Consider the following 72,089-nt stretch of genomic DNA (forward strand, 5'->3'; position numbering starts at 1 on the left):
TTAGGCTGATTGAGAACCAGTTCAACTTTGTCAGCATAAAAAATATGTTATGCTCCAGTGATATAACTGTGATATACCAGAGTGACAGAGTGGAGCAGCGAGCGATCAGCAGGAATATAAAACCTCCTCTACTTCCACTCAGCCTGTCTCTGTTTAAGTATCAACATTTTTAAGTTTTGATCAAACCAGTGCTCTGCTGAAGGGGCATGATGTTTACACAGTTGGAGGGGAGCAAGACGATCTGCTGTGGTAGAAAACACAGAGACAATGGGCAATAAATCAGCAATGTGTAGTACTTAACCACAATTGATAATCTCCACAGAGCTGTGCAAACTGGACGCCAGTTCTGTTTAAAAGTCTTAAGTTTGGACTGGGCAACAATGTCCATGTCCACCTCCATAGAGAAAGGAATAAGAAAATGATCAGAGCAGTCAAGTACCTGAGCTGTATAAACCATCACCAGCTCAGGAGATGACAAGATCAGATCCAAAGTGTTCCCCCTACAGTGCGTGGGGCCCACAACAAGTTGCTGAAGATCAAGATCCAGCAGCCCAGATCGGAAGTGGGCAGTAGCAGGGGCATCAATTGTGTTAATCCTTAGATTAAAATCACCAAGTCTCACTAATTTAGAATATTTAGTCTGAGGTAAAGCAGCAAATTCCTAAAAGAACAATCATGACAAGGCGGTCTATAGACAGTCAAAACATACAGGGAAACAGAGGGCTTGACTGAACTATGCACCAACAAAGCTTCCATTTTTATAGAATGTTCTACTGGGATTGAAAAATCAGAGAATTTATACACAGGGCCACGCCACCACCCGGATGTTCCGAGGCCCAGTCTCTGCAAATGATATTGTAGCTAGCAGGCAGGGTTTGGTACACCACAGGGCACAAATGATGAGCTAGCCAGGTTTCTGTAATACAGGCCACATCAGGAGTGTGGTCAGAAAGAAGATTTTTGCAAGCAAGATAGTGTGCTTAAAAAGATCTAGCGTTAAGCAGCAGGCAAGACAGATTGATTAAGTGGTCATGACTTATAATAGCCATAGTTCTGGAATGCAAACCGGCAGGTCAAACAGTATCCTCAGTGCCAAGCTGGAGTAACAAATCACATGATATGATAGGTTATTTATAACACACTTAATGCCCAGATGTATCTAAGCGCAGACCCGGAGATCGAGCCTGTGTTGCTCTGTGTCGTTTCGCTTCCAAGGCAAGCATGTTGCTCTTGAGCGATCCTCCAGAGACAGTTGAGAGGATGGTGGGAAAAGTGTGGCCTGGAAGAGACCACAGCTCGTCTGTAGCACGGATGAGCACAGAAGGGCTTGCCTTTTGTGCACCTTTGGAACGCATTAGGCATGTCTGCTGCTCTGTCTGCTGCTCTGTCTGCTTTTACAGCACATAGGTACAGCTGGGAGAGTCATGCTCTGCACAAAACTGGCAGAAATGAAGAAAATACTACAATCTCTTAAGATGCAAGGAGGAAAGGCCAGCACAACCACAATGCAGCAATGGAATAAATGTGGAATCTTTAGGAAGGGGGAGCACACAGAACCAATTCAATAAAAATATTCACAATACACAGAGTTTAATAATAAGCACAATTGAAAAGTATGCAAGTGCCCGCATCTATCTGGCAGGGTAAAGGGGCACAAAATGCCCACAAGTGGCCCTATTTCAGATTGTTGTTCACAGTCAAAATATCACCATGGAAGACTTATTGTTACCAGCGTCTTTCCTTCCTGTCCCCAACCTGTGGGGATGGGGAAGACTTCCCTTAACCTCCCCTCCTGCTTGGGCTGCACCCTCCCCCACTTATGGTGCTCTCTGTCTATCCTATCTTCTCACCTTCTATTCTATTGACTATTTTATCCCTCTCACTAAGTCTGGTAGGACGAAGCTCAAAAGGGACATTCTGGTCTCCAACCCAGGGCGCCCTATTGCTGATACCTACACCAGTGCTTCTTCCAGACAGACCCTCAAAAAAATCCTCTTTGTTGTTCCTTCTCCAGGCCTATGGACCCCACATATGGTCTGTGTTCTCTCTTCTTTTTCCTCCTATCCCATTAATGGTGATACCCAGTGGGAGTTCGTCCTGACCCCCTTTCACTCTTCCAAGACCATCATTAATGTCTACTTAAACGGTACTGTCTTGGTCCAGGGACCTCAGACTAATGTCCTCCTTTTTGATAGACATTTCCCACATCGTATTAACTTCCTTTCTTCTCCTGCTACTCCTATCTACCCCTCTCTGGCTCCTCTGCTGCCTCCTTCCTCAGCCGCCTCTCTGGCACCCTCTTCTGCTTCTTTCGCCGCTCTGCCACCTCCTTCCTCCACCACCTCTCTGACACCCTCTGCTGCTTCTCTGACTGCTTTGCCTTCTCCTCCCTCCACCACCCCTCTGGCACCCTCTCCAGCTTCTCTGGCTTCTCTGCATTCTTCTCCACTTTTCAGGCACTCACTTCTTCCTCTCTGACTACCCTTCCACCTCCTCCTTCCTTGTCTGACCATTCTCATGCTACTCTAGCACTTACGCAGGGTGTATCTCATGCCTGTAGCCCTCAATGGAAGTCTTTCAAAGGTGGCAATCTGTTGCACGTTGCTACTCTTAACTCTCGCTCCACTGTCAAACACTCCTCTTACATCTGCCATCTCCTGGAAGAACTTGATTGGGATGTACTCGGGCTGACCGAGACTTGGTTCTCAGCCAGCTCTATCATGAGTTTTAACACTCGCCTCCCTGATGGCTACAAGTTCCTCTCCGCTCCCAGAACCAAGCGTCCTGGAGTAGGAGTAGCCCTGATCTTCCGAGAGTGGATCCCTTCTTCTGTCATTACTATGCAGGCCTTCTCCTCCTTTGAATGCCTAGTCTGCAGGCTTTCTATCTCTCCTAGCCTCTCTCTCACTGTGGCAACCATCTACAGGCTGCCTGGCCAGGTCGCCCTCTTCCTCTCTCCGAGTGGGCTGACCTCTCCTCCTACCTCCTTGCCTCTACCTCTAAACCTTCCCTCCTCTGAGACCTTAACATCCTCTTAGATGCTACTAGCCCCTCCTCAGAGCTCTTTCGTGACCTCTGTTACTCTCTCTCTCTCTCTCTCTCTCTCTCTCTCTCTATATATATATATGAATTCTACTCTCTGCCCCGACTCACTCTGCAGGGCACACCCTGTATGTTCTGATCCCCTCAGACCTCATCCTCTCAAGCTCCCTCACCACTCCTCTCTCTTGGACTGACGACTTTCCTCTCTCCTCTCACCTGTCACTCTCTGCCACCCAGGCTAAGTCATCACCAGCACTGCCACCAACCTTCATGGTGATCCAGCTCATGAAGCATGTGCCAGTGGAGGCCTTCGCCTCTACTTTCTGTCCTCCTCCTACACCTTTGGCTGAATTACACTCTGACACATACCTTTCCAACCTTCATCTCACTATCTCTAACACTCTTGATGTCCTTTCCCCTTTCACGAGGATCCATTTGAAACCCACAGCCAAGTGCAACTGTTGGTAGGATTCTGGCATTAAGAGTATGGAGGGGCAGTTAACAGATGTTAACAGGGAATGCCCTTAGGATTCTGGCAATGCCACCCTTAAGCGCAAATGTAGGGTGGTAGACAGGAAGTGGAGGGTATCAAGCACACCCCCAAACAAACTGTCCTGCTATCTGCTCCAAAGGCAATACAGACTCTCTGTCCTCTCTAAGAAGAGTGCCTACATCCAAGCCTGAATATCGGCAGCCTCCGACAACTCAGTCAAACTTTTCAAAATCTGCAAGGATCTGGCCAATCCTGCTGCAGCGTCTACCTCTGCTGTTCCCTCCCAGGTCGTCTGCAAGGAATTGACATCTCATTTCACCACTACAACTCAAGACATCCTGTCCACGCTTTCTTCCTCTACCTCCTCTTCCTCTATATCTACATTTCCAGGCCCCTCTCTGGCTGTTTCTGCTCTTCCTTTCTCCTCCTTCCCCCTGTTCACTCCCAAGGATGTTTCTAGACAAGTCCGATCTATGAAAGTCTTGTCAAAGCAAGTACTCCCCTGCACCTCCAAAACCATCACGCACCACATCGACACCCTTGCTCCAGACTTGGCCGAATTCTGAAATCACTCTTTTGCCACTAGAACCTTCCCCTCTACCTTAAGCACTCCCTTGTCTACACACTTCTTAAGAAGCCTTCTGACGATCCTTCCTCTCTAGCAAACTATCACCCTATCTCTATCACTCCTTTCCTGGGCAGACTCCTACATACTGGATCTTTTGGTTGCCTCCATGACCACCAGTCTGGTGTTGGGAAGGATCTAGCACCTTCCTTTATTCCCAAGAGCTTTACAATTAGGCAAGAATTATTTTAACTGTTTCTAGGCACTACAAGAGACCAGGGGGGAGGAGGGGCACTAACAAGAAGGCAGTAATTATTTAAATATAAGGTGTAAATAACTATTAGCTGAATACATTTGCAAATGCTAAATTCTATTTAGTTTTAAAATCTCAACGCACGACAGAAGCAGGCTCTCTGCCAAAAGTAATGTGGCCTGCACTAAAAATAGATTACAGAGATCATGCCATGTTGCATCACTGAGTAGCTCTGGCAGAGCACACGAAGTGGCTCACCAGCTGTTGGCTGTCTGTCAAAAAGCCCATGCAGGATAAAGCTCGATGCACACAATGCAGAATTATGGAAAACACAGTTTAAGGGGAATTACTGGACCAGATAAAAACATGAGTACAATGAATTAAATAGGGAGTGCATGACGGGAAAATATTTTTACATATACATTTTCATAATTTACATTTACATTTACATTTATTTATTTATATCATGCACCATTGACCCTAGGGCATAATGGCGCATACAAGACAAACAAAATAGAGAATACATACATAAACATAAAACATAAAGCATAGTATAAATATGCGACCTAAAAACCCGATTAACCCAATAAAGAAGTTATTCTATACCAACTGAAAAAGTGGGATAGATCTAACTAATAATGAGGAATACATTTTACAGATAAACAGTGCAAATTGGAGCATTGTTTTACAGTTGGTGATCCCTCTTGGGAAATAATTACACTTGTGGAGAAAGATTGGTAACGTGCTCGAACCACAGCCCACTATGACACAGTCACTGTTCAATGAGGTGCACCACTCACTTAAATTAGTTTGGCGTGTGAATTTCAAATCAAATGATCTAACAACCCCAGGGCCTGCACGTAATCACAACCATACTAATACTTTATTGCATTAAGGATTCTCTGGTCTCAATGCCAGCTGCCTTACTGATGTTATAAATAACAAAGTTTTGGTCATCCATGATAAAGTCACAGATGCTAATATCCTTAATTCTGGGCATTTGGTTTTTTTTTAGTCTCACATTCCGCATGGATGCCTGCTTCAGAGTAGCATAGCCTTTTGACTCTCGAACTTTGAGCTTATGCTCGCGATTGTGATCCGGTGCAGGGATTACATAGGGAGATTCCATGTCTACAGCCTCAACAGTGATGCTGATGCAGATGCCCTGTTCATTGTTATGTGAAGGGGGCACAGAGAAAGGATTAGATTGTAAATCTTGACCCGAAATCTTCAGTATTGTATTGGTTTGGCTGGCCTGATCCAAGCTCTCAGCTAAACGTTTAGCTTGACAAAAAGAGTCCTTTTTTTCGCCTGGTTCTGTATAGCTGTAGGTTGCTGTATGATGGTCTGTGTTGCTGTACTTTCTCTAGGGGGACAGATGATTGAGACAAGCTCATTCAGGAAGAGCATAAGTGCACAGAAGTCTTGAAAACTCTGACACAGATTAAGCTCTTTCAAGAACTGAGAGGCAGTGTAATCAGTTTGAATGAGAGTCAGCGTGGGGTCCTTTTCTGGAATAAATGGTGGTGAAGTCACATAGCCAGGATCCCTCTTGGCATATTTCTTTATCCCTCCCAGTAAAGATGAAACTGCTGGTGAGAAGTCTGATAAAATGAATTCAATCATGTCTCTGACCAGTGAACGTTCTGGGGTGACAGAGACTGCAATATTAGGTTTTGAGGGCGTATTGCCCAAGTTGCTATTAAGATTCTTGCATATGGAATTTTGTGCCTTAGGGTTCGGGACCATGCTGAGATTACCCCCATGCAACCTCTGTCTCCTACAAGATGTAACCTGGTGACCGTCTGCTACATGATCCAGCTCTGCATGGAGATTAGTAAGGAGGCTGCGATTGCCGCGTGGAAGACCGTCACTCCTAGCAGCCTGAAGGAGGTGTAGCACCAATAGCCCTCGGAAGGGAGGAGGCTTCAGTTGGGACAGCTAACCAAGCATGACAGCAATGTAGCAAAATGATGAAAAACATGACCAACAGTGTATTCTTGCATAGGCTAGCAATATGTAAAGTAGTATGTCCTATATGGAAATACGACCATGAAGAAAGGAATACATCAGCATCCCTTGTAGGGAAGAAGGATGGTTTTCGATGCAGCCATGCCCATATCCAGTGACCAAGTTAAGTGTGTATAAGCTCCTATCTGGCTTCGGTCTGCATGAGCATGGAACAAAAGAGGGACAGAAGATGCCGTTCAGGGAGCAGAGTTCTTTTCCCCATCCTCCTTTCTGAACATTTTAAATGTGTTATCATTGCAAGATAGACTCATGGCCTTAATTCCCTAGAAGGGTGAACTTTAATCTGGTTATCCCTGTAAATTTGGCTACCTTTACACTGGCTTCAGGGCAGCCAGAAGCACAGAAACTGCTCTCCTGAGCACCCATGAAGATTTGTTGTCCAATCTTGACTCTAACCTTCCTTCTATCCTCATTCTCCTTGACCTATCCACTGATTTTGACATGGTTAACCACGCAATCCTTCTCAATTGTCTCTGAGACAACCTGGGTATCTCTGGACTAGCCCTCGCCTGGTTGACCTCCTTTCTCACTTATTGATCCTCCAGGTCCAACTTAGGTCTTTCCTCTATTCTATCTCTCGCTACTTGTTGTATTCCCCCGGGGTCTAATCTCTCTCCCATGCTATTTAACCGTCATGAATACCGGGGATGTAGTCGGGGCAAGGTGGTTAAGGGCTTGGCAGGCCTGGCAGAGACACACAAACACCTCTAGTGGGTAGGCTTCCTTTAGCTAGCCTTGCATGGTTGTTTCCTGTTTACATTTTAGTCACTTCCTGCTCATTGCTTAATCACTTCCTGTTGCCAAAAAGGAAGTGTATGAAGGCTCATGTGCACTCAAGTGTTCGGGTGTGCTGGCTATATAAGCCACGCCCCAGGTTTCTCCAGCGTTTCGTGTTGCTTTCTGTAGGCTGGATAAGCAACACACTCACCGCGCTCCTGACCTGTCCACGTGCTTTAGCTTCTGGGTTTACCTTCTCCGGATCCTTCATCGAGCATTCACAGAGCAGCACTCTTCATTCTGACTCAAGTTTTACAACTTCTCCGGCACCTGCAAAAGAAAGGAGAGTATTACTTGTGTTTGCCAATCAGCAACGCCGCGCATATTCACTGAGTCTTCGAATTCCATCCCGGCTTGTAGCGCGAGCGTCTGCCAACCAGCTCCTGCAAAAGACAAGAAGAACATTACTCGGTACTCGCGAATCAGCAACGCTGTGCATACTCACTGAATCTTCGAATTCCATCCCGGCTCGTAGCGCGAACGTCCACCAGCCGGCTCCTGCAAAAGACAAGAAGAACATTACTCGGTGCTCACAAAGCCACGCAGTGTATACTTACCTAAGATACCTTCTGGTGTTTTCAGAATTTGGCAGCATCTGAAAGACAGTTAGGAACAGAATTATAAAACTGTATGAACTTGAATCCAAGTGCTACGCTTAAAGAGAGGCGCACTTACCTGAGTCCGTTCTAGAACCTCTGCTAGTGAAGTAACTGGCATTTGGACTCTTCAGCACACGCTGTGAAGTCAGAACAGTGTGGCACCTTGAACTTTGGCTCTGCCATCATACCTACAAGAGGAAGGCTACGAATTCCTCCCAAGACAACTGCGCCCCTGCGGAGAGCAGGATGGAGAGTGCATCCAACTAAGAGCAACGGTGAGCCTTAGGGAAGAAATCTTATCACATCCCAAGGGAAAGAGAGGGAGCTCAAGGGGTCTAGTTATTCCAGAGTTTAGTGTTTATCTCCTTACTTGACAGACACATCTTCCAGGCTGAATCGGGGGGAGTGAGTACTTGGGACCAGGAGGGGGTTAACATCACTCCTGCAGAGACACAGGTGAGTGTGAAATTAACTACTACCTGTCACCTCTGGCCCACCGCATCTCTACCTTCTGCTCTAAGTTTCAGTGTTATGTGGATGACAGCCAACTCTCATTTAGGCTCCCCCCATCCTTTACTGCTCCTTCTCTCATACCAGACTGTATGTCCACCATTCAGGAATGGTGTGCCTCTAACAATATCTGCCTTAATGTCAGTAAGACTGAGATCCTCCTCATTGGGAGTCCTGCTCCCACCTTCCCTCTTTCACTCTGGCTACCAAAACTGGGCCCTCTACCTGCTCCTTCCATTGAGGCTAAGAACCTTGGGATCTTCTTCGACTCCACCCTATCCCTCTCATCACTGAAGTCGCTAAGAAGTCACACTATCAGCTGCAACTCCTCAGAGGTATTCTTCCTTTTCTCACTTTCCCCCATATGCTCACTGTCTCCAGAGCCCTGGTCTTGTCAAGGCTGGACTATTGCAACTGCTTCTTTCTAAATCTGCTTGTCTGTACTGTACTCTTCACCCTCTACAACATATCCAGAACATAAGTGTGAGACTTGTCCTTGTCCTCAAGCCCAGGCTTGTATCTCTCCAGACCTGAAATCCCTCCACTGGCTCTCTGTGGCTGCAGGGATCAAATTCAAGACCCTCTGCATTATACACAAGGCTTTCTGGGACAAAGGACCACACTACATCCAACATTCTCTAAGCATTTTCCTTCTCGAGCCTTCCGCTCATCCACCTCCAACTCTCTGGGGGTCAGACGCTTCTCCATGCAGAGAGTGGGGGTAGATCTCTGTCCTTGGCTACGGCCTCCCTCTGGAACAGCCTACCTGCCTCTCTCAAACTTGAGCAAGACCACATAAGGTTCCGGAAGCAATTTGAGACCTTCCTTTTCACTTCTGCTTTCTCTCTTCCTCTCCTTTGCTGATGTCCTCGTCTGCTGTGCATACTGGTTACCTGGCTACCCACTGATCTTCTGGGACCAGGCACCTGCTCCACTGGTTGCCCTTGCACTGGCTCTGGGCCTCCCAACCACTTAAGGGACTGTATCTGCAACCATATAGTCCCCTGACTCTGCACTTATGAGCCACCACATGGCTGCACTTACAAGTTACTTTGCACTCTCTCCTTGCCCCTCCCTTCCCTGGCACTTCTCCCCCTCACGCCCCCCACACGTGCATGATCTGAATGACACAAGGTCTAGTCCTCCCTTCCTTGTCTTGTTGCACCTAGAAACACTTATGTGCAGGTGCGTTATAAATGATTTATCATATCATAATGATAATCTTAAACAGCACCTACTGCCAGTTTGTGTCACTGAATGTCCTCATTTATACCACAACAATGCAGTTGCAGCCTGAACATTCATTGTTGTTCTCTTCATAATAGCAATGCTGCAAAAACGCCACCCCTCCTGAGGACTGTCCATCTCAGGTCATCTGCTTGATGACCGAATTGTACAAAGTGCTCGAACAAAGGGGCCACCAGGAGTGTTGTTCCAATATACGATTTATGTTCTGTGATTCTTTTCTTTAATGCCTGTTCAGTCATTCAGATGTATTTCAGGGAGCATGGACAGATTATTACATCGATGACACCAGTAGTGTTACAGTTTGAAAAGGTTTTCTTTGCCCATGAATATTTCCAACCTAAATTAATAGCCGTGCTTCAGCATGTTTGAGCACAGACGGAACATGCACCTCACGGTGCATGCCCCATGGGTCTGTTATGATTTCATAATAACGTTTGTCCTTCTGAGACATCCAGTCGGCTACATGTTTCTGGTGTTGAGTGTACTAGCCTATTCCTAATGTTTTGTCTGTGGGTGATGACAAACCGTGGTCTGTTGAGAGCCACTTTACAAGTGTTCAAAATGGGCCAACATTTAGGATCTCCCTCTTGAGAGTGTTAAATAGAGTGGAATGACTAAATACTGCTGTGATATCTGCTTACTCTGATCGCCTATTCTCTGTTCCAATGTGATGTTCTTTGGGATATTGTGAGTACTTTTAAATGTGTCTTTCTCAATTTTCTCAGGGAATCCTCTCTGCCTCACATGTTTCTGTAATTGTTTTCGTTGTGTTCTTTAGACACTCAAACCGTAACATGATCTCCTAAATCACAGAAATGGTCCAAATGGCACATTTCTGTTAATGCCCTAAAATGGTAACTTCTGAACAACAGAAGGGAATTATGAACCATGTTTTTTTTATAGACATCTTGGGCAATGATGAGCAGGTCCAAAAAGTGGATCTCTCGTTTGATTATTTTACATGTGAATTTCAGATGGGGGTTTCTCTCATTCAGCCAGAGGCAAAAGGCATAAGTTACACTGAAAAATATTAAAATCATTGTCAATATCCCTCCGTATTTTCTATGCTGATTTTGCTGACAACACCAAATCCTCATCCCTATCACAGTTAACCACTAGGCTGACACTACTGCCATAAATAGGGTGTACAGCATCATCCAAAATTGGAAGACCACCCACAATCTGTGCCTCAACAGGACAAAACATAGCTGCTCATCGCGGGAAGCCCTTTCCAGCACAAAAACCTCAGACCCTTCCTTGATTTCTTCGCAATTGATGACACCAGCATACCACTCCTCAAGCATATCACAACACTGGGCATCTACCTGGACGCGGACCTCTCTTTGACCAAACATATCAACTCCCTAGCATCATCCATGGGGTACACCTCTAAGCTCATCTCCCCGAGCAGACAATTCCTCATTCCATATAACTGCTTGTTGCTCGCTAGGGTCATCATTAACAGTAAAATGGACCACTGCAACGCTCTTCTCATGGGCACCTCTGCAAAAAACCTTGCTAAACTCAAACTCCTTCAAAATAAACCATTCTGTACAGACCTGAGTTTTAGTTGCACTGATAATATCTCGGTATCCTGACGTGGCACCCACTGACTCCCAATCAGGACCTGCATTGACTTGAACATGTTGACTATTGCACACCACTGCATATACAAAAATGCTCAACTATATTTTAACAACAACATTGCCCAGAAACCCCAGGTGCGCCCCTGTGATCAACAGCCAGTCTGACCTTGGCCACCCCGAGATTCAAAAGTAAAAGAGCAAGAGGTGTCAGATTTTTTACCAGAGCACCCTCTCTCTCGAACACTCTTCCACCAAACATCAGAAATGAACACTCATATCTGACATTTAGAACACTTGTGAAAACCTGACTATTTAACAAATATGAGTGATGTCAATTTGCTTCCGTGTCTCTTACCTCTCATGTTTTTTTCTGTGCAAACGCTGTGTTACCTCCAGGTCTGGGCATTACAGAAAGGTATTAAATAAATGAGTACAAATAATTAATTGTAATTTTTCCATACAGTACTGTTATTTTTAAAGGGATTATCCGTGGCGTATATATATGCTTGTTCAAATTGGTGAACATAGATATTAGCTACACTTGGCACAAAAGTTGTGCCCATTGCTGTGGCAGATATTTGCTCCCAAAAAAATGACTTGGTAAACAAAGACATTTCTGTCAATGCGATTTCTGCCAGTTGAAGAATGAAACTCGCTGGCACATCACCAAGGATGCACTTAGTCATCAAAAACTTTGAATTGCCCACAAGGTAGCTTCTCGTGAATTTTTGTATACAATGATTCAATGTCTACGGTCACAAAAATTTAAGTGGATGCATCACACAGTATGATACTCAATAGGTTGATCACAGCTGTGGAGTCCTTGACATAAGATTCCATCTTCATAATCTCATCCCTGATGAAAAAATCAACAAACTGTGACAGAGGATCCAGAATCGAGACGATTCCTGAGTCTATGGGGCAACACGAGGGGCAAAAATTCCCTTATGAATTTTAGGGAGGGCATGAAAAACTAATGGCCGTGGATGTTTAAGTGTTAAGAATTGAGCTTGGGAGGTTTAGAGTACATGCTCTTCTTGTTTGGGCAGACCAAAAGTGGCGATGGCCTGACACAGGTAGATGCAGTTTCTATGGAGCTGATGCCGGTGGCACTCATTGAAATAGAAGTGAAGGTGCATAATTGTTTGAATAAAGTTCCATGAGAAGCTGAGTGGCCACTCTGTGTTCTGAGTATATTTCACTGTTTCCTGTCTAGTTTGTTCGATAGCCACCGCTACGTTTGCATTGAGGACAGGACAGATGACCCCTCGAAGAACTGGATGTGTGTTTTGTTGGTCCTGAGGAAGGTGACAAATATAAGACACCAAAACTAGTCGACCTGCACCATGAATATCCTTTTGACTATCCTATAGGGATACCAGATGAAGTGCTTGTTGTTTTTATGGGCATTGTCGATTGTGTTCTAATTCAATTGGATAATTAATTTGAGGTAAAACATCCCCCCCCTGAAATGCTTGATGTGTTGGTCCCACGACAGATTGCCCATCACTTTTTAATTTGGTTTTTTCCATCATTTTTTAGCTAAGGTGCCCTTGGCCTGGTTTTATTAGACCTGGTTTGGTTTGCTGATAGTGTTGGGGTCAGCTATATAGGAGACAAACACAGTGGGTGAATTCAAAGATAACATTTTTGTACATCATGCATGAACTACTTTTATCTGATTAATTCCTGAGTTTAGTGAAGGGGTATACTCCCTATCCCTGTTTGATAGGCGGCACAATACCACTCCCTACGGTCATTTCTTTCTTCTAGGGGGAGTGTAGTGCTTCTTTCTAATGACAGTGTCCATTTAGTTAATTTAGATTGAATCAAAGCATACAAGTATTGTTTCATTGTCTCACCCATGTGTCTTACAATGATAACTATCCTCACCATCAAAATGAGGGTAGAAATGGATTGAACATTTATTTTTGAAATCCATCAAGTGGTATTTCAGGAATACCTCCAGAGAGATTGCAGCAATGCACTACAATTACCACTCATGCAATTGCAGAGCTGTAATTGGGTGTCTTATAAGAAATACTATGATGGTATAGGTAATTACCACCAAATGTATTTCAGCAAACAATGTGGCCAGACTGTAATTAAACCCATAGGGCCTCATTGACTGAAGCATTTTATAATGGTGCAATCCCATAGAAAACGTTTTGTGAATCAGGCCCTTCATTCACCATGGTTGTCTAACCCCAAACAGCCATCAGCAGGTGCCAATCCTATAAACATACGTGCTGCGTATATCACCTGTGCATCTGTGGAGAACAGTAAGAAGATATGAACATCTATTATTAGAGAAACACCATTGGCTTCTAGAAGGGGTCTTATCATCCTGATCCTAGAGTTCTCATGAAGGGAATAAATTACCAAAACATATATGTTAATGTTAATGTTAAAGGACATTTGTACCGCGCACTATCACCACCGGAGTGGTCCCCTGGAGCTCTGGCGGCTCTGAAAAAGGAGGGTAGGTTGAGTAAGTGGGAGGAAGCAGGAAAAGTGCAAGAGAGCAGTGATGTGCTGTTGGCGGCCTCAGCCCGGTGAGTCAGTTGGCTGGGTCTGGGGTGTTTGCGGCCGGTAGTCGTCGTTTACTGTTGTGCAAGGCTATGTGTGTTTTTGTTTTGTTGTTGCGATGTAGTGAAGTTTGTGCGGTTTGATGTGCTGTAGGTTTTGGTTGTGTTTGGTTTGGAGTTTGAGAGCTGTATGCAGAAAGGGAAATTGTTAGTAGGGTAGGTTAGTTTGCGTCTCTATCCTGAATTGATGCGCTCGGCCTGCGTAGTCTCCCCTGATGCGGCTCTGTCCTGATCTGGGTCCGACTGGCATACAGGTTCCTTACTCCTCTGGCCCCCACCTCTGACATGCTCTCTCACAGCTCCCCTTATCCTTCCTTCATACGCCTGTGGCCAGTGCACCTGCCAATGACAACCTCTCAGGTAGTGGGTGATTGCCAATATCTCGATAATTTCACACCATTGTGGTACCTGGCGGTAATTAAGGGGCGGGCGAAAGTGTTGGTGGGATTGTCTGGGGTAGTTGACTAAGTCTCCGTGCATGTGGCCTGTGTTCCAATCTATCCGGTGTCGCCCGTCCAGGTGCCGTCGGAGTTATTCTATAACTCGTCCTTCTAATTTTGATTGCATGTTCAACTGGAAGCGTTGTTTAATGCTTGCACCTAACATTTTTGCCAATCCAGAGATGTCAGAGAGATCAGACTAGCTCTCACCAGCCTGCTTTTAATCCCATGATATTTAATTTTGCCCATATTGCCATAGGTGACATGGATTAATGGAAAAATACAAAGCAAATAAGCTTAAAGAATGTATTTATTCTTGTAAATTTTCATGGAGTTTGTTGATTTACATGTACCTTTCCATCTGGGATTCAAATGATTATTAAACATGGTCAAGTAGCATGGGTGTCAGTCCATTTTTGTAGAGAGGAACAAGGTTGCTGCACTTGTAAAGTTCTAAACCTTTGCAATACTCGGTGCATCATTCCTACAGAGGATAAAGAATATAGACCCACGACATCAGGTTGAAATTTCCTGGGACAATTAATTATGTAGAACATTCAGTCTTGGTTATGTTTGAGTTCAAACCCCCTTTTATTTGTATTACTTAGGCATGCCTGAAACAGCCTGCAACTTTCTTGCAGTAAGAGGTGAGGGCTTTCACCTACCTGCAGGAATTGAGTGTTTCTGCAGATCACTCAGCCTCAGAATTAGACTCAGGGGAGATGTCTTAAAGTGTGTCTACCACGTTTATTAAGCGTTGTGATTCTAAGAAACTCTCCTTTGCCCTTGAACGATATGCTCACAGTTCCTAAAACATTTTGTTGTTCTTTTCAGATAATTATGTTTTAAAGTATTGCCATCCCTCTCCCAGAATTATATTTTGTTTGACACAATCTGTTTCTTATAGGTGTTTATGGACTATTTCATACTATCTAGATTACCTTTGTTTTATATAGCAATATTCATGTTTTCTTTAAACATCTGTCAAATCTATTAAAATCATCTGGGCTCTTCCTAAACCATGCTTGATTATTTTCCCCATTTTAAAACTTCAATATTTTGATGTGTAGAGACGTTGGTCTTTTACCAGGTCTGTCAAAGAGCAGGCCCCCCTCTCATTAAGCTACCTTCTTTGTAAGCCCTATTTGGGTCTGCTCTGTGTAATACACAATTCCTCAGTCAGAAATTAAGCCTTCACATGTTCCAGGGTTACTGACTTTCATTTTAGTTTGCTTCTGGAGGAAGTTTCCATCTGATCATGCATATCTCCAAGCATTTTCTGCTAAACTGATCTAGCTCTATACACATACAGCAGTAAAGTGTTATGGTCATTTTCGAATCTCCATTGAATGGAGGCTCTGGAGAATTGTCCTCAACTTGCCAATTGAATTTAACCATATTCAATTATCTTTGCCGCCCTTCCATTAGACAAGGATCGAATCTCCTGCATCTCATTGGCAATGGCATGAATAACTGTGGGCAAGTCCCTCTTGCAGTGAAAGCATCCTATGTTTTCTTTTTAACATCTTTATTAGAGATGGAATGTTGAAGGCCTGGGGCTCCAGCTGCTCTACTTATCTCTAGGAAGACTTCATCCTTGCCACGCCATTGACCCATATCAGTATGGAAGTTCCTTGCTATTATTACATTTCATTCCCCACCTGATGTTTAGGGGTCAAAGCTTAGATTTATTATTGATAAAGGAGGCCCCTTACATCACTGTCTTTCTGGATTCCTGTATAGATATTTAACATTCTCCAAGCGAAGTGTTATGTAAATGCAGGTCCAAGATTGGGAGAATAGGGGATGGTGAGGAAAGAACATCCATTTAAGTATGATCTCCACTCATTAACCCCATTGACGGCCTAGGGGTGTCTGGGCATTGTTATCTTCTGTTTCATTAACCCCTAACGATGTTGCTGGGCCTCCCCCCGGAGGACACCGAACTGTATAGGTACCCAAGAATGTGGGAGACGATGTTGCGAGCGGGTAGAGTGGCCCTTGCACAAAGGTGGAAGAGCCCAGAGACCCCATCCAAAGAAGATTGGCTTAAGAAACTCAAAAACATGTTCTTAATGGACAAATTGACGGCCATGGTAAATAACGAATTGGGCTCCTTTCAGGTTAACTGGTACGGGGTCTACGGGGCTTGGGGTTGGGACCCCCACTGACAATATGAGAACACTCTGGCGAGATGGCGGGGGGTGGGTTTGGAATGCTTTAATCAAGGATGTAGGAGTAGCCCAGGACCCGGGAGAAAGCGGATCTCACTCAGCCAATTTGGACGCGAGAGCATAGCATACCTCTGTGGCAACGTACAACGAGCAACGATGACAGCTCCAGCTGTTCGACTTTTGAAGTGACTCTGTTCTGGGGGGAGGGGAGGAGTTGGGGCGGGGGGGGAGGGGGGAGAGGGAACCTGGGGGTTTCATGACAATGTTAAAAGTGATGATTACAACGCTCCCAGCGTTGCCGTTTGTATTTTCTTTCTAAAAACTACCAATAAAACCAAAGTTTAAAAAAAAAAATAATGCCATTAAATATCCTTTTATTGCCCAGGTCATCACAATACATGGCTTTTGATTGAAAATGAGATCAAAGGAGAAGTTGAGGTTACGCAGCATCCACTTATTTCCTGCCAAGCTCAGCATAGTTTTAGGAACTGATCCTGTAGCCTAATCATGCATTCCTTGACACATTTTTCCTGGATTTGGTGGGTTGTTTATTTCCTTTTATCAATGATATTCAGGGGAAATAGTCCCCACTTATCAGAAACATTCTTGTTCATTGTTCTCCCACCACACTTAATATTGCTAGGCCAAATTTTGAATCACCTCATCAAGTGCTGCATTATGGGGCCTGATTCCTCAATTTTTCTTTTTGTTTTAATTGGGATTTATGGTAGGCAAGTGTCTCTTCTTGAGCTTAATTTTTTGGAAAATGTGTCCCCCTCTCCCTGATGCATTGGCAGGGCTGCGCGCCTCGATCTGGCTTGAATCTCACATCGGCTAGGGATTTCAAAGTCAATTCTGCGATTGATTTCCTTAGTCTAGGGTCATTCAAATGAGTGGGGACTCTCTTGATCTCTCTCAAAACCATAAACCAATGCCCCACTGTGCTTGCTTAAGGGTACTTTCATAATGGGGAATTTCCAAATGATTAGTATTTTCGCACTCCATGTCTGGGTGGGTTGGACACTCTGTCTCATGGATATAGTGAAGAAGGGAGCCTGTCCCATTGCAATCAGTATGTCATCACTTTGGGAGCTGCAACCATCAAATCTTGTTTCAATAAACTTCAAATCCTTTCTAAAAATGGAGTCAAGAAGACCAACTTTTCTGCTGAGCCATTCAGAGGCCTAATTTTTCAATGAATCGGCTCATTCAAATATTCCTTCAACCATACCATTTGAAATTATTACATTCCTTGGATCATCAAAATCCATTCTGGCCATTCTGGTTCACCAACTGTATTTATCAGTGTAGCCAAACACTGTTCTCTTTCTTTTAATGCAGCTCAACCCAGGGAGGAGGTGTACTTTTGGGCAACATCATGTGTGCCCTACTCATTGTGCACCCCATCCAATATTTTTTGTTCCTGCGTCTTTCCTTATGTGGCATCATATTTCTCTGATCCTTCCCACTGACTTGAGTACCTTGTTTCCTGGTGACAGGGGAAATGGATTTTGCTTTACTTCCTGTGTTGCTGATTGACTTCTAATGACCCTTTGAGTGCATTAGTGGATTGTATGTTAATGGTGCTACTTCAATGATTTGTCTGGTACCTTCCACTCTGTTTATTCCCATAAACTGTTCAGTTATTTCCTAAACAATCTGCTTCATTGCTGACAAGTACCTCTGTCTGCCTTTTCAAGTTCTCTAGTCATTGTGCTCAAGTATCCACTGCATCTATCAGCATCTTCAGTATTGGCTTGCTTTCTCTTGAGTCGTGTGAGGCTCTTGGTTTATGTTGTAGTTGTTGATCGGCAGGTCATGTATTTAATGTTCTCCCTGCACACTTGTGGCCTGTCATGCTGTAATAGAAAGTACTGTCTCACTAAACATATTTAGAGGCTGGTCTGAGGTGCAGGGGTTCTCTACCTGTAGGGGCACTGGGTTGATCGACTGTATTGCATTTAGCGTGTTTCAGGAAGCATCTCTCATCTTTTTAATTGTAGAAGTTTGTGTAACTTTATCCTTATGAGCCTTTGCATTCCAGGTTTGGTAAAATTAAAATATATTGCTTTGCTGTATTGTTCAATTGCCGCTTTTCTTAGCACGCTTAAATCTAGACACTGACATATGAGTTCTAGGATTGTATTCTGGCTTCCTTCTGCGTACTTCTAAAAAACACCCAATATCTTTTATTCCAGTTAGAGATTGTGGAAGGTTGTGAGCAATTATTTTGCCTTGATTTGTGGTTATAAACCTGTGGTCAAAATGCAATGTATCATTACTGGAGTCTACAGACAGTAATGTAGACAGATCCAGACACTGTGTATTCGAGACGGGTGGGCATGGTTAATAGATATGTCCCAAAGGTCTAAGTGCTTGCTTATAGTGTTGAATTCTGTGTGTAGTGGGGGTATAGAGTCACACTCTGAAACACTTGTGTATGGGCACGATATAACTGAAATATCATATCATATCATATCATATCATTCCCTGGTTGCCTTAAGGAGGTGAGTCTCTAGGGTATTGCAGATCATTTACCTTCTCGTTGTCAAAAACTGGTGTACTGTAATTTGGTTAGTCCATTTATTTAATTTTGGGTAACATGGGTTTTCATCATCATCATCATCATCATTCTTTAATGGACTCTTTCTGCAACCCTTCATAACCAAATTCTGGACTATGAATGAACCACCAATGTATGTATACTATTGTCCCCTGTGAGGAAATGGGAGATGCACTACCTCTATGTCCACTTGCAGGGGAGCTGATGTATCATCTCCACACTGGAGGGGCTTAGAAATATGTTGCTGCACTTGTGTCGAATACTCATGCCTTTGATTGGACTGTGGCTCCCATACTGGTGAAAGGCATAGACCACTGGGATTGTTCAAGCTGAGGTGTCTCTTCAAATCCACCTCCCAACACAATGGAAGATGGTTAAGTTGATGACCAATTACATTATTTCAAACTACAAGAAAAGTGTCTAACTCTATAGACACTCACATCCCCTGCACACCATCAAAACTGAATCAAACAGTCAAAAGGATTTATAGAAAATGTTATTGTATGAAAATTCAAATTAACAATAATTCCCCTGTGGATAACGGGGTAGAACTTGGTTCTACAAATTTTGAAGCTGAACGCATTTCGGGGTGGCAACCCCTTCTTCAGGAACAAAACAAATATCTGTGGAAATATATACAGAAAGAACCTATCAGAATTATGTACACTTAGTGATTATCACATGTCGATAGATCGCAGAGAAACCTGTACCCATTACTTCCTAAATTGTGTCTCTAAACAGAGCATGTAATCATCATAAAGTTAGCACATTCATGCAATGTGCAAGGGAAACTAGGGCAGCAAACCTGATGAACACAAATGTGAAAGTCTCTTCGTGAAAACACAGCTGTGGACCCCTAAAACAGTTGACCATGGTGAACAACCCTATCAATCCCAGGGATTGGCCCATCATGTGCTAAGCGTGTGGGTTCATAAAATATTTTACAGTGGTCTCAGACTTTCAGCAACCATCTTTGGTGGAGCTCCAAAACTTGTGATGGGCCTGTGGAAATTCTACTTGAAAAATGGTGTTTATTATTGCACCACTGTTCCAATGTTCACTCATGGACAGAAAACCAACATTTTCACCAATGTGCACATGGACCTTTATCAGAGGAGCAGCAACACAAGAAGCAGTGGTTGGTTCCATCTTCACCTCCACACAAAGCTCTTAAGAAGGTCGTGTTTGATAAAACTCTTTCAAGCGACCTAAAGGGATTCACAGAATTCCGTAACACTGGAGATCTGTAGGTGTTCCACAAAATGTGACTAAAATACAGAACCAGAAGGTTGCATTTCAGCATAGACGGTATGCAAGCTCAGACATTACTAGCGGTAATAGCGCATAACGTAAACATGAGAGATAACAATCAAGAACTGCACGAAACTTTGGGATGATTCATTACACAATGGCCTTTTCGAAACGAAGCAAAAAATAGGTGGCCAAGCCAATATACCAGGAAATGGTATTTGATTTTGTGAAAGATCTCACATTGACTGTGTAGGACATGCATACTCATGGAATCGATCCTGATTTTGTTTCTAGGACACATACATTGCCACAAAACATTGCAAACGTGCCCTGTCCAGCTTAAGCCGATCTCGTTGAACAGTTGACTTCCTGGAATAAATGATTTGTAGCAGTCTTCATACATGAACAATGGAATGCTATTTAATTCACATTTCAAAGCTATTAAAAGTATTAAGTATTTCATTATTCACATTTAATCCAGTTTATGATTCATTAATTTTTATCTCCAACCATAACATACATATCTGTGGTTGCTTGGTGTCTGTAAAGCTCGACATAGGTGGCCATAGTGTAACTCTGTGTTCTTCCCCCTCCCGCTTTCGCCCCGCTCTTGTGGGTCCTTGTCCGATCAGGGCACGGGAGAGTCAGATGGATATCAGCATTGAAAGGAACTGCAGGATTTGAGCTGGTGGGCTCAGGCCTGGCGGGGTGTTGGTTGTTAGCGCACAGGAAATTCAGTAGAGAAGAATTGGCACTTTGAATTATGACTTGTCAATGTCTCACATTATCTGCAGAGCACATTCATCTGCGAGAACAGGGCACACCCAGACGTGGCGAGGACATGGGGTGGGCTGGCTGAGCTAGGGTATTTGTATAAAGAGAGATGGATTTTCAGGCCTAGTAGAAAGATGTCATTGGGCCTATTTGAAAATGGTTTAATTGTTATCGGTTTTACTTACGCTAACTGTAAGTGTTTTCCAAAACTGTTTTTCAAAACTATTGATGGCTAAAAAATATTCACGACAGCACAGAATTGGTGGATGCCAGCAAATAATTTGTTTATTTTTCGAAAATATTTCAAATGCCACGTTGGTCAGCCGGCGGACTAATCGCTCCCCTGGCGTGAAGGTCACATTGTTTGATGTAGTTTTTCTGTAATTCACAACGACGCATCTTGTACAGTATGTTTTTGATTTGTGGCTTTCCTTCCCAAAAACAAAACTTACCAAATACGCTGCTTAGAAGGTTCAATTGTTGTTTGACCTTGGAAGAAAGGGAAGATTTGCTATTGATTGAATGACGGAAGTTGTGGAATACCCAAAAAAACAATAAGGTTCACTGTTGTAAAACTTGACATTGGAACATTTATTTTCATTCTATGAAAACCGTTGTTATGAGCGGACACTCTGCATTACGCCAAGAGAAAGGAAACACCAAATATAATTTAAGTTTGACTAAAGCCGAGTTTGTAGACAAACGAGTAAAGGTTTCATTTTCTGACAGATACTGTTTGCTTACATTGCAATGGGTTGATAGTTGGGGCATATTATGACTACACGCAAACACAACCTGTATGCAGGCGAGTGATATCTAAACCACTTTGTCCAATGGCATATCAGTATGTGCTATCAACGTTGTATTATTGGGTAGCAGGCGCCCGTCTCTAGAAAGAACATGGCATGATAAACTGTTATGTGTTTTTTGACACTTTGAGTGTCCACAACCATCGCCTTTAGCTCAATGTACCTTTCACAGATGGGAACTATCCATTTGCATATTTGTCTTTATCCCGGGCACATGTGCAGTCCTGCACTGAAATGCTCTGGCAATTCCCTTCTCAATTAGAGTACCTACAGCAACCCCATACAAATAAGTTTCAGTCTTGTTGTGCCTCATCAGTTAGGTGGAGCTCTGCCTCTCTAAGCACAGTGAGTCCACGTTTGGGTTCCCCCAGGTTCCACCAACACCAAGTTTGTTGCTAACATTCCGTTATAATGCCATCTATGTGTTCTTCGAATTTTTCCATCAGCTTCCACATCCAATTTGGAGCTAAACATACACCACAGAACAAACCTCTGAATCACATCGTAGACTCAAACTTTCCCCGATGTTTTCTGTGTGTTTACATTGTTTGTGGTTTGTGTTGGTTATTATGTTTCACCCGGTGCAGAATTAAAGGGTAAATGGATAAATTGGAATAAAGAAAGGCGATTGAAATATATTTTTATTCTGTTTTCTACACATATACATTCTTCCTTTCTGCGAATGTCATTGTTTCCAGATGCCGAGTGACGGTTGCTTCAACCAGCAGTGGCACATATGCCTATGGATGCATGTCTATTACGCTGATGTGGGATGATCGCCCGGAACCATGCCCTTTTGTGGCACCAGCGACAAGGAGCAACCTGTCATCGTTTACGGTGGTCTAGCAAGAAGCTGATGCCGATGCCTTGCAAATCGAGGTACGTCTAATGTGCATCTTCTCCCGAAAGCAACACTGTGTGACCCCATGATAAAGTGTTGATGCTGTAACCCAAGGACATTCAAAAATTGGTGTTAAATGGAAATCAGCGGATGTTCTCAGAGCGTTGTTTGTGAAATAAAAGAACATTATAAATTGCAGAGTATTGATGTTTCCTTTATAAATAGTGTTTTCTATTCCGATTTGGGACGCGCTGTGCTGTGAGAGGATGTGATTGTTGAATTTCCGGGTTCTGCGCCAACTGATAGTTCCGGGACTTTTTTTTTATTTTCCCTACGGTTCGGCCATGTGTTTTTAAGCATAAATCGGTAGATCGTATAAAACTTTCCTATGGATCTTACCCGACTTTTCGTCCATTAACGCACTCGAAATCAGCTGCCATTTTGTGATAATCCTATCACTTTCCGCATTGCCCTGGCTGACCTGCTTTTGCGGCACTAAATCATATCCCCCGCCCCTGAAACAGACTTTATCAAAACATTCATATTCCCCGCCTCTATCCGTGACGTGACTGTGCTGCGTAGGCAAACGCGCCCAGGCGTCTTCTACGCGACTCCACACAGAACCCGGAAACCAACACAGATCAGCTCACAACACAGCGCGCCACAATTCGGAATATGAAACTGTACTTTCAAATCAAACCGCAAGATTGTAAATTTGGTGAAGTACATTTATTTGACATCAAATGTTTAGAGAATATTCAGCGATTTGCATTTTTATTTGCTCACGTTCCAAAAAGTTCTTTTTGAGGCACGCGATGTTCCTTTGCTGTACACAGGGTCTTTGATCATCTCACAATACAGCGGCACAATTCGAAATATGAAACTGTGGTTTAAAAGCAAACGGCAAGATTGTACATTTGGCAAAGTACATTTATTGGACATCAAATGTTTATAGAATATTCAGAGATTTGCATTTTTATTTGCTCTCGATCCAAAATAGTTCGTCTTGAGGCAAGCGATGTTCGTGTGCAGTACACAGGGTGTTGGTTTACGATAAAATAAGCTCTTCGGTCGCACTGATCATCGCATGGCTGTTCCAACAACGAGGCACTAGGCCACCACAATGGTATGTATGTTGCATCTAGCCGTTAGTACCGCGTAAGGGCATACTTGTACTTGGCGATCGTCCCATAAAATGGTCAGGGTGGTAACGTTGTTCACGCGGAGAAGCAACTGGCGGCTGTAAAATCCATCCGCCGGTGTCTGGTATTCGTGACACGGACAGTAATGCAGAATGTACCTGTTTTAAAAACATAAAAAATGAAATTAGTCTCACCATCAGATCTTTATTAAAATTATTCAGATCGCGCAAGTGCAGGGGTAGGGGGAAGGTAAAAGTGCAAGGGGAAGGGGAGGGGGGAAGTGGAGTACAAGGTAAGTAGCATAAAATAATAAATACATAGGGCCAGCTGGTGGCGAGTGCAAGGTAAGTGAAGAACAAGTGCTGGGAAGGGGGGGCTGTAGGATACTGATACAGTCCCCCAGTGCAGGGGTTGACAGGGAGGCAGTGCAGGTGGAGAGTGGAAGTTGTAGCAGGGGAGAGGGAGAGAGAAAGCAGAAGCAAAGAGGAAGGTTTTGAGGTGCTTCCGTAAAAGGAGATGGTTCTCCTCAAGATAGTGCGCGGTACAAAACAATATGCCACATAGAACGAACAAGTACACCTTAACCCGTCTTTAAAGCTACTGTATAGTAATTAAATTGCAGTATAAACTCATCTAAAGAGTTACTTACATTATATTTGCAATTTCCATTGTATCTGTGTGTCGGGCAGCCACGAAATACCACACCTTCTATGCCGACGTGATTTCTTCTAATGAACGAACATTAAATGGCTTTCGTTTCGGAAATTATATTCATTATCTTTCACGTTACTGCACCACACCCCCAAAAAGAAGTCTTTCGGGATGGTCCCGGCCTGTCAAGGTCAAATAACAATAGAACCTTATACTGAGTCGTGGGCCATTCCGGCACCCGAGCAAAAAATCAAAGCAGCTGACCTTCACTTTGAACGAGCACACATTCCTAGTTAGCTACATTCAGTGTAATGCCATCTCACAGGACTTGAAATTTACACTGCATCTTTGGATTTTGTCTGCGTGCTTTGCAGCCCCAGAAAACCATAAATACGGAGACATTCTATATTTTTTGAAAAATGATTTATATTACTGTTTGGTTTAATTTAATGCGCAAATGAACAAGGTGGAATAGACCCATTGCATGTACACTGAGCAATCACTTTTATTTACACAATACATAGCTACACATATTCAATGGGCCTGCGACATGAGGAGACTCGAGAGAACAGACAATCAAATTACAATCATTTAAATCGCGATGTGTATTTCTCAATGAGCTCTGCTTTAGGTGGACATGGAACAGAGGCAATGTTGGGTGGCAATGCAGTTGTCCCCTGCACAGTTGTCCCCTGCAGAGGCAGGCTTCCCTGAACTCTGGCAGCTCGGTGATGCATTGCGGACTTGGCTCGCCTTCCGAAATGTAGGCCAAGCACCCGGAATTTTCACGGCAGCAGCAGTTCTCCTCCTCAGTTGGCATTAGCTCGCACCGATTGCACGTGCACCAGGTGGAGACGCCGTCCATGCGACATGGTCCAGGCTCTTCATCCGTTGACTGGTCCTCCCAACTGCCGTCCGAATCCCCATCGTCTTCGCGTGCTTGCCTTTCCAGTAGTTCCTCCTCGGTGTACTCGGGCTCGTACATATACGGCATTATTGTAGCCATTGTGTGGTAAAGAAAGTAAAATAATTTACAGAGATGGTACAGGTGTTCACAAGGCCTAGAAGCAGCGAAGGTAGCTGACCAGAGCACAGAAACGAGTCACAGAATACTCAAAGTAACACAGAGAGAGGAATGGAATCGAAAATCTGCTGCTGCGTGTTGTGAAACAGTGTGTTTATACTTATTGAGGAAAGAGGCGTCCTGCCATTTCCATGGCGACACTTCATTAGCTGAGGCGCAGCGATTGTTGACATGAGACGTGCTTTGGCGTTGGGAAATGGGCGGTGCGCGTCTGCTGATGTCAGGCTCAGGGGCGGGGGGTTTGATTTAGTGCCGCAAAAGCAGGTCAGCCAGGGCGATGCGGAAAGTGATAGGATTATCACAAAATGGCAGCTGATTTCGAGTGCGTTAATGGACGAAAAGTCGGGTAAGATCCATAGGAAAGTTTTATACGATCTACCGATTTATGCTTAAAAACACATGGCCGAACCGTAGGGACAATAAAAAAAAAGTCCCGGAACTATCCTTTAACACTTAGATGATGATTGGGGGCGTTTGGCTACGCTGCCCAATAACGCCATGAAAGTCAGTGGAGAATATCGCTAGGAACAGTGATGTCAGCTTCAGGGGAGGGTAATGTAATTTAGTGCCGCGAGGGCAGTAGAATTTAGGGCAATGCAGCAACGGATAAGAATAGCACAAGATGACCCCGTCCCGCTCATTGATTTTGCATGTGTAAAAGTGAGGAAAACTAAGATAAGGTGCATAGGAAATGTTTTTACGATCGATCACAGTTTGCATTAAAACCACATGCCCGAACGCTCGGGACAATACAATTTTTGAGCGCACTATTCCTTTAAGGCCTTATCATTCTCTTGCCTATGTAAGAGTATCCTTCCTTGGACCTGAAGTTCTGGCTTGTGTAGAGCAATTATGTTGTCATTACACCTTCAATTCACTTCAGTCCTCTTTGTATCCCTTGTCTCCTCATTTTTGTGATTACTCCCTTGGCCAAAACTAGTTGTCCCTTTAATATTGGAAAAATGGTTGAGTGACTGCTGAGCCAACTGTCCTTGGCTTCTTTGATCAGACTATTTGGGAAGAAATCACCCCACCTGTCTATCTCAGCAACAGGGCTATTTGGATGCTACCTATGCATTATCCTGATGCTCTAAATTTAGCATTCTCTCAGGGAGGTGGATAGTCTATCACCTATGAGCCTACCCTCAAGTAATTTTAGTCCAAACTCTTCTTTAGAGTTGCAAGGTGATAAGCAAAATAATTTCTTATTTGTTTCTGTTTATCTAGTCTCACATGGGAGAGTTTGAGTATATTTTCCATGGCTTGAATCAGTGCCATGTTCATGTTTCCAGTCAGTGCCACCAATAACCCTAATGGCAACTACAGCAAAACCTCATTTCACACTCACAAAGTGGATGAAAGATGGTTCAAGGTGAATGCATCACAAGCAGCGCTCAAAGTGACTATTTGCTAATCAACTTACCATCTTGATAAAGGGGTGTCTATGATGTCAAAAATGATCTTTAGATTTGGCTGCAAGTGTGTGCAGGGTGTAGATGCCCACTGTGCAGCATTTAAAGACCTGTAGCACAAGTTAATGTAGTTAAATATTTCAAGCCCCTTCCCCACAAGTACAGTGAAAGTCACTCTTTCTCTGCCTGTCTTACACCAGAGCACTGAGTGACCTGATTGCTATGACAGTAATATGAGGCAATTGAAGCAGAGTAAAGCATTGAATGAACATAGATATTTGGCCACTAATACAGAAAGTAGCTGACCAGTCATCAATGATCCTAACACATTGTTATTTAAACTATACATATTATGCCCTCACTATTTTCTTTCACCACATTGTGCCTTGTGGAGAGTCATTCCACTCCCATAAGAGCCTGACAGTGCTATTGCAGGCTCCAAGCAGCTTCAACCCTGTTAGGCAGAATTATATGGAGTTCCCTTTGGGAACACCACACACAATTAAGACTACAAGTGACAGTACAGTAAAAGTGGTAGCGATGGCTGAGCTGACAGACTTGTCTCAAGAGCAAGTTGTTACGCTCACCTGACTCCCACAGGGGCGTCAATCTGAACTGGACAGCTGTGGCCTCCACCAATGTGACGCGTAGTGCCGAGATGATGGAATGGACTGGCCCACCTAGCTTTGTTTGCTTGGCCCGTAGGAATATTCTTCTGCAAATGGAGAAAGGGAATTAACCACCCATGGAGTTGAGCGTTAACCCTCCCCCACTACCACAGTTCTCCCCACTGATCACCTTTTATGTCCCCTCTTATAGTCTCACCTGATGGTTTGGAAAGATGAGTTCTCCATCCTGCATTGAGCGCAGGGGCGCGTTGATAACCAGTTGCTTCACTGGCTCTAAGGAATTGGTGAGTTCCAGAACAATATTGACTCTGAGATTCCCAGCAAGACGCCGTAAGTATGTAGTTCGTAAGAGTTCAAATGTCTGACTTTCACTCTTGTCCGATTCCTTGCAGGTTGCAGCTTGACCCTAGCGAAGAGTTCCTCGTTGCAACTGGTAATATTCAGGTAAGGATTTGTATTATCCAACACAGTTTGATAAAATAATGTCAATATGTAACCTGTTGCTTTCTCCCTTATTCAGGCGCTGAGAAAAAATATGAAGTCTTGGGGAATAATACCTCTGGCGGTAAAATCAGGTAAGTCTATTGTAGTGAGGAGGTTTCCCCTTGTTTGTCCCTTTGTTTCACCTTGCTGTCCTTTTGTTTCCCCTTAGGGGCCGGGGTTCGGCGAGGATGCAGTGGAAGCTGCGCCGACCCGTGAAGAGCAATAGTACCCCCGGTGGTAAATCAGGTAAGTCTATGAGGGGTAACTAATATTGCCTCTGTGCATTCCCTTGGCTCACCTTGCTGTTCTTGTCTTCCCCTTAGGTGCCGGAGTGAGTCGGGAGCATGCAGAAGAAAGCGGTGGAATGTGAAGATGCAGCAAAGGCCGATGAGTTCAGTGCGGCGCTGCTGCAGGTGAGGCAACGCGCATAAAATAACTTCTTTCTTCCAGCTCGAAGGCGCGATGGATCAGGAATTCAGTTAAGGATCAAAGGTATTGCTCTTGTTCTAACCTTTTCTCCTTCTCTCCCCTTTTTCTAGGAGCTCCGGGCTCGAGGCGGGCATGGCAGAAGACTGGATGTAGACTTGCAGGCACGGTGAGCGTTACGCTGCTGGATGCAGAATAACTCGAAGCGTGTGCTGCTCTTCGGGCGTGGGTTAAATAGCCTCCAAAGTAGTCCCAGGTAAGTATTCCTCCCCAGCCCCACCCGGGTATAAAATAGTCCCTTAGGTAAAGTAGTTCCTTCCAAGCCTCCTCTGGCTTGGAGCTCTTGCAGCATGGTCTGCATCAGGTGAGTTTGCAGCATGGTCTGCATCAGGTAAGTTTTAATCTATGAGCCTGGCGCCTATGGCGCCAGGACTGACTCTCCATATGGGCCTGGCACCAAAGGTGCCAGGACTGCACCCAAATAGCCCCTAGCAGGGGTTGTTGGGTTTGCTTAGCATAACTTGATGCCTGCTTCCGGGGTTGCTGGACTTGGTCTGGGTCCCCGGGGGTAAGCATCATGACACAAGTGAGCAGTATCAATATTTACACAAACGACAGCAATTACTATGATCCAAACAAACACTGACTCATGGTTTTTGAGTAAAAGAATATACATTTATTTACACATCTGTTGTATAACATTTCACTAAAGTAAACCAGTTAAAAAATTCACACTCTTAATACACCACACCACTCCCAATAGTTTCCAGACAAGTTAAGCTCACAAAATGAAGTGGGAGCAAAATGGCACTCTTGTAATTAAAAAGGGAGGGAAAGACAAAGTTAGGCAGAATTTGAGCAGCACAAACAGGTAAGTAAGCAAGGCAATCTAGAAAGAGGAACTACAGTGATGGGATCAAATCAAATAGGCTTAGTGCCAAAGTCAATAGGACAAAAGTCTTTTGCTCAAGATCACACAGTTCAGGGTAGTTCGTGGTTAAGTCTTTGCCAAGAGTTCCGGACGAAGTTGGTCGACACAAATGTTAGTTTAAAGAGTAGAGAGGTAGAAGCCCTCGGATTGGCGAAATGTTTCACACACCTTCACCGCGGCTGGACGAAACAAACAACCGGATTTGCACAGTACCTTTAAATGGAGAAGAAGCTGTAGCTGAGGCAGACATTCCTGGTAGTTCCTGCAGGTCACAGTTCCTGAAGCGACTGTCAGACTGACATGAAGTAGGAAGACTGGAGGGTCCTGCACTGCCCAGAGAAGAAACCAGCAGCAGAGCAAAGCAATGAATAAAAGGTACGCTCCTTAAAACCCAAGCAGGGTCCGACCTTCCTTGCTATCCTGCCCACTGTAGCTCTGTACAGCGAATTCGACCAGAGGAGGGACTTCTGGCTTGCAGTTTGGGCAATTTGGTTGGTCCCACCTGCTCTGGGGAAGAAGATTTCGGGAGGATTTTCTCTGTCGTTGGAGTTTGAGGATTCAGACTTGCAGTAGGGCTTCACCGGGTGGTTCAGTCATGCAGGGGTCCTCTTCCATCAGCTCCTCACTGATTCTTTCATTCCAGTGGCGACTCTGCCTTTCCAGACCCAGAGACCTGCTTTTTATACAGTTTTCCACCATTCACACAGCCTGGCTGTCAATCACACAGCAGGGTGGCTGTCCTGGGCTGACAGTCACCTAGCCAATCAAACAGGAGTGTGACTTGGGTTACCAAGGGAACCCATAGCAAGGGTCCTAAAACCCCTCCCTCACATCCTGCCTACCCAGACTTTCAGGCGCCTAATGAGGGCTTCGGTGTAGAATCCCGCGAAGAGACGGCCAACAAAGGAACCAAGCTGGTTTGGCACGCAGAGAAAAACACGAAAAAGACATTTTCAAAAAGAAATGGCGAATAAACCCAGCCGGCACTGTATAAAAACTTATATGGTCTAGCAGGTTTAAGTTTGAGGCTACCAAGATAGCCTAAAACAATTTCAAGGTTATTTAAGATAACCGCTGTAGGAAAAATATGGTAGTTACCACTGCCCGCAGCCAAGTCTTGATGAAAAGGGAGCAAATCAATGCTCCAAGAGATACATACAACAAAGGGATAAGTATTAACCTGTTCAAGTACTCCATGTAAAATGCTTTGTACTGTGTTTGTGGATTTAAAAAGACTAATAAAATCAATGGAAAATGTACATGTTCTGGGAGACAGTAGTCAATCCCAGAAAATGGAGTCTGAGTTGGGAAGTCTAAAAGACAACCCTGTATCACTGCACTGAAGGTGCTGTGTAAAACACAGTAAAAAGATGATGCCTGTGGAGTAGGTGAAGCTCCACAGTCTATGAACACAAAAATGTTAAACACACACACAGCAAAACCCATGTAAGAGTGGGAAAAAAGGGCTCACACTCTTTCCAGGTGAAAATAATAAATTCTAGAAATCCAGCAAAGCTGCTGAGGGACTCAGTAGGTAAGGGAAATTAGCCATTCCTGAGAATTCTCCACAACAAACTCCCCACAGCCACTCTGCAGGCCCTCCAGGCCTCCCGTTGGTGATAAAGATGACAGCAGATCATCGGAAACCCCACACAGTCTCTCATACCTGCTGGATTTGGAGGAGAGCATGAAGGGAAGCCACTAAAATGCATATTACAAGTCTTGCAAGTCTTTTCAGGGATATTCTGGCCCACCTGCAGTGATTCCAGCTTCACCCATGAAGAACTGCTTTCATATCTTAATTCTAACTCTCCTGCCGTTCTGATTCTATTTGATCTCTCCTCTGCATTTGACACGGTCAACCACTCCAACCTCATAAAATGTCTTCTCAATAACCTAGGCATCTCGGAGCGGATATTGGACTGACTGACCTCCTTCCTCAATGACCGCCCCTCCCAGGTTACCCTGGGCTCTTCCTCTTCTCCCACCTCTATCTCCACCTATTTCGTCCCCCAGTGCTCCAACCTTTCTCCCTGGCTATTTAACATCTATCTTGCTTTGCTTACACACCTCATTTCCACCTTGTCCCCTAACATCAAGTGTCATGATGAAGACACACAACTCTTCTTCAGACTACCCTCTGATCCTCTCCTTACTACCTGCATCATTTCTGACTGCCTATTTGCCAACCAGTCCTTGTGTGCCTCCAATGACTCTGCCTCAATGCCAGCAAGACCGAGATCCTCCCCATTGGGATTCCTGCTCCCTCTTTCTTCCCCTCACTCTGCCACCCTCTGTGGGTTCTCCCACTTCTCCTTCATCTGAAGCCAAAAAACCTGCAGTCATCTTCGACTCCTCTCTTTCCTGCCTCCCTCACATCCAGGATCTTGCCAAGAAGGCCCACTTTCAACTTTACCTCCTCAAAGGAATACTTCCTTTCCTCACTTTCCCCCAGAGGCTCAATGTCTCTAGAGTTCTAGTACTCTCTAGGCTGACTACTGCAATAGCCTCTTCCTTCCTCGCTACGTCCCCTCCATCTAATCCAGAATAGGTCTGCAAGACTTATCCTAGGCCTCAGGCCCAGGGAATACATCTTGCCAGCCCTAAAAACTCTCCATTGGCTCCCAGGTGCTGCATGGATAAAATTAAAATCCCTCTGCATCATGATAAGGTTGTCTGGGGCAGGGGACCACATTATCTAAAACTGGTTCTCACTAAATACTCTTCATCCAGATCTTTAATGTTTCTCCAGCATCAACTCCCTGCAAGTCAAGCGACTTGCTCAACAGAAAGCTGGTGCACGATCGCTTTCCTCGGCTGGCGCCCTCCTTTGGAACAGCCTCCCCCTTTTTCTTCAACTCGAGTCAGATCTCCTCAAATTCCGCAAGCCCCTTAAGACTTTCCTTTTCACTTCCTCCTTTCCACCCTCCCTCCTTTCCTAAACCCCGCAGTTGTTGAGATTGGTGACCAGGGCCCTTATGTGACAACCTGGGCCCTGGCCTCCCACCCTCAATAGCCTTCAGCCTCCGCCAACTCCCAGCACTTACCTTGGGCACCCACTGACCTGTGCTATCCGAGGAATGCACTTATTTAATGGCATTTTACCGCTCTTATCTAGTGATCTCTGACTGTCACCTAACAGCTGTTTGCAACTTACTCTCTAGCACCTACCTCCGTGTTACTCCTAGCACTTGCCCCCCACTCACCCCTCCTTCCTTCTCTCTCTGCACGTGCACATTCTGAAGCCTAGTAGGACCGCGTCTCTTGATGTGTACGCGCCTGACAAATGCACAATTAATAAATAACATTAACATGAGATATACATATTTAGTTCACGGATTGATGGGGCACATGTTTGAATGAAATTGTAATGGACGTATTATTGTCTTACTCCATGTTAATCATTGGGTTTTGGATATTTCCTAATATCTGTGAACGCATGAAGTTCACCAACACGAAGATAGACACTGACGCTCTGTACAGATTCCATTGCTCTCATATCACTAACCACATCTGTCCAAAAGCACAATTCATTTAACTCTATTGAAAAGCCAATCAACTTCCCTATAATTAAAAGCAAACAGTCTCAGCGAGATGTGTGTTCGCAAGAAAAGAAAACGGAGCAGGTTGAAATATATTGTGTGATTTCATAAACAAAGCTGAATGGTGCCCGCAGGAAATGTTCATCTTAATAACTGAACTTTTTTTGTAAGCATCTGAATCACCAAATTGCGGCCTAATGCGTAAAAGGCATGTTTCATGCAGTGCACCACTTTTGAGTGCAGCCTTGTCAGCATAGTAACTATGCCTGCAACGTGTTCCTTAAGCAGAGCCGTTGCTAGGAGGGTGGGGGGAGGTGGGGAGGGGTTTAGCGGGCTATAACCCTGGGTCTTTTGGTTATAGCCCCAGATAGAAGCTCAGGGGTTACAACCAAAAAGGCTAGCTAGCCCCCAGTCCTGACAGTCCCAAAATGAGCGTAGCCCCGGATCTTTTCCAGATCTTGCAACACCCCAAAAAGCATAAATGGAACAGCCTAGTTCAAGATGCTTCAGCTTTTCTATGCAATATGTTTTCAAATTTCAAGGAGGCTTACATTGCATTGTTTTGAAATATTAGAGGTATGTTTATCTATAGAGGTATATTTAAGCACACTTTACTTGAAACTGTGAGCATGAAATAATGGATTTGTATTTTTGGCGTTTGGCTATTTGAGCACGACATAGCTCTAACCTTCCAACATAAATATCTGCCCAAATCATGCTGCAAAACGTCTGCAATGCACCACAGATCACTACAAGCCAGAACACCTGAGAATGCACCAATGCACCATTACATCAGGGCAGTCACGCATCAACTAGGTCACCCACTCACAAGGTCTGTGGAGAGATCAAGCACCCCCAGATGCATTCGTCTGAAAGCATTTTTTAGCCCCATTCGGAGACATGTAACATTCTCAGGAAGCAGCACATGTATCCAGGGATGGCAAACATCCCTTGCATACCCAGGTCAGGCTGTTTTATTTACATTACGACACCATCCGTTAGCCATGACACTGTCTTGGAACACACCCACCTAAACAAACTGCACTGTCTATTGGGGTTCACATATAAAGGCACCTAGTCAACCAACCACCCAACAAGAAACCCATCGATATTTACTGCACACACCCAGATATTAGAGTACTCGTGTAACATTCCTGTTGGTAGTTGGCCATGCAATCTCCGTGGACACTGATAAACACCAGCAGATACGTTCTCTAGAGTAGGCACTAAAGTCTGAAGGAGATCCAGGAATACCCAATTACTGGTGCCTAATCGCCATAAAAATGGGGGTGCCATGCAAGAGACATCCAAGTACACCGATACACATTTACCCTGGAGACATCCTGGCATCCATAAAGCACACAAGCCCAATCAATAAATTCACACACACCTGGTAATGTTGTTCCATAACAAACATCAGAACTGCAGGTTTTACAATTAGAATTATATCCCCCAATCAGGACAATGAAAACATTCACTGCCAGTGCCCAGACCAGCTATAGACAGGACACTCATAATTGGGTGGGGAGCACATGAACGCATATCCATACACCCACCTGACAAGTCACTCAACCACTCAACAGGCCGTCGATCGTTATTAAGGAGAAAGAGTAGGCTACACAAATCGGAGTTGGGTGGCACTTAGCAACATCCCCACCATTCTTAGAACAATAACCAGAAACCCTCCATACCAAAGTGAACAAGTTCTTAATTTGGAGTACAACACAAAATGAAAGGCAGGTGGTGTTCAACTTCAAGCACTTTTTAGCCTCATGCTCTCTTCTGGACGGCAGTCCCAGGTGCTGATGATTATTTCATCCCCCATCAGTGCTAGACACTCCCCAGTTCTATAGTAGCAGATCTTCAGTGGGGTAGAGGGACTGACAGTGTAGCAATCCTGAGTTGGGGTTGAGTAGTCTCAGTGCTGCCCTTCTGGAGTTCGGATCTCCCAAACAGAAATGTACCACACAAGATGAAGGGCACAGTCCAGTTCACAGTACACCTAGCAACTCAAGTGCTGTTCTCCTACAAATGTGTTTGAGCCTCCTACTCTCTTCAGGGAGGCAGTCCCAGTTGTTCATGATTGTTTCATCCCGCATCAGTGTGGGGAATTCTGGTCCTTGTAGATACAAGGTGCTGAAATAAGACACTCCCCCAATACTATAGTAGGAGAACCTGTGGTGAGGGGAGAATGGCAGTGCAGCATTCTTAAGTGGGGTGGAGTAGCCTCTGTGCTGCCCTTCTGGAGTCCAGATCTCCCAAAAAGAGATGCACTACACAAGACGAAGGGTGCACTCCAGTTCCCAGTATACCTAGCAACTCAGGTGGTGTTCTCTTTTTAAGCACTTTCGAGCCTCATACTCTCTTCAGGAAGGCAGTCCCAGGTGCTGCTTATTATTTCATCCCCCATCAGTGCAGGGAATTCGGTTCCCTTTTTGTTGCAAGGTGCTGAGAATAGACACTTCCCCATTACTATAGTAGTAGAACCTCAGTGGGTGGCGGAACTCACAGTGCAGCATTCCTAAGTGGGGTGGAGAAGCCCTGGTGCTGTACTTCTGGAGTTTAATTTGGCTGGTCTGTGACACAGAAGTAACTGTACAAAGGCCTAGAACATGCCCTTTCAAATCCTTTAAATACTGGTTTGGTGGCACAGGCAACGGCAGTGCAGAAGGGTGAGATCATGCTCAATGGACAGACATGACAACCATTTTGTAGGCCAAGTGTTATGCTGGGCTAAATGATTGCATACAGGTCCATCATTGGAGTAAAAGTTTGGGGCAGGAGCATTGAACACACATAAGGGTGAACTCATGCCTTATGAATAAATATTACAGACAAGTACAGGCATGGAACAATAGGTTAACCAACATGTTTCCGTATTTTGGGGACAATTCTATCACATATTGCACTTTTCAATAAATATTTGTGGATAGCATGTATAGGAATGAAAGGGTTAGTGGATGGTGGTAAGCCAGAGTGCTGTGAATAGAAGGGATGGAATAGAGGAGTGCGCACTTCCATGTGTAAGTATAGATTTGATTTGATGAATAGAATATAATACATTTTGGCGTGAAAAAGAAAATAATAATTGTAATCATTCTTTATCTGCATGAGGGCCACGTCAGATATGGCTTCAGACTTGTCCCAGTATGGTCAGAAACCACATTCCCACCTGGTAAAGGTGGTCTGACCCATCAGAATCTGCCTTTCCGGGAACGATTCTGCATTCACCACCTGTAGCGGATCGGGGAAAAAAACAAATAAAATGGCCGCCGCCATAGCCGGCTGGGGGGCAGACACAATTTTAACGGCCCGCAGCCCGGGTTTAGGCCCTCATTTCGCGGCCCCACGAAGCCCAGGCTGGCGGGCCTTTAAACTCTGTGTCCACACCACAGCTGGGGCGTGAAACCCATATTATTAACTCAACCGTATATCTGTCCAAACTATGTCTGTTCCATGATCCAGAAGTTATGTATTATGTGTCAAGGTATTTAGGGTTAACAAAAAGGCACCCACACCATCTGCCCTCCTCCAAAGCAAGACTTCCCAACAGTTGTGGCCCAACCAAAGAGAAGCCAGCATCCTCGGATCAAGGACAGACAGAAAAGTCCTTTTTGCTACTCAAGGACCATGTAATCAGCTGTAGTCCCCCAAATTGGTCCAATAAGCCAATTGGGAAGGTAAATTGGCAAAGAATCAGGCCAGTTAGCCTGTTCACCTGGTTTGTTTTTATTACAAGTCCATCATAGTGGGTCTTCAACTGTCCGGCCTTCATTCATTGCCAACAAGTGATTCCAAGCTCTGATATAGCTACCCTCTCTTTCCAGTAATGGTTTCAGTATCTCATACATCATGCATGTTATTGTGTCATGAGAGGGGCTAATTTTCTCTTTGTTAAAATTGATGCACAATCAAGGTTCTGGAGATCTAAGATATGCGTGAATTCCCAATGATAGGCCTCCCCCTTGTACTCCATTCACTGTAACTGTATGATCTGCTTCTTTTAGCAAGTTCATTAGTCCTTATTATCTTATTATGTAAATAAATGCTCATATATACATACAGGCCCATAGATAAACACCTTCATTTTGGTAATAATATTGGTGCAGTCGCTGCCATGCATAGCGGATCAGATTTTGGGACCGCACTGCAGCCTTTCACCCTCTTGCTAGGAATTGGTTACACCATGTTCTTGATTAGATCTACCAACTTTGAGAACTGTTCCAGAGCATGTTGGCAAATGTCCAAGCTACTTCACGAAAACCTTCAGCCCTGGAAGAACTGAATCATTTGTTGAATTGCCTCTAATAATCCAGCCCATAATTTTATAACTACCATAGATAATATACAAAACATAATTACCCACATGTTTGATTTATTACTTGCCAGACCCCAAACACATTTGCAACGTTAGAGGCACAATATCTGAGTATATTTCTTATAACACGGAAGTGCAATATTTATTTTTTTAATAAAAAAACACACAACCCCAAGGCAATTTTACCTGTCCTACGCTTTTAATTTCTGCATGATTCTGGGGATAAACAAACAAGACAAAGAGGTTTATGTTATGTCTATATGACATCTGCTCCTAATTTGAAGTAGACATAATAGAAAGAACACCTCCTGCTTTATATATATCTGAGACATAGCATGAGGTAGTCAAACCCTATGTTTATTGAGATGATAATGCCATTCACTAGGAACTGCTTAGTGCTCCTTATGGCAAGAGAAGGAAGGCTGGCTTGAGGGTGGGTCGTGTTTAGCCTTGCCTCACAGGGCCTTTTTAAAAATAAACACCAAAAAAACATGCATTTTGTGAACCTCAATCACGCATGTATATATGCCACTCACCAGATGTTACGCTCACCCGGTATCCACAGGGACGCCACCCAGCCGGGTTACTCGCCGGTATACTTCTCAGTGGTGCCCAGATGTGGTCTGAGGGGAAGGTTCTGCATGAAAATACAGGAGGACTTTGTTCAAGTCTGGCCGACTGGGGTAAGTATCCCCCCTCCACCCCCCGTATGATTTTAGCCCATCTGGGGCCCTCTCCTCACCTTGTGGTAGAGTTAGGCATGTTCTCCGTCCTGCCTTCTTTGCAGGGGTGCATTGTCTTTCGTGGGCGTGTGCGGTCCAGTTACTTCACTAATGCCGGCCCATTTGATATTGTACCGGTAGGTAGGTCTGTTCTTTACTATTGTTGTTATCCTGCATGCCTTTATTTGTTTAATAATGTCTCATTTCCTCTGGGGCCCTCTCCTCACCTTGTGGTAGAGTTAGGCATGTTCTCCGTCATGCCTTCTTTGCAGGGGTGCATTGTCTTTCGTGGGCGTGTGCGGTCCAGTTACTTCACTGATGCCGACCCATTTGATATCGTACCGGTAGGTAGGTCTGTTCTTTACTATTGTTGTTATCCTGCATGCCTTTCTTTGTTTAATAATGTCTAATTTTCTCCCTTAGGTATGCAGAGCTTTAGCACGGTGAACTGGCTTGGTTAAGCCTCGCTGGTAAATGATGGCGCAGTATGAGCGCTATGATGCGGTAAGTAAGCGCTGTGTGCAGCGCTGCGATGTCTTGCCTTTGATAAACTTTCTTTTCCTTCTTTCCTTGTAGGTCGCCGTCTTCTTCAGCAGGTGTGGAATTTCCAGAGTGGTGCCAGCCGAGAGGCGACCAGCCTGGTAAGCCTTTAGAGCAGTTTGTAATTTGCAATGTCTCTTATGCTTTCTTTAATGTTGCCTCTATCTTCCTCTTTCAGGTTGTTCAGTCCGGGAGGCATGCCGATTCAAGGAAGTTGTTCTCAGGAGCTGCGAGTAGCTAAAGATGAAGACTGCAGGTAAGATGCTGCTGCTAACAATGTTCCTTTTGTCTCCTTGCAGGTTCTGCTTCTCTGAGGTCCGTGGGTATAGCTGGACACGGTGAGCGTCACGTTGCAAACTGCAAAGTAACGCAAAGCGTGTTGTCTTGCTTGGGTGTGGTTTAAATAGCCCCAACAAAATAGTCCAGGTAAAGTAGTCGCTAGGCTACCACACCCAAAATACTAGACCGCATAGCTTGGTTCCTAGGAACCAAACTATGTGGATGCTCCATGTTTGCTGACAAACACAGTAAAGTAGTTCCAAAGCACATGTTTTTCATGGTGCATGAGCCTGAAGAGGATGCCGGCTCTAGAGGCCCGAGTCCTGACTCCACCTGGCCAATAGGTTTGCCAGAGGTGGTTTTGGGCGAGGGCAGTGACACCCCATTTCTGAGGGCATATCTGTGAACGTTTGTGGATGCCTTGAAGAAGATTCTCCAATGCTTATTCCTTACAAACATCTATCCAGGAATTATCAAAATTTACAACAAAGGTGAACAGCATATATTGGCCCTCATTCTGATTCAGGGGTTAAGGGGTTTACGGTGCCGTAAACGGCGCCGACCCTTAACGCCTGATTACAAGGTTCCCTTTGCGGGATGGCTTTTAACGGCTGCTTTTTTGCAGCCGTTAAAATCCATGCCGCAAAGGGACCTTGGCGATAATTACGGCACCGTAGTTTACGGTGCCGTAATTATCGCCTTTCCCCATTCCCATTATGCCCTATGGGGCGAAAATGGGAATGGGGAAGGGTAAAATGGGAAATGGGGATTTACCGCCCCACTCACCTTGGAATGGGGCGGTAAATCCACCAACCACCATGGCGTAAACGTAATTTACGCCATGGTGGTAAGGGTACGACCCAGGCGGAAACTTACCGCCTCGGTTGTAATAAGGGCCATAGACTCAGTCATTCGATGTTTATTTGAATTTAAACATACAGATTAAAAACAAACAGAAACCAAAAAAAGTTATTTTAATGAGATGTCTCTAAGCCAAATAGGTTAATAACACTTTGGGTTTAACGAGTCACTGCACTTACTGAATGTTAATTATTATCATTATTATTATTATGTTTTATATTGGGTTTTTATTCTGTGCCAGTTCACCACTGTAGTGGTCTCAACGTGCCGTAACCTTTCAGAGTTAAGGAGCATTCGTCCCTACCAGCGAAACACAGGCAGAAAGGCAGTGACCAGAAAATAGAGTGATATAGGAGAGGTAAGGAGAGTGTGTTTTCGCAAGAAAAGTTGTGTATTTTAAATAGGATATTGTTAACTACAGTTAACATTTGAGGAACTGTCAGGAATAAGGGGTTGTGGTGTAAGAGGAAGCGGGTACGGCCTAGATAGACTACAATTCCCAGCAGGCATGGGGAATGGTGTAGTTTCCTGGGCCCGCCGGTAACCAGCTGCAGGCACTTTGCACTTAGAGGATGTGCTCTTAACGGCCGCCCGTCCGAGCTCAGTTGCTGATGATTAATGTTGGAGAGCACGGGCGGCGGCGGCAGCAGCAGCGGAGCAGCAACACGAGAGGTGGAGGCGGGCAGCGCGAGGGAGCTGAATAATGAATGCCGACTATGCACCAAGGCATTTGCATTCCCTGGGCTGCGGCGGTGAACGCTTGCTAACCTGCTCGATTACTTCAGGTCCGGGGCAGCCGCAGGAGGCGCCCGGACCATAAGTTAAGTGTTCATGTGTGTTTTGTATCCTACCGGGCCGCGGCGGTGACTTGCATCGAAAGAAAATGCTTCACTCATTAATGTCCGGACGTAATAAGGAAACGTCCGGACCATATGCCCTCATGATGCTATCATGGGTGCTTCTATCTGTTTATATCGAATATGATTATGAGGTTTGGCAACTAAACGCAGGTTATTTCACAGGCACATTGCTTTCTTCACTAGTTGAAAGCTCTGTTCTAAGTAAAGAGGCAAAAACCTGCTAAATCTGCATGTTCCAGTCATATTGCTTTCTCCACATGGGGAAAAGCGCCGTTCTATGTACAGTGGTTTTGTGTCAATCCATGTTTTGAGGCATGTGGGTGTCTCAGTGTTCTCTGCTTGCTGTCTGTTTGTTGTGGCTTTAAGTCATGGTTACTAACATGCAAGAGGTCATGTATAGTGCTTCATGTATTGTATGAAAATTATGTTATGTTCTACTAATTTCTGAAGTAAGAGTCAGGTCAGGTTGCAGGAGTATTACGCTACCAAGTCAGGAATTGTAGGGGTCTTTTTGCTGTTTATGCCTTGTCTTCCCTTCCTTCCCTTTATTCGTCCATCCCCTTTCCCTAACTCCTTCTTCCCCCCATTGGCTGCCACGTGGCTACCTGTACTTCGAACATCCAGGCGCCCGTGCCAACCACGGTGGGAGGGGTCGATCCATTCGGTTTCTGTGGTTCGGGAGAGGGGATTGAAATCCTCCTCCCTTAAGTTCATTTGTGACAGAATCATCAGCCCCCGCTTTCGGGATTACTGAACCACCCAGGCCAAATGGATATCCCTCCCTCTTTAGCAGAAGTGCTGAAGGCACTACAGGATATTCAGGTGGAATTGGTACATGTAAAACAGGAATCTAGCACTCTGAAGAATCAAGTGCAAGGATTGGTAGCACAAGGGACTCCGTTGGAGGAAGCAGGGTCCTCTACCGGCAGAACAGGAGCAAGAACGCCCACTGTTGTGGTTCAAGCACCTAGTAGTGTGCCCTTGGCAGCTCCCGAAAGATTTTCTGGGAACCCTAAAAAATTAATGATGTTCTTGACCCAGTGTAGGTTACATTCTCTTTGTAAACCAATGGCCTTTGAGACTATTCAAGCAAGAACTGCTTTTGTAATTTCATACTTAACAGGAGATGCGGCCGCTTTGGAGATGCCATTGGTACAAAAAGATGATCCATTACTGTATCATTGGGATAATTTTTTTGGCAGAATTTGGTTGATTGTTTGATCGAAGGGAAGTGTCATTGGCACAAGATAAGGAGTTATTGACACTAAAACAGGGTACCAGAGATTTGGTCTCTTATGTGACACACTTCAATAGACTAGTAATTGAAACAGATTGGCCAGAGAATAAAAAGACAGTTTTATTTTATCTGGGATTGAAAGAAGAATTAAAAGACGCTATGGCACAGGGAGAGCCTCAGCCCAACACGTGTACAGCTATGATTGACTTAGCATAAAGGTTGGATCATCGGATGAATGAACGAAAGGGAGACAGGGAAAAACCAGAGGTGGTACCCTTTGTACGTTTGGATAGAGGAAGGGTGAACAGAAACGGTGAAGGTGAATCTATGCAGATTGGAGGGGTGAGGGGACCATTATCGGCTATGGAAAAGGAGCAGAGGAAAGCTAATAATTTGTGTTTGTACTGTGGTCAACCTGGACATTATATTCGTACTTGTCCAAACACAACCAAGAAGATAGGTGGCGGAGATAAGAGCAAAGGCGAGTCGGGAAAAGGCTTGGGCCGGCCTTAGGGGGAACTCAGGTGTCAGGCTCAGTGGTAGAAAAGTTCCCCACTTGGGTAGCAAATACTTCACGAAAAGGTAACTCCCATTTGTATATTCTGGTAACTTTATTTTTTGCTTGTACAAAACAGATGTTGTCAACCATGATATCTTCGGGAGCAACTGGAAACTTTATTGACATTGATTTGGCCAAAAGGTTGGGGTTGCCATTGAGAGAAAAGACTAGGGTGGAAGGGGTGCAGTCGGTGGATGGGTCTCCTTTAATTTCAGGACCCATTTGTCAGCAAACTCAACCCATAGAAATGAGTTGTCAGTCCAGACATGTGGAGGACATTGAACTGGATTTAATTGCAGCTCCCCGGTTTGGTCTTATTTTAGGAATTCCTTGGTTGACTCAGCATAACCCAAGAATTGATTGGGTGGTTAGAGAGATTTTTTTTGAGAATCCAGAATGTATAGGTCACATTGAGGAGGAGGTGAGTCCTGCATTGTTTTTGGCAGATCAGCCACCGGCAGTGCAAGTGGTGGGGGCTGTTGGTTTACAGGTTCCGGCTCAATATCAAGAGTTTGTGAATGTTTTTGACAAAGGAGGAGCAGAACATTTGCCGCCCCATAGACCATATGACTGTGTCATAGAGTTAGAACCAGGGGCTAAATTGCCATGTAGCAGAATATATGCATTGACAGAAACAGAAAATCAACATCTGCGAGAATATTTGGATGATATGTTAAAGAAAGGATTCATTCGACATTCCACATCACCAGTCTCATCCCCATTGTTTTTTGTGCCAAAGAAAGAAGGTACGTTGAGGACATGTATTGATTATCGTGCATTAAATAAGGTGACAGTAAAGAACAGATATCCACTCCCTTTAATTTCTGGACTGCTGGATCAAGTAAAAACAGCAGTGGTGTACACAAAACTTGATTTACGTGGAGCTTATCATTTGATTCATGTTAAGGAAGGTGATTAGTGGAAAACTGCTTTTAGAACTAAGTTTGGATTATTTGAATATTTGGTTATGCCTTTTGGTTTATGTAATGCTCCTGCGGCATTTCAGTTTTTTATGCAGGAGGTATTGAGTGAGTTTTTGGACATCTTTGTTATTGTATATATTGATGACATTCTAATATATTCCAATTCACAAAAACAGCATGTGAGCCATGTAAGGGCAGTGTTAAAGAAATTACAAGAACATCAGTTATATGTGAAATTGGAAAAATGTGCTTTCCATGTGAAAAGAGTGGAGTTCTTGGGCTTCATATTGACCCCGGAAGGAATAATTATGGACAAAAGCAAGGTGCAAGCAGTCCTGGATTGGCCCAAACCCCAGTGTATTAAAGATATTCAGTCTTTTTTGGGTTTCACTAACTTCTATAGACGATTTATTACTAATTTCTCTCAGATTGTGGCACCTATAACAAGATTATTAAGAAAAGCAACAAGTTTTTGTTGGGATGTAGGGGCTGAAAAAGCTTTTCAAGTACAAAAGATGGCATTCACCTCAGACCCAGTATTACGACATCCAGATTCTGATAGGATGTTTCAAGTGGAAACTGATGCGTCCAATGTGGCAATAGGGGCGGTGTTATCCCAGAAGGATCCAGAAGGGAGTTGACACCCAGTGGTCTAATATTCACGAAAACTCACTCCATGTGAACAAACCTATTCCATCACAGATAAAGAATTATTAGCTATTAGTGCAGCCTTTTTGGAATGGAGACATTATTTACTGGGAGCCAAGCATCAGGTGTTGGTAGTGACGGATCATAAAAACCTACAGTATTTCAAAACGGCTCACACATTGAGTCCTAGGCAATTACGGTGGTCCCAATTCTTCAACAAGTTTGATTTTGTGGTGACCTTCAGGCCGGGGAAAAGACATGGAAAGGTGGATGCCTTATCTCGTCAACAAAATATGGACAACATGGTATCGGAAACAAAATCAATAATACCGGCAGAGAAGGTGGTAGGGGCCGTGGCCTCCAAGTTGATGAGGCAGGTGAAACAGGCAATGAGGAATCAAAAGAATCCGAGTTGGGGAGTGAATAATCCTTTGGAAACATTTAAAGAGAATCTCCCTTACTATGATGGGCGGTTATATTTGCCTACTTTAGAACTAGCAAAAAAAGGCTATACATTGGTGTCATAACTCACCCTTGGCTGGACATTCAGGTAGTAAAAAGACACAGACTCTAGTGGAAAGATACTTTTGGTGGCCAAATCTGAGACAGGAGGTAACCAGGTATGTGCAGGAATGTGAAACATGTGTGCGAAGTAAAGCAGATCACACCAAGAAGTCAGGTCTACTTAAACCATTGCCCACTCCCACCAAAATATGGACACACATATCAATGGACTTTATCACAGACTTACCACCGGATGATCAGTATGATATGATATGGGTGGTAGTGGATTACTTATCTAAAAAGGCTCCCTTTGTGCCTTGTAGAGGCATTCCAGGAGCAGGGGAGTTGGCTGAATTGTTTCTGCAGCATGTGGTTTGACTTCATGGACTACCACATACTATTGTTTCTGATAGGGGACCGCAGTTTACATCGAAGTTTTGACGCGTTTTCTGACAGATGCTTGGAATCAATTGTGCCCTGTCCACTAGTTATCATCCCCAGATCGATGGACAAACTGAAAGAGTGAATCAGACGCTTGAGCAATACTTGCGCTGTTATTTACATGAAGGAATGGAGTCGTGGGTTCAAGCATTATGGTTAGCTGAGTTCACTTATAATAATGCTGAACATGCTTCCCTGGGAATGGCTCCCAATGAGTGCTTGTATGGGCAGGTACAGGAAATTTTACCGGAGCAGCTACCAGATGTAGAAAACCTTCCAATACTCCAAAACAGAAAACAATTGCTTCTGACCATCAGACAGAAGGCGCGAGACAACCTTGAATACGCAAAAACTCAATATAAGATGTATGCAGATAAAAAGAGACGGGAGGCTCCTCAGTACAAGTTGGGGGATAAGGTGTGGCTATCCACACGTAATTTGCCTCTAATAGGATCTCGAAAATTTGCTCCTAAATTTATTGGACCTTATGAAATTTTAAATATTGTGTCAGAAGTTACTGTGAAATTACGTTTGCCTATAACTCTGAGAATACACCCAGTATTCCATGTGTGTCTGCTTAAACCCGCAGTGCCTGGAACACGCATGCAGAGACCTCCAGTCATCCACAAAGAGGGTCAGTTGGAATATGAGGTAAAGCAGATTTTGGACTCAAAAAGGAGGAGGCAAGTGTTATGGTATCTGACCCAGTGGGCTGGATACAGACTGGAAGACTTCTCCTGGGAACCTGCTAGTGCAGTTCATGCACCTCGCCTGGTAAGAATGTTTCATGCAAAATATCCAGAGAAGGCAGGTCCTGGGAAAAGCCCTGAAAGGGGAGGTACTGTCATGAATCAGGGGCTGTGGTGTAAAAGGAAGCAGGTACGGCCTAGATAGACTACAATTCCCAGAAGGCAAGGGGAATGGTGTAGTTTCCTGGGCGCCCCGGTAACCAGCTGCAGGCACTTTGCACTTAGAGGATGTGCTCTTAACGGCCGCCCGCCCATGCTCAGTTGCTGATGATTAATGTTGGAGAGCACGGGCGGTGGTGGCAGCAGCAGCGGAGCAGCAACACGAGAGGCGGAGGCAGGCAGCGCGAGGGAGCAAAATAACGAACGCCGACTATGCACCAAGGCATTTGCATTCCCCGTGCCGCAGCGGTGAACGCTTGCTAACCTGCTCGATTAATTCAGGGCCGGGGCAGCCGCAGGAGGCGCCCAGACCATCAGTTAAGTGTTCATTTGTGTTTTGTATCCTACCAGGCCGCAGCGGTGACTTGCATCGAAAGAAAACGCTTCACTCATTAATGTCCGGACGTAATAAGGAAACGTCCGGACCGTGAGTTAAGTGTGCCCTCGTTATGCTATCATGGGTGTTTCTATCTGTTTATATCTAATATGATTATGAGGTTTGGCAACTAAACGCTGGTTATTTCACAGGCACATTGCTTTCTTCACTCGTTGAAAGCTCCGTTCTAAGTACAGAGGCAAAAACCTGCTAAATCTGCATGTTCCTGTCATATTGTTTTCTCCACATGGGGAAAAGCGCCGTTCTATGTACAGTGGTTTTGTGTCAATCAATGTTTTGAGGCATGTGGGTGTCTCAGTGTTCTCTGCTTGCTATCTGTTTGTTGTGGCTTTAAGTCATGGTTACTAACATGCAAGAGGTCATGGATAGTGCTTCATGTATTGTATGTAAATTATGTTATGTTCTACTAATTTCTGGAGTAAGAGTCAGGTCAGGTAGCAGGAGTATTACGCTACCAAGTCAGGAATTGTAGGGGTCTTTTTGCTGTTTTTGTCTTGTTGTCTTCACTTCCTTCCCTTTATTCGTCCATCCCCTTTCCCTAACTCCTTCTTCCCCCCATTGGCTGCCACGTGGCTACCTGTGCTTCGAACATCCAGGCGCCCGTTCGAACATCCAGGCGCCCGTGCCAACCACGGTGGGAGGGGTCGATCCATTGGGCTTCTGTGGTTCGGGAAAGGGGATTGAAATCCTCCTCCCTTAAGTTCATTTGTGACAGGAACCAAGAGGCCTGGTAAACATTTGAAAAGGTCAATAGGTGCACTATCTCAGATACTGATAAATTGACCTCTCTTAATGTAACACTCCGTGCTAGCACTGATAAACTGATCATCTATCATGCTGGGCTAACCTTCAATTGTCAAAATAACCAAAAAATCCCTTGCATATTCAAAACATCCATTGTGTGTTATGTTGCATAACATTGCATCTTCACTTGAGTTCTCCTAGTGGCCACAGAAAAGCAATCTCAAGAATGTCCTATAGTCCTTATTTTACCTTGCTTTAGTAAATCTCATCCAGCCATTCAATTCATAATCTCTTTTGGCTTTATCAATAGTTACTTTATGTGATATCCTTGCATATCTACGGTCAGTTCAGCATACCCTTAGCAGACCAGTCTTTGATTCAAATAAACTATGTTAAACCAATGATATCTCTTTTTTATGGACATGACCTTTCAATGTTTTCAATGAGGCCTTCGGTTATCTTGATCAGTTTACAAAATGCACTCATCATCACTATTCTTAAAAGAATCAATGCAACCTATCATACAAATATAACCTATTTAGTTATCTGCTCCAACTTTTGAGTTTGATTATTTAGAGTCAATCCAAAGTGTCTTCCACAAGGTGAAACTAACAAACCTGCTGAAACTACTTGCTTCTTATCTTTACAATTGATAATAAACACCAAAGGTCAATTTTGAGGATCACTCACCACTCTTACCAGAATTCCTGAATCTTTAATTCACCATCAATCATATATCAATGTATTTTGCCACCTGGCAATCTTGAAAAAGGTCCCTTAGTGGGAGTATCCTAGATTGTTCTTCCGATAATTACACACATGAGAAATTGTTAACTATTTCTTGCCACAAATAACCATGTTTATTTGAAGAAGTAGACTGAAAAGTGATTTCCAGGGTTCCCCAGATAAAAGCTTCATTTAGATAATTATTTCCATTTGATGTCAAGGTCTGCAGCAGTATGCATGCAATCATATCCCTTAATAATTGATCACCAAAGTATAATGCCAATGCAGATCTTTCAAATGATAAAAAATGTTCTCCAAACCTTCAAATCATACAGAATTTGAATCACTGTCTACATCATAAGTATACATATTTACCAATATATCCATACAGTCACTGTTTTTAAATACTTCCACTATTTGTATATAACTAGCAAATATATTTTTCAAGGTGAATGTTAGTCCTAATTTGACAGAGACAAAGATTCACAATCTGTCCTTAGCTCTCCTGTGAGCAGAAGGATTGGCTGGAGTAAAATCTAGAGAATATCCCTCTTAATTCCAATGCCTGATGAATTTGCATGTATATACCTGCAGGTTGGACATATATGGTATAGTACATGTCTTTAGATCACATTCAGACCCCTAAAAGCAAAACCCAAACATAATTTGCAGAGAAGTTGATTAATCCAGCGACTGAAGGGTAACAACTCCCATATCTTCAAAATGCTCAACCTTGAACTGGGGGAAACGCTAGCTACTCTGGCCCTTCTTATCCAGGAAAAAGCTAATGCAATGGATAGAAATCTAGTAAATGGATCATTCTAAACCTGACTCTAATAAAGCAAAAATGCATATGATTAGAGAGTCAATCTGAAAAAGATCTTCTTGTAATCATAATGTAAACTAGAAAGTATATCAAGTTACCAAGTAATGGTCACTCACGCAAGAAATCTATATTAATCTCTAACTATCCCCAGACATCTGCCAACTCTGAAAAAGTGAAATACATCGTACATTGCTCCAGTCCTTTCTATGAATCTCACAAACACTCAAGCCACTATTTTCCAAAAGAAGAATAAAATAAAAGATCATTTTATCAAAAATGATACCTGACATGTGTGACAGGTTTAGGGTAATGCCCCAGTCAAACGGGAGAGCGGGGGCCCCACTCCACTTGGAGCAGGATGCTCATTAAAGGAATAGTCAGAACTAGGCCTGACCCAGATATGTAAAGTGGAAATTGGGGAATCCCTAGTTCTCAGCTACCGCCAAAGTGCTGAAAATGTCAAACCTGATACCACTGTGTCTGCCAATGCCTCCCCATATAGTTGCTGGCCAAGGTCCACTTTTTCTCATTTCAGAACCACAACTCACGGAATCCCCTTGTGGGCAGCCAGAAAAACCTACACCAAACCCAAACAACTGGAAAACCATTCAGGCAGACTGTGAAGTGGCACCATGTCCCGACAATGACCAGCAGCCACAGAAGAAGCAACATCACCATGGCAACAGAAAATCGAGTTCCCAGCCACAAAGCCTGACAAAAAGCTAGCAGGAAAACCCCCAGAGACTGAAAACCATGCTGGACAAAGGGGAGGGACTTAGAGGGAGGTTTAAAGCCACTCACCTGCCTCCTGGGGGAAATAAATTCATTGATGGGTGCAAAGAGTCAGGTAAGCACTGCAGCCAATGGGGTGTACCATCAGTACCATTTAAAAGCAGACAGCAGGAAAGGCAGAGTTTTGGTTGTATGGGTGAGGTTGTAGGAGGCTTTGAGGCAGAGAGACCAGGTGGAGGACAGGCGGCAGAGCAGATTGTTGAAGGGGTGGTGGCAGAGTTTAACAAAGGTGAGGTATTTGAGAGAGAGTGGTATCAGTGGTATAAAGTTTGGTGTAAGTGTGTTTTAGGAAGTTGGGATGGGGTGCATCCGAGGTGGGAGAAAGAGAAAGATAGATAGAGTGTAGAAGATAGGAGTTGAGGAGTGGGGTAATCGAAATGAATGGGAGGAGAGTGAGACTAGTAGAGAAGGATGTAAATGTGTAGTGTGATGATAGGGGTACAGGAGAGAAATGGCGATGGGAGAATGAGGCAGTGGTAGTGTGAGCTTTGGCAGGGAGAGCAGTAGTAGAAAGAGCAGTAGCAGTGAGGGAAGTTGCAGGGACAGTAGTAGTATTGCACTGGGGGGAGAGTAGCCATAGTGTAGGGAATAACGAATAGTTTTAGTAATTGGGAGAAAGTAGAAGCAGTAGTGAGGAGAAAGCAGTAGTACTAGTGGGAGGAGAGTAGCAGTGGTAATAGGGGTAGTAGTAGTTGTCAGGAAGGAGTAGTAATCTGGGCGTAGTGGTAGTGGTAGTAGAGTGGGAGAAGAAGGAGAAGTGTTCCAATCAAACAGTGGAGGCAGAACCAAGGAGAGAGAATCACATCATAGAGACAGAGGACACACATGGGGAGGGAAGCGAGTGGATGGATTTTACGGAGGAGAATAGGGGAAGGAGAAGAGAATGAACGAGATATGGAGGGATGGAAAATCAACATGACACACACATATAGCACACTTTTAGAACTAACCGTTGGTAGTATAGGGCAAATTAGAAAGTCCCTCAGGGAGTTAGATAGCCTGCTTCCAGGAAGTCACCATTAGAAATGGCAGCGGTAGACAATAGGGGTTACCAAGCAGTAGCACTAACTGGGGGCTAAGGACCCCTGGGCCAGCGTAGGAATCCCAGGAGAGGTGAGTGAGAGAGGCAGCCCTGGCAGCACGTCCCAACCCCCTCTTTCACCCTGTATCTTGGATCAATCAAATTGCCTTTGTGACATCTTTGGTCCAATGAACAGTTCTCACATTTTGAATTGTGTGTAATAAAACGACTAAAACTTTCTTGGGAGTCCGCAAATTAATAAGGTCATCTGTGCACTTTTTGGACATTTCGGTATGTGGCATTCAATCCCATGTAACATTTTATTACAAGTGATATCCCGGACAAATTTGCACCTTTTTCTTCCCACATGTAGGTGATCATAACACCACCAAGGATTAGTCATTCTCTCTAGGGAGGGGTGAGACCAACTTATTTGTTGGTAAGTGACCAACTTATTTGTTTTTTCAGAAAATGCCAATAAAATGATGTTCAAAGAAGCCTGTGGGGTTTTTCTTTTAGGAGCTAGGAAACACATGGTTTTCAGTTCTGAATTTTCCATTTTCCAAGCTTTCAAGAACAGGTTGAGTGGAAACAAAAAACATATTTTTCATGAGGTTACCATACGTTTTGTGAGAGGTAGGCAATTTTTCTATTTTTCTTTTTTTAATAGAACATGTTTAGACGGAATGGAAGAGGAGGGTAGAAAAGCTCAATGGGAACACAGAAAAGAATACCTTTCTGAAAAGTAGACAACACTCCAAGTTCAGGAAGGGGTCATTCGCGCAGCTAAGGCAATAACTATGTACCTACAATTTGCTCAAAAATTGGAAAAGTGACAGAAAAAAAGTATGTACTGGACATGTTTGCAATTCTAAGGTAATGGCTTCTATGAATATTGAGAAAAGCAATACACTGCAACATTTCCCTCACTCTTCTAGTTAGGAAATCACAAATTTGTTCGTAATGTTTTACAAAACAAGCACTACCACAAACCAAAAACGGAGCCATGGTACACAGGATTTGTATGCTGATGGCCTAAACAGACGTACTTAGCTTTTGAAAATAAGGAAAAGAATGGCAAGCATACATTGTTTGAAAGAGCATAGGGAGACCTTTTGAAGGATAGGTTACTTGAGCAGGTTACAAAAGCGTACATTGCCTAAAGCAGCGATTAAATCTAGGTAACATTTAGGAAATTAAAGGGTTGTGTAACAAAATGCAGTAGGAGATGTATCAAAAATGTATCACAACTAGGAGAAAACAGCAAATGTCCTACCCTCACAAATTTCCAAAGATGTCCCGATAAAAATGGTTCCTCGTATGTGTGGGTGCACTGACCTAGGCACAAAGGGAAAAAGCTAAATCACTGATATATCAAACACCCTGGGAAGGCTGGATTTGGCTTTGTGGACAACCCACATATTTGGACCTGGGGTGTAGCAGCCACCAAGGAAAACAGGGATCCCCATGCATTTCTGAAAAGAAGACACATGTGGGAATCCAAAGAGGCCTGGCTTGCATGAATCGCCCTAGAATGTGTTACTCACATGGGCCGGCAAAGTCCAAAATGTAGGGGAAAAACAACATTTTCAGGCATTTGCTACGAGGAAACGCCAGAATCACGGCAACAACACCAAATGTCCTACCTTCCCACATTCTCACGGGTGTCTCAACGTAAATGGTGCCTCTCATTTGTGGGTGTACTGACTTAGGCACACAGGGAAAAGGCTAAACCACGGGTACATGAAACATCCTGGGGGAACAGTGGATTTAGCTTTGTGGACAACCAACAGATTTGAGCCTGGAGTGTCGCAAGCACCAAGGAAAACAGGGAACCCCATGCATTTCCAAAAAGAAGACACCAGTGGGAATCAAAAAAGATCTGACTTGTGCGAATCGCCCTTGAATTTATCACCCACAAGGCCTGGCAAATTCCAAAATGTAGGCACATTTATTTTCAGATATTTTCAATCAGGAAATCACAGAAACACACTCGAAGCAACCCATGTCCTTCCTTCCAACATTCCCACAGGAGTCCCAACAAAAATTCTACCTCACATGTGTGGGTTCACTGACCTGGGCGCAAAGGGAAAAGGCTAAACAACTGGTACATCAAATGCCCCGGGGAACACTGGATTTGGCTTTGTGGGCAACCCACAGATTTGGGCCTCGGGTGTTGCAGCCACCAAGGTAAGCAAGAAACCCAATGCATTTCTGGGAAGAAGAGACCAGTGGGAATCCAAAGAGACCTGACGTGCACAAATCGCCCTAGAATTTATTACCCACAAGGCACAGGAAAGTCCAAAATGTAGTGAAAAGGACACAATTTTCAGCCATTTGCAACCAGCAAACCACCAAAACAGACCAGCAACAACACATGTCCTACCTTCCCACATTCCCACAGGAGTCCCAACGAAAATAGTACCTCAAATGTGTGCGTGCACTTACCTGGGTGCAAAGAGAAAAGTCTAAACATTTGATATACCAAACACCCTGGGAAGACCACATTTTTACTGTATTTGGTCTTATGGACAACCCACAGATTTGGGCCTAGGATGTCGCAGCCACCAAGGAAAACAGGGAACCCCATGCATTTCTGTAAATAAGACACCCATGGGAATCCAGAGAGGTCTGACTTGTGCAAATCTCCCTCGATTGTATTACTCTCAAGGCCTGGAAAGACCAAAGTGTAGGGAAAAAAAACTCATTTTTTAGAGATTTGCCACCAGGAAACCACCGAAACATGCCGTCAACAACACATGTCATATCTTCCCACATTTCCACAGGTGTCCAGTTTTAAAACGGGGCCTCACATGTGTGGGTGCACCTACCTGGGCGCAAAGGGAAAAGGCTAAACCACTGGTACATCAAATGCTCTGTTGAAGACTGGATTTGGCTTTGTGGACAATTCACAGATTTGGGCCTGGGGTGTCGCAGCCACCAACGAAAACAGGGAAACCCATGCATTTCTCTAAAGACACATGTGGGAATCCAAAGAGGTCTGACTTGCGTGAATTGCACAAGATTTTATTAGCCACAAGGCCTGGAAAAGTACAAAATGTATGGAAAAAAATAATTTTTCAGACATTTGACAACAGGAAACCACTGAAACACGCCATCAACAACACATATACTACCTTCCCACGTTCCCACAGGTGTCCCGTCGAAAACAGTACATTACATGTGTGGGTGCACCTACCTGGGCGCAAAGGCTAAAGGATAAATCTATGGTAGAGCAAAGGTCCTTGGAAGACCACATTTGTACTGTACTTGGTCTTGCGGACAACCCACAGCTTTGGGCTTGGCGTGTTGCAGCCACCAGAGAAAACGGGGAACCCTGTGCATTTCTGAAAAGAAGACACACGTGGGAATTCAAAGAGATCTGGCTTGTGTGAATTGTCCTAGAATGTATTACCCACAAGGCCTGGCAATTTCCAAAACATGGGGAAATTAATTAACACAATTTTCAGATATTTCCCGCCAGGATACCACTGAAACACGCCGACAACAACACATGTCCTACCTTGCCATGTTCCCATAAGTGTCCCAAAAAAATTATGGGTGCGCGTACCTTGGCGGGTAAAAAAAAGGGTGACCGTCCCCAAGTCCAGGGGCGGTCCCAGGGAGCCCCTGCAGGGTCCCCATCACTCCCCTGGAGGGAAAAGCTGTAACACAGCTGAGCCAGAGCTCTAGGACAGCCACGGGTGCTGCCCCCACCCTTGGGCATCTGCCTTGCGCGTGGATTGACCACCCCTCGCCCAGAGGCGGTCGTGTGACATCCAAGCATTGCTCCGTGCCCTCCCCAGAGGAAAAAGCTGTAACGCAGCATGGCCAGAAGCCCAGGACGGTCAGACTGCTGCTGCCGGGCTTGGAGGCAAGTCTCCCATTTGGGATCTCTCCCATGTGTTCGACCATCCCAAAGCCCAGCGGGTTCCCCGGGGAGCCCCGGAAGGGTCCCCATCTCTTCCCAGAGCTCTAGAATAGCAGGGGTTGCTGGCCCAGGCCCTGGGAGTCTGCCACACACGTGGGTCAACCGCCCCACAGCCCAGCTCACACGTGGGTCCCCATCGCCCTCCCCGGAGGGAAAAGCTCTAACGTGGCCTGGCCAGAGATCTCTGGCAGGTGGTACGGCGACAGGCAACAAGGGGGAATCAGGCCACCAGAACCAAAATCTTTTCCCTGGTGGCTTAATGCTCATTACTCCTTCCCAGGGTTGGCAAAATGGGACCAGAGCCTCAATTGTACCCCCCAGGGAAGGAAAAATTATCTGTTTCTGAGATGTTGGGATTCCTGAGGGGGCTGGCGTAGGCATAGGACCAGCCCCCTGATGCTCCCAAATGTGCCTCTGACAAAATTGCCCTATGTTGTTTTGCCTCCCTTGGGGAAAATGTGTGCAAAACAGCACTAATATGCCCCCAAAGAAGGGGAAAAAAATGTTGCCAACTTTTTGGCATTTTTGGAGGGTGAGGGAGGGAGTGGATTGGCCTGGGGGGGAGGGGGGGAGCCCACCCCCAAGATCATATCGCTAGTGACCAGAACCCCAATTTTAACCCCCAGGGAATCAGAAAGGGTATGCCCATCCTTGGGGGAGAATCTTAAGGGGACTGGCCCACATGCACGGGCCAGCTTCCTGATTCCCCCAAGCATTCACATATATGTGTAGTGTAATATTGTTTTGCCTTCCTTGGGGCAAAATAACATTATGCCATATGGTTTTCATTGTCTTGGGGTGGTGGGAAGATTGGTTGGCCCCCCACCTCAAAATCTATTCCCTGGTAGCCTAGTGGTCCTTGCTGATTGCATGGGGTGACAATATTGGGTAAGCCCCTCAATTGTGCCTTCCCCAGGGAAGCAGCAAGTTTCTGCCCCTCCCTGGGGGGATTCCTGTAGGGGCTGGCTAACAAGCACAGGGCAAGCCCCCTAAAACTCCCAAGTGTGCCTTAAAGAATGTTTTACTTTTGTTCCCTTGCTTGCGGGCAAATGGGTGCAAAACAGCACCATCTGCCCCCAAAGAAAGGAAAACATTGTGCCATTTTATTTTTTGGTGTCGGTGGGGGGCTCTTTGGCCTGGTTGGGGGGCACCCTCGAAATCAATGTCCTGGTGTTCTAGTGAGCATTGCTGGTCGAGGATAGAATAATCTTTGACCATCAATCTCCTTGGGTGAGGGCTCATTGGAAAGGACTGAGCCCCTTTCCAACGAGCCCCCACTCAAAGAAATGGGGCAAAAAATGCCCTTGCAGCACGCAAAAGTGTGTCTACGAATTTTGCATGTACATTTCTCTTCCTGATGATGTTGGCACATGTAGCATGCGCCAATGACATCACGGGTGCACTCTGATCCCCAGGAACGGAAGGGGAGGTCTTCCCCCTTCACAGCCTGGTGATCAGTCAGAGCAGCGCAGAAGCAGGGAAAGGGGGTGGGCGATCAACCACCCCAGAGGTGAGTAGTGTGAAGGACAAGCTATTTCGTCCCCTGCACTATGAACATATTGCGTAGGACGAGATAGCTCATCTTCCGCTTTTAAGGAGTTAAGGAGAAGATTGATCTAACTAGTTTCATCACATTTTCCAGTACTACTTTTTCTGATAAAACAAGTGATTCAAATCCATGAAGGCCATTGCAGATGAATGTCACCCATGCCCATCCACGCTTAGTAAATATTGAAATGCTGCTGCCTGTCATCAGCAACCTATGTAACGCCTCCTTTCATACAGGCATCTTCCCACCAAGTATGAATTCTTATGAAAAACAAAGAGGTTACCCGTCTATGCCAACTTCTAGATCTCAAATATCAGACTTAAAATCGCACTTACTACAATTATGCACATGATTTTACAATGAGGAATTCTTCAAAACTTCAGAAGAAATGGAGCTTCTTACCTGTTATTCCAGTGTCTGTAAGTGGCATATGGCACTGTGTACCACAGCCAGGCCACCCAGAGATGTAAAGACACAAGGTACCAGTGTTCAACGTTCTTGCCTTAGTCCTACAAAAATTCTCTAGACATGTCAGACTATTAGCCTTCCACTATGCAACATTAAAATTCAATCCGAGGTCCCTCAGGTTTCCGGCATGTCACCTTGTCAATTGAATGCGGACATGATGCCTTTGGCTACCCTAATTAAATCCTTTTGCCATACCTTTCAATGTGACACAGATATCACCCAGAGTACATTCAAACAATGCCGACACGGTTGAAATGATAAGCACTCAATGCCTGCCATCTGTGTTTGGATGATCAATTATAAACTTCCTAAAATCGAGGCTCAGAGTCACATTTAACTAGTCACAAACAAACCTGCCAGAGCTATACAAATCTATGGATAAATGAGAAATTGACTACATCTTCATGGTGGATCCAATCCTTGCTATGACCCTCACAAGCAATCAAGTAACTCATTGTGAAAACAAGCTGCAGAGCATTGACTCTAGTTCCTAAAATTATTTTTTATACATAAACTCTCTGCTTAATGAGAAAATTGATCTAACTAGTTTCTTCAAGTTTTTGAGTACTATTACTGATATTTTTTTTAAAAAAATCAAATCCATGAAGGTCTCAGAAGAAGAATGTCACAAATGCCCAGCCACCTTTGTCAAAGAATGTATTGAGGCATTGGCCAAAGTCATCGCCAAGTTTGGTGGTGCCTCCTTTAGTACAGGCATATTCCCACCATTGTTGAAATAATCTAAGATTATTCTTTTACTGCAATCCAAAAAGACAGGTTTCAGACCCAACCTCAATGATCCCCTATCTCAAAACTTCACCAAACAATGACACAAGTACTATAAAGAATGTTCTCTAATTTAAGGTCATCAATCTGGTTCCTTGCCAAAAAAAGAATAATGAATTATATATCAGGAAGAAAGACTCAAAATATTAGATGACAATTGATCCTCTTTCCTTGTATTTCACGCTCTGTCAGTGGCCTGTGCCACTGTGCACTACAACCAGACCATGCAGATGCTTAAAGACACAATGTAGAAGTACAAGGGCTCAACCTGCTATCCTCATTCCAGCAAAAATCGACTGGACATGTGAGGCTAGTAGACTCCCAAGCTCCAACAAAAAACATTGATGGAGGAGACGTTCGGATTTGGCAATGTCACTATGTCGACTCAATTCTCACATGTTTGGCTTCCCTCGTTGAATCCTAATCCCAGACAGTCTAACTATGTGCAGATATGACCTAAATTGCTTTTAAACTTGTCCAACTTGACAGCAGTGACAATCAAAGTGTCACTCCCTTTCCGCCTGCCATCCAAAATCTGATTAAATGCATCATAATTGCCTCTGATTAAATGCTTCCTAATCAGAAATTCTGTCTAGCCTCACACAGTGCCCCAAACCTCCCTTTCTTACGTCCACTTCTATGCACGCTTCCCACTCTGATACCAGAGGACAAGGCAAGGGACTTTGCATTATCTTTGATTAGATAACACAGCTTCAGAATCACACTACCACGCAGTTATGCGTAATAAGTTTCAACTAGCTGCAGAAAATCCAGAATATATTGAAATGGATTAAGTGTTACCGTTAGTGGTTGAAGTGTATGAAAAGAAGTAGTGGGACTATGTTCCCTGCTGGCCCGCCCCTCACAAACCCCATCCCGACACCCCCTCCCACACCGAATACAAACCCAACACCTGGGTCCCACCTTTCCTCAATTCTACCCCCAGCACTGTGTAAAGGCGGAAAGAAACACAGCGAAAGAAAATGCAAAATTAATTTCAAATGATCCCATTAACTTTATTTGTTGCCCCCACAGCATGCAGCTTTACGCACCCTGCCCTTTGTAATCACCCAGCACTCGCACCTCTGAAGGGGCATGCTAACGATTAAAGCCACGCCTCCCACCTACCCCTGATGCAGTGCACTGTGCAAGTTTTAACTTCTTCTTACACTTTTTATTTTAAAATGAAACCGATCCGGAACGGTTTAGAAAAATCGAAAGTATTGGAACAGTGAAGCTTAATAGAAACAAGTAGAGGAGCACCGCTCCCAACCGCTCCCGCCTACTTCGACCACTGTTTAGCGTTAATTAGACTAGCCAACTGCAACAATGTCTATGGAGCACCACAGAACAACCTTATGTTTTCAATCACAGTTGCCACAACGCAAAGCTGCCAGTTTGTTGCTAGGACTGAAACCAAGACACACCTTCACCCTGGAACTCAAAGCTCTCCTCAGGCTGCCAGTTGAGTATATAATCAAGTTGAGGACACCGGAGGCACTTCTATAAGGATGCAATGCAAAAGTAGGGCATGAAAGGAAAGATTAAGCTGTTTTCAACTCACACTCCAGGGGATTTTACATACCTTTGGAAGTGAGGACGGAGCATTTGCTTTCCTCCGTGCATTGAAAATAGCACACGGTTTAAAGCCAGCATGCATTTATCACGTTAAACTAATGGATTCCTGAGAAATCCGCCAGCATGTTGCAGTTGCTAAAACTGGACGAATAAATAAGAATATGTTGCAAGGGTCATCTGCGGAGCAAAACTTGCAGGCAGTATGTACATTTTCTTTTTTTGTTTACAAGATGGTGCATACAATGAAAGAGAAAAGGTAATTGTCGCTCTTACCTTTTCCACCAAGCTTTGTAAATTTGCAGAATTGCATGCCGGGTACCCAAGAGCACTTAAGGGTAATTGTTGGTAGGCCCCTGCATGCAATGTTCACTTTTTCAAAATAACCCCCGGCAATTGTGCAGACTGACAATACACCAGGATTTTCAAAACTTGTGAGCACACATTTTGAGACAAATTGAGTAAAAAGCAATACCGTTTAAAAGGTTTTCCGTGTGGTAATGCATGAATAAATCCAGTGCAGTTCAAGATTCCGGTCCATTCACACCTGGTGAATATTTTCATTGGAAGGGCCTAAATAAGTCCCCGAATTAGCACGAATGTCCCACCATAACGAAGGAGCCCCAACACATGTTCAGAACGTTGGTGTGCTCTCCTCCCAAGTAATGCTTGAAATGATTTGTTGAGATTGTGCATTTCAAAGCACACTTTTTGAGGAAAATAAGGTAAACAGCAATAACATGTACAGTTGATTATATAGAGTAACATCTGTAGGAAAAAAATAAGCCTGTAAATGACCTATCACTAACAGTACACAACACAGGAACACTTTAAATTGTTTGCAAAATCCCTGGCACGAGCCTGAGTGAGGCCACAACCTCTCTATGCCAGCAATGCTCACTGCAAAATCCCTGGCACGAGCCTGAGTGAGGCCACAACCTATCTATGCCACCGATGCTCACTGCAAAATCCCTGGCACGGGCCTGAGTGAGGCCACAACCTCTCTATGCCAGCAATGCTCACTGCAAAATCCCTGGCACGAGCCTGAGTGAGGCCACAACCTATCTATGCCAGCAATGCTCACTGCAAAATCTCTGGCACGGGCCTGAGTGAGGCCACAACCTATCTATGCCAGCAATGCTCACTGCAAAATCCCTGGCACGGGCCTGAGTGAGGCCACAACCTATCTATGCCAGCAATGCTCACTGCAAAATCCCTGGCACGGGCCTGAGTGAGGCCACAACCTCTCTATGCCAGCAATGATCACTGCAAAATCCCTGGCACGGGCCTGAGTGAGGCCACAACCTATCTATGCCTGCAATGCTCACTGCAAAATCCCTGGCACGAGCCTGAGTGAGGCCACAACCTCTCTATGCCAGCAATGCTCACTGCAAAAGCCCTGGCACGAGCCTGAATGAGGCCACAACCTATCTATGCCACCGATGCTCACTGCAAAATTCGTGCCACGAGCCTGAGTGAGGCCACAACCTCTCTATGCCAGCAATGCCCACTGCAAAATCCCTGGCACGAGCCTGAGTGAGGCCACAACCTATCTATGCCAGCAATGCTCACTGCAAAATCTCTGGCACGAGCCTGAGTGAGGCCACAACCTATCTATGCCAGCAATGCTCACTGCAAAATCCCTGGCACGGGCCTGAGTGAGGCCACAACCTATCTATGCCAGCAATGCTCACTGCAAAATCCCTGGCACGGGCCTGAGTGAGGCCACAACCTCTCTATGCCAGCAATGCTCACTGCAAAATCCCTGGCACGGGCCTGAGTGAGGCCACAACCTATCTATGCCAGCAATGCTCACTGCAAAATCCCTGGCACGAGCCTGAGTGAGGCCACAACCACTCTATGGCAGTAATGATGACTGAAGCAATGAACTAGAACATACAACAGCATTACTCCCCAACCCACCGCCACAACTATGCAAACACATGCAGATATACTCAGACTCATGCCCAGGCTCCCACACACTCAGGCAAGACACTCATGCACTCACACATACTCTGACACTAACATACATACACATACACTCACAGTTACACACTCAGTCTTACTTCCACCCATACAAAACACGCATGCACACACGTTGCATGCATTGCAGTCAAACACACATGCACGCATATGTACATTAAACCAACCACACTTAGCTTAGGACTTCTAGGGCCAGCGGCATGGGCACAGGCAGCGCACTGAGTGGAATCGAATATAGGCGTGCAGTGCTGGTGCACCCTGGGAGGACTAGAACAGCGACGGGCATGCTGGCACTGCACCAATGAGAGATGTGGTTGTAAAGATGCCTATGGGAAGCAGGGTGTTGCAACACATATGGTGGCGCATGCACATATTTTTTGTTATATTTGAAAAATTGAGGATGGAACAAAAGCGGTGAACAGGGCAAATAAGTGGTGCAGGGGGGAATATAACCCCTGGTCTGCCTCTCGGAAGAGCAAACGAAAGCAGGGGGTTGAAGGAAACAATGAGTTACACCTTTCACAGACCTTTGGCTAATGTCACCAACTGTGGAGTCAGTCCATACAATGGAAAGCCCTCTTACCTACCCACACACGGCAGTGGACTATCTTTCCCACCAAAAAGAAAAACATCGGATTTCGACTCTCCCTAAAAAGATTGAGAGGTATGGGGCGGGAGAGTGGAAGAAGGAAAAGAAAATGAAGATCGAGGGAATGCTGGCAGAATGTATGAAGATGCAGGGGTGCGGGGAAAGAAGGCGCGTGCAGTATTCAGCTAAAGAGGGAGAGATGAAGGGAAGAAAACATGCAGGAGTGCGGGGAAAGAAGGAGCGTGCAGTATTCAGCTAAAGAGGGAGAGATGAAGGGAAGAAAACATGCAGGAGTGCGGGGAAAGAAGGAGAGTGCAGTATTCAGCTAAAGAGGGAGAGATGAAGGGAAGAAAATATGCAGGAGTGCGGGGAAAGAAGGAGCGTGCAGTATTCGGCTAAAGAGGGAGAGATGAAGGGAAGAAAACATGCAGGAGTGCGGGGAAAGAAGGAGCGTGCAGTATTCGGCTAAAGAGGGAGAGATGAAGGGAAGAAAACATGCAGGAGTGCGGGGAAAGAAGGAGCGTGCAGTATTCAGCTAAAGAGGGAGAGATGAAGGGAAGAAAACATGCAGGAGTGCGGGGAAAGAAGGAGCGTGCAGTATTCAGCTAAAGAGTAAGAGATGAAGAAGGAGCGTGCAGTATTCAGCTAAAGAGGGAGAGATGAAGGGAAGAAAACATGCAGGAGTGCGGGGAAAGAAGGAGCGTGCAGTATTCAGCTAAAGAGGGAGAGATGAAGGGAAGAAAATATGCAGGAGTGCGGGGAAAGAAGGAGCGTGCAGTATTCGGCTAAAGAGGGAGAGATGAAGGGAAGAAAACATGCAGGAGTGCGGGGAAAGAAGGAGCGTGCAGTATTCAGCTAAAGAGGGAGAGATGAAGGGAAGAAAACATGCAGGAGTGCGGGGAAAGAAGGAGAGTGCAGTATTCAGCTAAAGAGTAAGAGATGAAGAAGGAGCGTGCAGTATTCAGCTAAAGAGGGAGAGATGAAGGGAAGAAAACATGCAGGAGTGCGGGGAAAGAAGGAGCGTGCAGTATTCAGCTAAAGAGGGAGAGATGAAGAAGGAGCGTGCAGTATTCAGCTAAAGAGGGAGAGATGAAGGGAAGAAAACATGCAGGAGTGCGGGGAAAGAAGGAGCGTGCAGTATTCAGCTAAAGAGGGAGAGATGAAGGGAAGAAAACATGCAGGAGTGCGGGGAAAGAAGGAGCGTGCAGTATTCAGCTAAAGAGTAAGAGATGAAGAAGGAGCGTGCAGTATTCAGCTAAAGAGGGAGAGATGAAGGGAAGAAAACATGCAGGAGTGCGGGGAAAGAAGGAGCGTGCAGTATTCAGCTAAAGAGGGAGAGATGAAGGGAAGAAAACATGCAGGAGTGCGGGGAAAGAAGGAGCGTGCAGTATTCAGCTAAAGAGGGAGAGATGAAGAAGGAGCGTGCAGTATTCAGCTAAAGAGGGAGAGATGAAGGGAAGAAAATATGCAGGAGTGCGGGGAAAGAAGGAACGTGCAGTATTCAGCTAAAGAGGGAGAGATGAAGGGAAGAAAACATGCAGGAGTGCGGGGAAAGAAGGAGCGTGCAGTATTCAGCTAAAGAGGGAGAGATGAAGGGAAGAAAACATGCAGGAGTGCGGGGAAAGAAGGAGCGTGCAGTATTCAGCTAAAGAGTAAGAGATGAAGAAGGAGCGTGCAGTATTCAGCTAAAGAGGGAGAGATGAAGGGAAGAAAACATGCAGGAGTGCGGGGAAAGAAGGAGCGTGCAGTATTCAGCTAAAGAGGGAGAGATGAAGGGAAGAAAACATGCAGGAGTGCGGGGAAAGAAGGAGCGTGCAGTATTCAGCTAAAGAGGGAGAGATGAAGAAGGAGCGTGCAGTATTCAGCTAAAGAGGGAGAGATGAAGGGAAGAAAATATGCAGGAGTGCGGGGAAAGAAGGCGCGTGCAGTATTCAGCTAAAGAGGGAGAGATGAAGGGAAGAAAACATGCAGGAGTGCGGGGAAAGAAGGAGCGTGCAGTATTCAGCTAAAGAGGGAGAGATGAAGGGAAGAAAACATGCAGGAGCGCGGGGAAAGAAGGAGCGTGCAGTATTCAGCTAAAGAGGGAAAGATGAAGGGAAGAAAACATGCAGGAGTGCGGGGAAAGAAGGAGCGTGCAGTATTCAGCTAAAGAGGGAGAGATGAAGGGAAGAAAACATGCAGGAGTGCGGGGAAAGAAGGAGCGTGCAGTATTCAGCTAAAGAGGGAGAGATGAAGGGAAGAAAACATGCAGGAGTGCGGGGAAAGAAGGAGCGTGCAGTATTCAGCTAAAGAGGGAGAGATGAAGAAGGAGCGTGCAGTATTCAGCTAAAGAGGGAGAGATGAAGGGAAGAAAATATGCAGGAGTGCGGGGAAAGAAGGCGCGTGCAGTATTCAGCTAAAGAGGGAGAGATGAAGGGAAGAAAACATGCAGGAGTGCGGGGAAAGAAGGAGCGTGCAGTATTCAGCTAAAGAGGGAGAGATGAAGGGAAGAAAACATGCAGGAGTGCGGGGAAAGAAGGAGTGTGCAGTATTCAGCTAAAGAGGGAGAGATGAAGGGAAGAAAACATGCAGGAGCGCGGGGAAAGAAGGAGCGTGCAGTATTCAGCTAAAGAGGGAGAGATGAAGGGAAGAAAACATGCAGGAGTGCGGGGAAAGAAGGAGCGTGCAGTATTCAGCTAAAGAGGGAGAGATGAAGGGAAGAAAACATGCAGGAGTGCGGGGAAAGAAGGAGTGTGCAGTATTCAGCTAAAGAGGGAGAGATGAAGGGAAGAAAACATGCAGGAGTGTGGGGAAAGAAGGAGCGTGCAGTATTCAGCTAAAGAGGGAGAGATGAAGGGAAGAAAACATGCAGGAGTGTGGGGAAAGAAGGAGCGTGCAGTATTCAGCTAAAGAGGGAGAGATGAAGGGAAGAAAACATGCAGGAGTGTGGGGAAAGAAGGAGCGTGCAGTATTCAGCTAAAGAGTAAGAGATGAAGAAGGAGCGTGCAGTATTCAGCTAAAGAGGGAGAGATGAAGGGAAGAAAACATGCAGGAGTGCGGGGAAAGAAGGAGCGTGCAGTATTCAGCTAAAGAGGGAGAGATGAAGGGAAGAAAACATGCAGGAGTGCGGGGAAAGAAGGAGCGTGCAGTATTCAGCTAAAGAGGGAGAGATGAAGGGAAGAAAACATGCAGGAGTGCGGGGAAAGAAGGAGCGTGCAGTATTCAGCTAAAGAGGGAGAGATGAAGGGAAGAAAACATGCAGGAGCGCGGGGAAAGAAGGAGCGTGCAGTATTCAGCTAAAGAGGGAGAGATGAAGGGAAGAAAACATGCAGGAGCGCGGGGAAAGAAGGCGCGTGCAGTATTCAGCTAAAGAGGGAGAGATGAAGGGAAGAAAACATGCAGGAGCGCGGGGAAAGAAGGAGCGTGCAGTATTCAGCTAAAGAGGGAGAGATGAAGGGAAGAAAACATGCAGGAGTGCGGGGAAAGAAGGAGCGTGCAGTATTCAGCTAAAGAGGGAGAGATGAAGGGAAGAAAACATGCAGGAGCGCGGGGAAAGAAGGAGCGTGCAGTATTCAGCTAAAGAGGGAGAGATGAAGGGAAGAAAACATGCAGGAGCGCGGGGAAAGAAGGAGCGTGCAGTATTCAGCTAAAGAGGGAGAGATGAAGGGAAGAAAACATGCAGGAGCGCGGGGAAAGAAGGAGCGTGCAGTATTCAGCTAAAGAGGGAGAGATGAAGGGAAGAAAACATGCAGGAGCGCGGGGAAAGAAGGAGCGTGCAGTATTCAGCTAAAGAGGGAGAGATGAAGGGAAGAAAACATGCAGGAGTGCGGGGAAAGAAGGAGCGTGCAGTATTCAGCTAAAGAGGAAGAGATGAAGGGAAGAAAACATGCAGGAGTGCGGGGAAAGAAGGAGCGTGCAGTATTCCGCTAAAGAGGGAGAGATGAAGGGAAGAAAACATGCAGGAGTGCGGGGAAAGAAGGAGCGTGCAGTATTCAGCTAAAGAGGGAGAGATGAAGGGAAGAAAACATGCAGGAGTGCGGGGAAAGAAGGAGCGTGCAGTATTCAGCTAAAGAGTAAGAGATAAAGAAGGAGCGTGCAGTATTCAGCTAAAGAGGGAGAGATGAAGGGAAGAAAACATGCAGGAGTGCGGGGAAAGAAGGAGCGTGCAGTATTCAGCTAAAGAGTAAGAGATGAAGAAGGAGCGTGCAGTATTCAGCTAAAGAGGGAGAGATGAAGGGAAGAAAACATGCAGGAGTGCGGGGAAAGAAGGAGCGTGCAGTATTCAGCTAAAGAGGGAGAGATGAAGGGAAGAAAACATGCAGGAGCGCGGGGAAAGAAGGAGCGTGCAGTATTCAGCTAAAGAGGGAGAGATGAAGGGAAGAAAACATGCAGGAGTGCGGGGAAAGAAGGAGCGTGCAGTATTCAGCTAAAGAGGGAGAGATGAAGGGAAGAAAACATGCAGGAGCGCGGGGAAAGAAGGAGCGTGCAGTATTCAGCTAAAGAGGGAGAGATGAAGGGAAGAAAACATGCAGGAGTGCGGGGAAAGAAGGAGCGTGCAGTATTCAGCTAAAGAGGGAGAGATGAAGGGAAGAAAACATGCAGGAGTGCGGGGAAAGAAGGAGCGTGCAGTATTCAGCTAAAGAGGGAGAGATGAAGGGAAGAAAACATGCAGGAGCGCGGGGAAAGAAGGAGCGTGCAGTATTCAGCTAAAGAGGGAGAGATGAAGGGAAGAAAACATGCAGGAGCGCGGGGAAAGAAGGAGCGTGCAGTATTCAGCTAAAGAGGGAGAGATGAAGGGAAGAAAACATGCAGGAGTGCGGGGAAAGAAGGAGCGTGCAGTATTCAGCTAAAGAGGGAGAGATGAAGGGAAGAAAACATGCAGGAGCGCGGGGAAAGAAGGAGCGTGCAGTATTCAGCTAAAGAGGGAGAGATGAAGGGAAGAAAACATGCAGGAGCGCGGGGAAAGAAGGAGCGTGCAGTATTCAGCTAAAGAGGGAGAGATGAAGGGAAGAAAACATGCAGGAGCGCGGGGAAAGAAGGAGCGTGCAGTATTCAGCTAAAGAGGGAGAGATGAAGGGAAGAAAACATGCAGGAGCGCGGGGAAAGAAGGAGCGTGCAGTATTCAGCTAAAGAGGGAGAGATGAAGGGAAGAAAACATGCAGGAGTGCGGGGAAAGAAGGAGCGTGCAGTATTCAGCTAAAGAGGGAGAGATGAAGGGAAGAAAACATGCAGGAGTGCGGGGAAAGAAGGAGCGTGCAGTATTCAGCTAAAGAGGGAGAGATGAAGGGAAGAAAACATGCAGGAGTGCGGGGAAAGAAGGAGCGTGCAGTATTCAGCTAAAGAGGGAGAGATGAAGGGAAGAAAACATGCAGGAGTGCGGGGAAAGAAGGAGCGTGCAGTATTCAGCTAAAGAGGGAGAGATGAAGGGAAGAAAACATGCAGGAGTGCGGGGAAAGAAGGAGCGTGCAGTATTCAGCTAAAGAGGGAGAGATGAAGGGAAGAAAACATGCAGGAGTGCGGGGAAAGAAGGAGCGTGCAGTATTCAGCTAAAGAGGGAGAGATGAAGGGAAGAAAACATGCAGGAGTGCGGGGAAAGAAGGAGCGTGCAGTATTCAGCTAAAGAGGGAGAGATGAAGGGAAGAAAACATGCAGGAGCGCGGGGAAAGAAGGAGCGTGCAGTATTCAGCTAAAGAGGGAGAGATGAAGGGAAGAAAACATGCAGGAGCGCGGGGAAAGAAGGAGCGTGCAGTATTCAGCTAAAGAGGGAGAGATGAAGGGAAGAAAACATGCAGGAGCGCGGGCAAAGAAGGAGCGTGCAGTATTCAGCTAAAGAGGGAGAGATGAAGGGAAGAAAACATGCAGGAGTGCGGGGAAAGAAGGAGCGTGCAGTATTCAGCTAAAGAGGGAGAGATGAAGGGAAGAAAACATGCAGGAGCGCGGGGAAAGAAGGAGCGTGCAGTATTCAGCTAAAGAGGGAGAGATGAAGGGAAGAAAACATGCAGGAGCGCGGGGAAAGAAGGAGCGTGCAGTATTCAGCTAAAGAGGGAGAGATGAAGGGAAGAAAACATGCAGGAGCGCGGGGAAAGAAGGAGCGTGCAGTATTCAGCTAAAGAGGGAGAGATGAAGGGAAGAAAACATGCAGGAGCGCGGGGAAAGAAGGAGCGTGCAGTATTCAGCTAAAGAGGGAGAGATGAAGGGAAGAAAATATGCAGGAGCGCGGGGAAAGAAGGCGCGTGCAGTATTCAGCTAAAGAGGGAGAGATGAAGGGAAGAAAACATGCAGGAGTGCGGGGAAAGAAGGAGCGTGCAGTATTCAGCTAAAGAGGGAGAGATGAAGGGAAGAAAACATGCAGGAGTGCGGGGAAAGAAGGAGCGTGCAGTATTCAGCTAAAGAGGGAGAGATGAAGGGAAGAAAACATGCAGGAGTGCGGGGAAAGAAGGAGCGTGCAGTATTCAGCTAAAGAGGGAGAGATGAAGGGAAGAAAACATGCAGGAGTGCGGGGAAAGAAGGAGCGTGCAGTATTCAGCTAAAGAGGGAGAGATGAAGGGAAGAAAACATGCAGGAGTGCGGGGAAAGAAGGAGTGTGCAGTATTCAGCTAAAGAGGGAGAGATGAAGGGAAGAAAACATGCAGGAGTGCGGGGAAAGAAGGAGCGTGCAGTATTCAGCTAAAGAGGGAGAGATGAAGGGAAGAAAACATGCAGGAGTGCGGGGAAAGAAGGAGCGTGCAGTATTCAGCTAAAGAGGGAGAGATGAAGGGAAGAAAACATGCAGGAGTGCGGGGAAAGAAGGAGCGTGCAGTATTCAGCTAAAGAGGGAGAGATGAAGGGAAGAAAACATGCAGGAGTGCGGGGAAAGAAGGAGCGTGCAGTATTCAGCTAAAGAGGGAGAGATGAAGGGAAGAAAACATGCAGGAGCGCGGGGAAAGAAGGAGAGTGCAGTATTCAGCTAAAGAGGGAGAGATGAAGGGAAGAAAACATGCAGGAGCGCGGGGAAAGAAGGAGCGTGCAGTATTCAGCTAAAGAGGGAGAGATGAAGGGAAGAAAACATGCAGGAGTGCGGGGAAAGAAGGAGCGTGCAGTATTCAGCTAAAGAGGGAGAGATGAAGGGAAGAAAACATGCAGGAGTGCGGGGAAAGAAGGAGCGTGCAGTATTCAGCTAAAGAGTAAGAGATGAAGAAGGAGTGTGCAGTATTCAACTAAAGAGGGAGAGATGAAGGGAAGAAAACATGCAGGAGTGCGGGGAAAGAAGGAGCGTGCAGTATTCGGCTAAAGAGGGAGAGATGAAGGGAAGAAAACATGCAGGAGTGCGGGGAAAGAAGGAGCGTGCAGTATTCAGCTAAAGAGGGAGAGATGAAGGGAAGAAAACATGCAGGAGTGCGGGGAAAGAAGGAGCGTGCAGTATTCAGCTAAAGAGGGAGAGATGAAGGGAAGAAAACATGCAGGAGTGCGGGGAAAGAAGGAGCGTGCAGTATTCAGCTAAAGAGGGAGAGATGAAGGGAAGAAAACATGCAGGAGTGCGGGGAAAGAAGGAGCGTGCAGTATTCAGCTAAAGAGTAAGAGATGAAGAAGGAGTGTGCAGTATTCAACTAAAGAGGGAGAGATGAAGGGAAGAAAACATGCAGGAGTGCGGGGAAAGAAGTAGCGTGCAGTATTCGGCTAAAGAGGGAGAGATGAAGGGAAGAAAACATGCAGGAGTGCGGGGAAAGAAGGAGCGTGCAGTATTCAGCTAAAGAGTAAGAGATGAAGAAGGAGCGTGCAGTATTCAGCTAAAGAGGGAGAGATGAAGGGAAGAAAACATGCAGGAGTGCGGGGAAAGAAGGAGCGTGCAGTATTCAGCTAAAGAGGGAGAGATGAAGGGAAGAAAACATGCAGGAGTGCGGGGAAAGAAGGAGCGTGCAGTATTCAGCTAAAGAGGGAGAGATGAAGGGAAGAAAACATGCAGGAGTGCGGGGAAAGAAGGAGCGTGCAGTATTCAGCTAAAGAGGGAGAGATGAAGGGAAGAAAACATGCAGGAGTGCGGGGAAAGAAGGAGCGTGCAGTATTCAGCTAAAGAGGGAGAGATGAAGGGAAGAAAATATGCAGGAGTGCGGGGAAAGAAGGAGCGTGCAGTATTCAGCTAAAGAGGGAGAGATGAAGGGAAGAAAACATGCAGGAGTGCGGGGAAAGAAGGAGCGTGCAGTATTCAGCTAAAGAGGGAGAGATGAAGGGAAGAAAACATGCAGGAGCGCGGGGAAAGAAGGAGCGTGCAGTATTCAGCTAAAGAGGGAGAGATGAAGGGAAGAAAACATGCAGGAGTGCGGGGAAAGAAGGAGCGTGCAGTATTCAGCTAAAGAGGGAGAGATGAAGGGAAGAAAACATGCAGGAGTGCGGGGAAAGAAGGAGCGTGCAGTATTCAGCTAAAGAGGGAGAGATGAAGGGAAGAAAACATGCAGGAGTGCGGGGAAAGAAGGAGCGTGCAGTATTCAGCTAAAGAGGGAGAGATGAAGGGAAGAAAACATGCAGGAGCGCGGGGAAAGAAGGAGCGTGCAGTATTCAGCTAAAGAGGGAGAGATGAAGGGAAGAAAACATGCAGGAGTGCGGGGAAAGAAGGAGCGTGCAGTATTCAGCTAAAGAGGGAGAGATGAAGGGAAGAAAATATGCAGGAGTGCGGGGAAAGAAGGAGCGTGCAGTATTCAGCTAAAGAGGGAGAGATGAAGGGAAGAAAACATGCAGGAGTGCGGGGAAAGAAGGAGCGTGCAGTATTCAGCTAAAGAGGGAGAGATGAAGGGAAGAAAACATGCAGGAGCGCGGGGAAAGAAGGAGCGTGCAGTATTCAGCTAAAGAGGGAGAGATGAAGGGAAGAAAATATGCAGGAGTGCGGGGAAAGAAGGAGCGTGCAGTATTCAGCTAAAGAGGGAGAGATGAAGGGAAGAAAACATGCAGGAGTGCGGGGAAAGAAGGAGCGTGCAGTATTCAGCTAAAGAGGGAGAGATGAAGGGAAGAAAACATGCAGGAGTGCGGGGAAAGAAGGAGCGTGCAGTATTCAGCTAAAGAGGGAGAGATGAAGGGAAGAAAACATGCAGGAGCGCGGGGAAAGAAGGAGCGTGCAGTATTCAGCTAAAGAGGGAGAGATGAAGGGAAGAAAACATGCAGGAGTGCGGGGAAAGAAGGAGCGTGCAGTATTCAGCTAAAGAGGGAGAGATGAAGGGAAGAAAACATGCAGGAGCGCGGGGAAAGAAGGAGCGTGCAGTATTCAGCTAAAGAGGGAGAGATGAAGGGAAGAAAACATGCAGGAGCGCGGGGAAAGAAGGAGCGTGCAGTATTCAGCTAAAGAGGGAGAGATGAAGGGAAGAAAACATGCAGGAGTGCGGGGAAAGAAGGAGCGTGCAGTATTCAGCTAAAGAGGGAGAGATGAAGGGAAGAAAACATACAGGAGCGCGGGGAAAGAAGGAGCGTGCAGTATTCAGCTAAAGAGGGAGAGATGAAGGGAAGAAAATATGCAGGAGTGCGGGGAAAGAAGGAGCGTGCAGTATTCAGCTAAAGAGGGAGAGATGAAGGGAAGAAAACATGCAGGAGTGCGGGGAAAGAAGGAGCGTGCAGTATTCAGCTAAAGAGGGAGAGATGAAGGGAAGAAAACATGCAGGAGCGCGGGGAAAGAAGGAGCGTGCAGTATTCAGCTAAAGAGGGAGAGATGAAGGGAAGAAAATATGCAGGAGTGCGGGGAAAGAAGGAGCGTGCAGTATTCAGCTAAAGAGGGAGAGATGAAGGGAAGAAAACATGCAGGAGTGCGGGGAAAGAAGGAGCGTGCAGTATTCAGCTAAAGAGGGAGAGATGAAGGGAAGAAAACATGCAGGAGTGCGGGGAAAGAAGGAGCGTGCAGTATTCAGCTAAAGAGGGAGAGATGAAGGGAAGAAAACATGCAGGAGCGCGGGGAAAGAAGGAGCGTGCAGTATTCAGCTAAAGAGGGAGAGATGAAGGGAAGAAAACATGCAGGAGTGCGGGACAAGAAGGAGCGTGCAGTATTCAGCTAAAGAGGGAGAGATGAAGGGAAGAAAACATGCAGGAGCGCGGGGAAAGAAGGAGCGTGCAGTATTCAGCTAAAGAGGGAGAGATGAAGGGAAGAAAACATGCAGGAGTGCGGGGAAAGAAGGAGCGTGCAGTATTCAGCTAAAGAGGGAGAGATGAAGGGAAGAAAACATGCAGGAGCGCGGGGAAAGAAGGAGCGTGCAGTATTCAGCTAAAGAGGGAGAGATGAAGGGAAGAAAATATGCAGGAGTGCGGGGAAAGAAGGAGCGTGCAGTATTCAGCTAAAGAGGGAGAGATGAAGGGAAGAAAACATGCAGGAGCGCGGGGAAAGAAGGAGCGTGCAGTATTCAGCTAAAGAGGGAGAGATGAAGGGAAGAAAATATGCAGGAGTGCGGGGAAAGAAGGAGCGTGCAGTATTCAGCTAAAGAGGGAGAGATGAAGGGAAGAAAATATGCAGGAGTGCGGGGAAAGAAGGAGCGTGCAGTATTCAGCTAAAGAGGGAGAGATGAAGGGAAGAAAACATGCAGGAGTGCGGGGAAAGAAGGAGCGTGCAGTATTCAGCTAAAGAGGGAGAGATGAAGGGAAGAAAATATGCAGGAGTGCGGGGAAAGAAGGCGCGTGCAGTATTCAGCTAAAGAGGGAGAGATGAAGGGAAGAAAACATGCAGGAGTGCGGGGAAAGAAGGAGCGTGCAGTATTCAGCTAAAGAGGGAGAGATGAAGGGAAGAAAATATGCAGGAGTGCGGGGAAAGAAGGCGCGTGCAGTATTCAGCTAAAGAGGGAGAGATGAAGGGAAGAAAATATGCAGGAGTGTGGGGAAAGAAGGAGCGTGCAGTATTCAGCTAAAGAGGGAGAGATGAAGGGAAGAAAACATGCAGGAGTGCGGGGAAAGAAGGAGCGTGCAGTATTCAGCTAAAGAGGGAGAGATGAAGGGAAGAAAATATGCAGGAGTGTGGGGAAAGAAGGAGCGTGCAGTATTCAGCTAAAGAGGGAGAGATGAAGGGAAGAAAACATGCAGGAGTGCGGGGAAAGAAGGAGCGTGCAGTATTCAGCTAAAGAGGGAGAGATGAAGGGA

This window comes from Ambystoma mexicanum, chromosome 9 (assembly GCF_040938575.1).
Source record: "Ambystoma mexicanum isolate Mex_15411 chromosome 9, UKY_AmexF1_1, whole genome shotgun sequence".
Lineage (NCBI taxonomy): Eukaryota > Metazoa > Chordata > Amphibia > Caudata > Ambystomatidae > Ambystoma > Ambystoma mexicanum.